Raw genomic sequence first — 65,248 nt, forward strand, 5'->3', positions numbered from 1 at the left:
AAAATGGAGTTTGAAATTCAGATGATAACTAGTTAGAAACTTTCACAACATATTTTAGATAAATTAAAATCAGAGCAAAGCAAGGGCAGTGTTTTGCCCACAAGCAATAGCACCTATCCAGTGATTCTCCGATGTAACCCCTTCACCACAAATTGCCTGTTGTATTGGATTGAGGGTATTCAAATAAAAGACTCACGGCAGTGCTGACTTCACTTTTCACTTTATTAATTAACACATTTTCTTCCATTAACACTTGTTAAATTAAAAATAGTCTGTAGGCAGACATGATACACTAGTGAGCATTGGCGCACGCGCGCACACACACACACACCCACCCACCCACACATACACTTCACTCTCAAGGGCTTCCAGCCACTGAGCTTGAGAAACAGTACCACTATGTAGGGAAATCTGTTGTAATATTTAGAGCCTTAAATGTCTTTATTATCACACAAAAATAATTAATACAAACTACATCTATTACAGTAAGACTGAAAGCTAAACATGAAATTAAAAAGGGGAATATCATAACAAAATATTTAGTTTCAGATTGGTTGTACTGGTGAGCTGCATTTGGACATGCAGCCTGTAATGAGGGGGACAGTGATCAGTTTGCAGTGGAGAATTAAATCATGCATTTATCTCACTAAATGCCAGGTCGAGCAACACACATCAAAGTTGCTGGTGAACGCAGCAGGCCAGGCAGCATCTCTAGGAAGCGGTACAGTCGATGTTTCAGGCCGAGACCCTTCGTCAGGGCCGTCCTGACGAAGGATCTCGGCCTAAAACGTTGACTGTACCTCTTCCTAGAGATGCTGCCTGGCCTGCTGCGTTCACCAGCAACTTTGAGGTGTGTTGCTTGAATTTCCAGCATCTGCAGAATTCCTGTTGTTTGCGTTTTAAAATCCCAGGTCAATTCACTTTCAGGGCAAGACATTCAACACCTTCATTACTAACTGTACTTACTTTGTTTGCTAATTAAGGCAGTTAGTTTAAGGACAAAGATGTCGGAGTGAAAATATACACAATATGGCCAGAGAAGGATAGACGCATTCCACGAGAGAGGGAGAAAAACCTGCATGTCAGAACACTCTGACATCCTTGGAAGCTTTGTTTTTGTAGTACCGGCATTATATCAGATGCCTATATTGTTATGAATAATTATTTTAATGTAAAATCAACACCTCTGCTAGAAAAACAAGCAAGCAAATCACTGAATTCTCCCCAAAATACATTTTAACTTCATTAGAAATTAACTTAATGCTGCGAGTCTAAACTAGGTCCAAGAGAAAATTCACTTAATTCTGTAATTCACATTAGATTATGAAGCATAATTTTCACTGTGACAAAAGAGAATACGAACACTTTTACCATTGTTTATACTAATGGAGAAAAGTAAAATTTTGAACAGCAATGAATTGCACAGCAACACACTGTCCTTAAAACAAATATATGATTTCCTTTTTAAACAAAGGATGGGTGACTTGTCTAAGGGGAGCAATTTTTCTGTTAATGTTATTTGATTAAAAAGTAAATCTCTAGATAACAGCAAGAAAATGAGTAAGTAGCACACCAGATTCAAACTTTATTCGAATTAACTTTAGCCTAAATTCATGTACCCCTGAACTCCTTTGTGCTCTATTCTCTCCAAGTTAGCAAGTAACCTATGTTCCCTTTTGCTACTAAAATCCCCAAATTTCTAAATTTCCTATACTTGTTAATTCTTCATCCCATATGTACCTGCACCTCTTAAGATTATTAAACTTCCATTATCCAGCTTCAGAAAATGTTTGCACTTGACTGGCTACATGAAACTTCACAAACCAATTGCTTTCATGTTCAATTAGAAATACCCCAAGTTCCTATATGACTTTTTAAATTATAGATTTGCATATCTTATATGTAAAACTCCATTCCAAGAGAAGTAATGTCCAATTTTTGAGCTAATTAGTTTTACACATTTCAGTGACACAGCTGTTGAGAATATTAATTACACCTGCATATAATAAGTACACTACCCACAATTAAACCCTGAGAGGTAGATTTAATCTCAAATGTCTACAGTATTTATAAAATAAATATTGCACAACATTTAAAAAAGGCTATTTAAAGCCAGATAAATCAGTCTTATGTGCTCTAAAGAGACAAAAAATGTGGAGATGTGGAGGAAATTAAACTACTGTCAGAACATGAACTATGGATGGGCACTATCCACTATCTTTATAGCTGGCAGTGCAGCCATCAGTGGGAGCTGAGCAGATCTTTAAACCATTTTATTCCATCTTTAAACCTTACAGCTGTGTTAAGCTTTTGTGTTAAAACTCAGATGTATTTGTTTTAAAACTGGTAACAGAGGTCATTTTATCAGATCAAATGAATGTTTCTCTAGCATTCAATACAGGCTGCACTATTGAGAACTGCAAGTAGTTGAACATATGGGCATCACTTCAGAACCAAGCCAAATACACTGTAACAATTAATGATATTCTGCAGCTGCAGTATGCATATACTTATAGATCTTGAGTTTGCAGTACGCATGTATCTTTTAGATAAAGGCATCTCATGTATTTTCCAAAATACTTTACAATTACTTGAATATTTTTGAAGAAATGGAATTTAGTCAATTTGAGGAATAAACTTCTTCCCCTTTAAGGAATAAGCTGCATAGTTTAAACAAAGAGCACAGTCTTGGCAAGACAGGACAGAAATTTAAACATAGCAATGGAATTCAGCATGAGAATTACCAATAAAAATGTTTCAATGAACTCCCAAAATGAGTTCTACTTCTTAGATGTACTGCAAAATAAGATTCTCAGTGACAACCTGGAAGAGTTTCAGTGAATGATGTGTAAAACAGGCTTAAATAGGACATTTTAACTTCAAATGCTCCCCACAGTTTATATTCAGTAAGTTATAATGGGAATTGGTTTAATTATTGTGGTGATGCAGAGCGCTATCACCATCTTTGCTAATGCTGAAGCCATACAAACTTCAGGGCACAAAAAGTGGAATGCAATGCAAAATGTTACCTAGCTGGATTTTAACTAATAACTTAAAAAATAAAAACAGACCTCTGGACCTCTTCCATTTATAACATTGAGAATTTCATTACACATTATTGCATGGTCCTCCCCTTTGAGGAATGCACCTGCACCCTGCACATACACTGCAATTACCAATGTTCGCTTTTGAGATTAAACTGTTCAGGGTGGGCAGTAATTGGGGGAACAGGAAAGTGTGAACAAATCATTTTCAATTATAAGATGATTTAATATGCAGAAGATACAAAGAAAGGAAGACAGTAACAGTCCAAGAAAAATAGTGACATAATGTGAGCCCCAGTGGAAATGGAAGCTATTCTCAAATCTAAAGGAAACAGGATCCAGTGAAGAAACAAGCACCAAGAGGATTGTATGATGAACAAGTACAGAAAGCACTTCCCTTTTATTTGGTAGTACTGATGTGACTATTTTTCATTCATTAAAGTATTTATCTCTCTCTTTGGGCACAACAAACTGCTGCATGACACAAGTCAATCCAAGACCAGCAATTTAGCCAGCTGATACATATTTAGTTACTGCCAAATTTTTTAACTGTAACTAATGATTTTGCTTTACAAAAGAGCAAAACAGAATGGATGAATATTTGGGTACATGTAACTCTGACACAGTAGAACCAACTCTTGGGTGATTATGAACAATAGTGTATAAAACTGCATCTGTACAGAAATGACAGGTTCCTGTTCTATGTATGCTATTCACAAGAAGAAATACACTGAAAATAACTTGCAGCTTACTTCTGCACCATCGTTCTTGTAAATCCTAATCTATCGAATTTTCAACATTTTAAAGAGATTTGTTCCCATCTTGGAGCCTGCACACTTGTCCTGAACACTGGCTGCCAGCATTAATTGTAGACTGACACCTCACGATTTCACCCATACAAGCACACATTTCCCAACACAACTGTCAACAATTTTAAATATTACAAATTACTGGGTTGTCTGAATATAGAAAAGATTTGCATTCACCCAGTGCTTTGTGCCTTTTCAAAGCTCCCCCCCGCAAAAAAAAATTCCACATTTATTGTTGTGATGTAGGAGCACAATAATCAGCTTGCATACAGCGAGATCCCACAAACAGCTGTCCTAACAAATACAGTAGGTGATATAAAAATCTGTTTTGGTAACTTTGGTTGAGAAACATTGGCCCAGGCATTAGGAACAACTCCCATGCTCTCCTTACATTCAGCAATCAAAATTACAGGGCTTTGCAAAAAAAATGTTTCTGTTCTTGAGCTCTCTTGTCATTGTAGCCAATTGCAGCTCAGATTGTATGCTGAAATTTCTGAAGTGGGCTTGAGCCTATGACCTTCTAACTCAGCTCAGCTAATCTGTTAAAACTTGATTATGGGGGACAACAGTATATGATCTGTAGTTCAATCACCATATGCGTCTGTTTATTTGACTTGCTTGCTTAAACTTGGGATGCTAAAGTAGATTATTATGACTTAGAGTTAGCATGATCAGAATCCAACTAATCTATACTGTAAACACCAGCAGCTTATCAAATCAAGTCTGGTTACCAGGGTGTCTATTGTTAACAAACACCAGCCTGGGTATTGAACTAGCATGCACGTTACAGAGGTAGACCTTAACAATGATGTCATACCTTCCCTCCTCCCAAAGCACACACATATTTACATACAGCATGGAAGATACTGGAACTAATTGATCAATACTTGCCAATTCACCAATCACTGACAGTCAAAAGATCATTATCTATATAAACGGAATATGATTGACAAAAAGTCACCCCAAAAGTATCATTAGATGAAGATTTGGTCAACTGTATTGCATTTAAACACAATTCTGTCATGCAGAGACTACAATGGATCAGATGGCCAGGGCCATTAATCTTTCATTACCAATCCAACATCTAATCAATAGGCTTTGCGGCAGGGAATCAACATAAGCAGAACCCTTCTTCATGTGAAGTAATCACTTCACACTGGTTTACCATCCTGCTCTTAATCCCCATGATATCCAGCCTGAGTGAATGCTGGAAAAAGAGTAGAATTGCAGAGAATATAACACAGATCTTCATCAAATCCAAGTTACAGTCTTCTCTCGAATACCAGAAAATTAAAATAATAGGGCCTCAGATGAGGTCTCTTGATAAAATCTATCGGATAACCAAAGGTTTCCAACAGTGCACAGAATAAGTTACGAATGAAGTTGTACGCCTCCATTCACAAGTCTTAGACATCAAATCGATTGGACACATAGGTGGCTCCAGCGTTGCTCTGTCGGTTGTACTGTGACTGTTCTGCCAGCAGACCAGTCCGTCCGTACTGGTACTCAGAGTGCTGTGGGTACAGTGCCGTCCCATTCAGCTGTACCTTCTGTTCAGCAGACAGTTCTTGATACTGATTAAGGGAAATAAGATCCCCTGAAGTTACTGGGAGCAACTTCCTCTTGGCCTCTTGATTGGCATCATATTTAGCCTGTTGAGTAAAGAGAAGAATATGACCAGGTATTGTTTAAGGATACTACATTTTAGGTAGTTGAGTATTGATTTCTCAGGATAACAAACTATTTCTCTTTAGTAACACAAGGTGACTAAAAAAATTAAAGCAGAACATCCAACATTACAGTCTCTGGTTTACAGAAAGACAAATGTAATCAAGAAATGGGAGGGAGGGGGAAAATTACGATCCAGTCACTGGTAATCCTTAAGTGCTTACATCTTCTTGTGGTTTTCCTCCAAATATGCACAGGACAATACAAGAATCATATTCATTTATCACATGTGCACCAAAGCATACAGTGAAATGCATCATTTGTGTTGACAACGAACACAATCTAAGCCACATATCATGCCCATAATGCTTGGCAAAATAACACAGAACACAAAAGAGAACAGAGAAAGCAATAAAACATCAACTGCACAACAAGCCCCAGTGTACATCGCCACTGGTCTCATCCACAGCACTCATCAATCCATCATCCACAGATGTTCTTGGTCACATGTCCTTCGCACACGGAGTAGAGGCCTCAAACTGGTCTGACCCATAACTCCTCCACCTCCCTGTCACCAAATCCTCACTTGATCCTTAACTCCTCTCTCTGTCCCCAAAACAATCCCTAAAACTTAAAAAAACAATTAAGTCTAAGTCTGAGCAAAGACCTCAATAGCACCACAGCTCAGTGCCATTTTGACCCGAAGACACTGAAGATGCTGGAATCTAAGCTGGAGCAACACACAAGATGCTGGAGGAACTCAGTGGATCAGGCAACATCAATGGAGAGAAATTTCTGTTTTAGTCCAGAATGAGAATCAGTATCATTACTCTCATATATTTTGTAAAATGTGCTGTTTTGCAGCAAGTTTTTACCTGAAACATCGACTAGCCTTTTCCCTCCACAGATGTCTGACCCAATGAGTTCTCCAGCACCTTGTCTGCTGCTCAGGTGTGATAATATTGACCTGTCACCCACTGTCACCCTATATTTGAATAGCTTGGTGGAACTGTGTCTAACTTGCAAGAAAAAGTTTGTGAACCCTTTGCAATTACCAGTTTTTCTGCATTAATTATTTATAAAATCTTCATCTAAGTCACAACAATAGACAAGTACAATCTGCCTAAGCTAATACACATGATCATTCACAGTCCAGGCTGTAAAAGTACATGAAGCCTTGCAGTTAATAACTAGTAGAACCTCCTTTAGCAGCAGTAGCCTCTACCAAACTTTTCCTGTAGGGCAGACTTGCAGAAGGAATTTTAGACCATTCCTCCATGCATACAAAAGTGTTTCAATTTATCAGTATTTCTGGGATACCTTGCATGAGCAGCCCTCTTCAGGTCATGCCACAGCATCTCAATTGGGTTAAGGTCTGGACTCTGACTTGACCATTCCAAAAACATATTTTCTTCTTTTTAAACCATTCTATTGTTGATTTAGTCATGTTTTGAATCATTGTCTTGTTGCGTCATCCAACTTCTATTAAGCTTCAGGTGACAGACCGCTACCCTGACATTCTCCTGCAAAACATCTCGATACAATTTGGAATTCATTGCTCCCTCAATGATTGCAATCCAGGCCCTGAGGTAGGAAAGCAGCCCCAAATGATGATGTTTTTTCCACCATGCTTCATAGTTGGGATGAGGTGTTGGTGTGTAGTGCCCCTTTTCCTCCAAACATAGCAATGTGCATTTTGACCAGAAAGTTTAACTTTTGTCTCATCTGTCCACAGAATATTGTGGAACATCCAGGTGGTCTTTTGCAAACTTGAGATGTGCAGCAATTTATTTTTTTGAGAGCAGTGGTTTCCTCCATGATGTCCTTCCATGAACACCATTCTTGTTCAGTGGTTTGCTTACAGTGCACAGATGAACAGAGACTTCAACAAGTTCTACAGATTCCTGCAGGTCTCTTACTGTTATCCTTGGATTCTTTTCCACCTCCCAGAAAGCTGGAGGAACTCAGCAGGGCAGGCAGCATCTATGGAAAAGAGTACAGTTGACATTATGGGCCGAGACCCTTCATTGGTACTGGAAAGAAAGATAAGGTACAAACTGGCGGCGAAGACATGTTCCCAGGAAGGATACGTGGCTGTGGTAGTGGGTCTGGGTGAGCACATAGTCAAAGAGTCAGAGGGCAGCAGAGATCATGGTGCGGAGCAGTTACAGCGGGTTTCTGTGAACTACTCAAGGAAAGATTTAAACTTCTTCAGGCTAGGCATCCTTGCAAGGAATTTTTTCCAGTCCTGATGAAGGATCTCAGCTCGAAAAGTCGACTGTACTCTTTTCCATAAATGCTGTCTGGCCTGCTGAGTTCCTCCTGATAGAGTAGAGGGATAACTAAGTACTAAGAACAATGATTAGCTAATGATCAATCACCTTATAAGCAACTTAGTTTACTGTTGTTGGACAAGTCAGAAAGAAACCTTACCCAGCAACAGGTCCATTGTCTCTGAAAATGTCAGATAAAAGTTCAAATAAGGAATTATCTGCTCATACCAAAGCATCTTGAGGCATAACTAAATATGTGTATAAGAATGATTGAAGGGACATCTCAAGGTATAACTAAATATGGGAAGGATAGCGTAGGGGACAGAACGTTTGAGAGAAAGGGGAAGGTGTCAATATAAGGAACTGATGTTGTATCCAGGTTAGCTTTGGCAGAAAGTAATAACTAACCAATGATGATTTTACATCTAATGGCATGTGACTGAAATTATTCTAATATTGTCTTAACTTGTAATCATAAGATTTCCTGCATACGTGATCAATGTTATAAATTGTGGAGAACTGTGATTCGGAGGAGGGCAGTGTCCAGACTGGATCTTTGGGACATCAGTCTGTAACTTACCCCGTAGCATGCTAAGAATAGAAAGTAAAGTTTGATAAAATTTTGCTTTGTTTATTGTGTTCTTGGTATTTGTGCCCTTGCATCAGGCCGATCTGCCATGAGACTCCACTATTGTGTGTGTGTTGCTTGCATTTACAGCATCTGCAGATTTTCTCTTTTGTCCTTTTCACCTCCTTCAGCATGTTGTGATCTTTGCAGGACGCCCACTCCTAGGGAGAGCAGCAACAGTACTGAATTTCCTCCATTTGCAGACAATTTCTCTTACTGTGAACTGTGAACACTCAGGTCTTCAGAACTGCTTTTGTAGCCTTTTCCAGCTTCATGCATCTCTACAATTCTTCTAAGGTCCTCTGAAAGTTGTTCCCCCAAGGCATGGTGCACATGAACAGATCTTTCTTGAGAAGAGCAGGCTCTTCTCAAGTCAGTAACGCAACCTTGTGTGTCTTTTTTATAGAGCAGGGCACCTTTACAACCCACACCTCCAATTTCATCTCATTGATTCGAACACCTGACGCCAAATAGCTTTTGTAAAAGGCATTACCCCAGAGGTTCACATCCTTTTTTGAACCTACATTGTGATTGTTTAAATGGTGGACTCATATTGACAAGGAATAGTACAATGGTTTGTGTGTTATTAGTTCAGGCAGATTGGTGTTTGTTTTTTAATTGTGACTTGGATGAAGATCAGACTGCATTTTAAGAGTAATTAATGCAGAAAATCAAGTGATTGCAAAGAATTCACAAACTTTTTCTTCCATCTATACATGTACCAAAGAGGAAAAAAAGATTAGCTCGTCTAAATAAACAAGAATAGGAATTAGCACAGTAAAGAGGAATCCCATTTTAATAAGGAAAATAGCACAAAGACTGACCTTGTTATAGGCAAACACCCCGACAATAGCAGTCATCATCCCCACGATATTGGTGGCAGTAACTGGGTTTTGCAGCATGATTAGAGACACTGTAATCACCATGATTCTCTTGGTAGCATTGGCCACTGAGTAGCTAAGTGGGCTGATGAGGTTCAGGATACTGAAGGCAACCATGTTCTGAGCAAAGTTACAAAAACCACTGACAATCAGTAATACGAGTGTCCAATGCCAGTGCGAGGTATCTGTCTGGAATAGAAAGGCAGCAGCTTGATGATCACTAACTCACACAAGTGAAAACTATGCTTGTTAGCTTTCTCCTAACTTTCTAGCTTTAACTTTTAAAATTCATGTTCTTTCCTCTCCCTGCTGTTGCAATATGCAAACTAGATGATAAATGGTGCACATAGGTGGTCCCAGGAAATTCCTCCAAACTTCCAGTGGGTAAAGGTCTGCTCTCCAAGAAGTACCTTGCAGGATTCTAGGAAAGCATACATTGTGTTACAACTACAGCGATCCAGTCTGGCGAGGAACAGACGTACAGAAGTGATACAGATTAGCTGGTTGAGTGGTGCCACAATCACCACCTTGCACTGCATAATCTATCCTGGGCCCAACACATTGATGCAAACACATAGGCAGCACTATAGTGGCTATAGTTTGAGAAGATTTGGTATGTCACCAAAGAATTGCAAGATTTCCACAGATATAGAGTGAAAAGCATTCTGACTGGTTGCATCAGTGTCTGGTATGGAAACTCCAATGTGTAAGATTGAAGGAGGCTATGGAGGGTTGTAGACTTAACCAAATCAATTACGAGTATAACCCTCCCTACTCTGAGGACATGTTCAAAAGGCAATGCCTCAAGAAGATGATATCCATCTGGTGAGGGTCAAGTACAACTTGTTCCCCTCTGCCATCAGATTTCTGAATGAACCATGAACATTATCTCAACAGTTTAGGAACAACTTGTTCTCCTCTGTCGTCAGATTTCTGAATGGTTCATGAACATTATCTCATTTTTCCTCTTTTTGCACTATTTATTTACTTGTTTTTTTTGAAACTCATAGTAATTTTATGTACTATACTGCTGCCACAAAACAAATTTTATGACTTATGTCAGTGATAATAAATCTGATTTGACTCGGTAGAAAGAAAAGATCTTTCTGCTAACAGCCTGTAAAGAATATAGAGACTGGGGAACAATTTTCAGGAGTGAGGCTGAAGATTTTGGTAAGTAAGCACATCCATGTCATCAGGTGATTTAGGGGATGAGTAATGACTACTAGTAAAATATTTTAAAGAAATGGAGTATAATGGGAAAAGATGAGAGAAGTTTACCAGGTTAGAAAATTCAATGTCACTCCAGAGGGTGTAAAATACCTCAGTGGAAAATGTCCTCCTAGTTTATGTTGTACTACTCTACTGCAGTGAAAAAGGTCAAAGACAGACAGGACAGAATAGGAATGGTAATAACTAAAGAGAATCGTTTCCCATTACAAGACCATAAGACCACAATATATAGGTCATTCAGCCCATTGAGTCTGCTCTGCCATTCCATCATGGCTGATTTATTAACCCTCAACCCCATTTCCTTCTCCCCATAACCTTTGACACCCTGACAAAGCAAGAACCTATCAATCTCTTCTTTACCCAATGACTTAGCCGCCACAGCTTTCTGTGGCAATTCACAGGTTCACTACCCTCTGGCTAAAGGAACTCCTCCTCATCTCTGTTCTAAATGGATGTCTCTCTATTCTAACACTATGTTCTCTGGTCCTAGACTCCCACACTATAGGAAACATACTCTTCACATCCACTCCATCTGGGCCTTTCATTATTCGATAGGTTTCAATAAGATCGCCCCTTCATTCTTCTAAACAACAGCAAGCAGAGGTCCAGAGCCATCAAACACTCCTCATAGTTTAACACTTTCATTCCCAGAATTATTCTCGTGAACGTTCTCTGGACTCTGCCTAATGCCAATGCATCTTTTCTTAGATAAGGGGCCTAAAACTGCTCCTAATATTCCAAGTGTGGTCTGACCAATGTGTTATAAAGCTTCAGCATTACATCTTTACTTTTATATTCTAGTACTCTGAAATGAATGCTAACATTGCATTTGCCTTCCTTACCACTGACTCAATCTGCAAGTTGGCCTTCAGGGAATCCTGTACGAGTACTCCCTTTGGACCTCTGATTTTTGAATGTTATTCCCATTTAGAAAACAGTCTATGCCTTTACTTCTTCTACCAAAGCGCATGGCCATACAACGATATTCCATCTGCCACTTCTTTGCCCATTCTCCCAATCTAAGTCCTGCAGACTCCCTGCTTTCTGCCCTTCCATTCATCTTCATATCATCTACAAACTTGGCCACAAAGCCATCAGTTCGGTCATCCAACTCATTGACATAAGTATAATTTGAAAAGAAGTGGTCCAAACACCAGTAGTTACTGGCAGCCAGCCAGAAAAGACCCCATTTATTCCCACTCTTTGCCTCCTGCCAGTCAGCCGATCTTCTATCTATACTGCTTTCTTCCCTGTAATACCATTGGCTCTTATCTTGTTAAGCCACCTCATGTGCAGTGCCTCGTCAAAGGGCCTTCTGAATATCCAAGTGTACAATATACAGAGACTCTCCTTTGTCCTGCTTGTTACTTTCTTAAAGAATTCCAACAGATTTGTCAGACAAGATTTCCCCTCAAGGAAACCATGCTGACTTTGGCCTATTTTATCATGTGCCCCCAAGCACCTTGAAATCTCAACCTTAAAGATGGACTCCAACATCTTCCCAACCACTGAAGTCAGGCTAACCAGCAACTGGCAATGACTCACTTCTTTGGACTCTGTCCAAATTTTTCAAATTTTCACTCTCAAATTTTTGGCATCCTGATAGTGTCTTCTCCAGCAAAGACTGGCACAAGATACTTAAATTTGCCAAACATTTCTTTGTCTCCAGTTACTACTTCTCTAGCATCATTTTCTGGTGGTCTGATATCCACTCTCACCTCTCTTTTACTCTTTATATTCTTGAAAAACTTTTGGTGTCCTCTTTCATATTGTCGGCTAGCTTAACTTTATATACCTTTCTTACCTATTTCCCTTAAAATAGTTTGTCACCAGTCAGCACTCAGACTCAATACTTCATCTCTCTTTAGCAATATCCAAATACAAATCCTCCCATGTTACAGCACAGTTTCACTCCTGTGAGCTGTTTGTAACCTGATTAATACAAGTTTAAGATCAGGCTTTAGGAAGGAAATTAGGAAAGCAAAAAAGGGTATGAGATGGATTTGGCAGGCAAGGTTAAAGATAATCTCAAAAGGTTCTTCAATTAATTAGAGTGACTAGGGAGAGACTTGTTCCTCTTAACAACTACGTATGCAACCACAGGAGATGCCTGGCATTTTTAATATCTATTTCTCCTCAGTGTTTTCTAATGAAAATATCATGGATGGCAAAAAAATGAGGGCAAAAGCAACTGAGCTCTTAGATGATAAGCATATTATAAGGAAGATGTATTTTCAGCTTTGAATTGCGTTAAGCAAATCCCCAAGCCCTGATGAAGTCCACCCCGGGCCTTAAGAGAGGGCCTGTGAAGAAATTGTAGAGGACCTTGTAGAGATATTTATTTCATCATTAGCCATTTGTGAAATTCCAGAAAACTGGAGGGTGGTTAATGTTTTCCACTGTTAAGAAAGGTACAAGGATAGGCCAGGGAACTACAGGTTGGTGAGCCCGACTTCAGTTGTTAAGAAGCTATTGGAGGGAATTCTGACAGACAAGATCACTTGGATAGTCAAGGCCTAATTAGGAACAGTCAAGCATGGTTTGTGCGTGGCAGGTCATATTTGATGAATCTTTCAGAGTTTTCCAAAGAGGTAACTAAGGGGATTGACGAAGGCAGGGCAGTGAATCACAAAGCTGAGAAAATCTGTAGATGCTGGAAATCCAAAGCAACACACAAAATGCTGGAGAAACTCAGCAGGACAGGCTATGGAAAAGAGTAAACCAACGATGTTTCAGGCCAAGACCCTTCTTCAGGTCTTGAAGAAGGGCCTCAGCCCGAAACATCGACTGTACTCTTTTCCATTGTTGCTGCCTGGCCTGCTGAGTTCCTCCAGCATTTTGTGTGTGTTGCACAAAGCACTAAATGTTGTCTGTATGAACTTTGACATGGTGCCGCTTGGCTGGCTGATCTGGAACATTACGTTGCATGGGATTCAGGGCAGCGAGTGAAGTGGATTCAGAAACAGCTTGATGATAGAAAGCAGAGGGTGAGGCCGGCTGGTGGCGCAATGACATTGGCGCCAGACCCGGGAGCGGAGGTTCCTGGGTTCGAAACCAGCCGGGTCCGCTCCAGAGTACGCTTTCCATCTGTGCCGGGTTGAGTGTCAAAATCGCAACTTGACCTCATAAAAATAAAAGGGAAAAATACTGCGAAAAATGTCTGTGTGGGGAGTGGCACACCACACAGTCTCTCTTTCGCTCTGCGCCTTGTAAAAGCCATGAAAAAGACATCATCACGGATGCACGCACACACAGACGCACAGACTCGCACGCACACAGGCACACATCAAAAAAAAAGAAAGAAAGAAAGCAGAGGATGGTTGAAAGTCAATTCTCCAATTGGAGGCCCATGAGGACCTCTGTTATTCATTTTTTATGTAAATGATTTTGATATGAATATACACAGTACAACTAGTAAGTTAAGTTAGGAGGTCTTATTGATAGTAAAACAGGTCACAATGAATTGCAAAGAGGTCTTGATCAGTTGGGGAGATGGGCCGAGCAATGGCAAATAGATTTCAACTTAGGCAAGAGTGAGGTGATTTCATTGTACAATAAATGGCAGGGCACTGACGAGTGATGTGGAACGAGGGATACAAGTGCACTTTTCAATGAAGGTGACTATGGAAGCATACAGAGTGGTGAAGAAGACATTTAGCATGCTGGCCCCCATCTGTCAAGGGCACAGAGTTTACTAGTAGGGACACTATTTTGCAGTTATATAAGTCATTGGTGAGGCTATACTTGGGAGGGTTGTGTACAGTTTTGCTCACCCTGTGAAAGAAAAGACATTGTCAAACTGGAGAGGGTGCAGAATAGATTTACAAGAATGCTGCCCAGACTACAGGGCCTGGGCTATAGGGAGAGGCTGGGCACGTTGGATGTTTATTCCCTGAAGTGTGGGAATGTAAGCAGTAACGTCATAAAAGTGTAGAAAAAACATGAGGAGCATTGAAAAGGTAGACAGTTATGATCTTTTCACCAGGGTTGGAAAGTACAAAACTAGACAACACAGATACAAGGTAAAAGGGGAGAGATTTAATAAAGAACTGAGAGGTAAATTCCTTACACAAAAGGTAGTGAGTATTTGGAATGAGTTGCCAGAGGAAGTGATAAGGCAAGTATAACTGCAATATTTAAGAGCCATTTTGAAATGTATATGGGAGTGTCTTGGAGGTTTATGCACTTAATGCAGGCCACTGGGACCTGCTATAGTCGGCATGGATTATTTGCACTGAAGGCCCATTCCCATGTTACTCCACGACTCCAGGTGGAAATTAGGTGTGGTTAGTCAGGATTCATGATGCAAGAGTTCATGATACAAACAGGTTCCTTAAGGTTGTTATAGCTGGGGTGATAGTGGGGACAAGCTCTCACTACCTATTAAATGCTTCCAATAGCATGTGTCTCAAATAGCCTCTTACAACCAAGTCCGGCTCCTGGCCTTCACATGTGGCTTAGCTACTAAGCCCAGTGGAACCATTTTTACTGTCAGGCAAAGGGGCAATGACGGGTACTAGAGCCTTAAAACCAGTCGATTCATGCAGAAGGGGCTCGTCAGCCGTGGTTGGCAACTCAGCAACTCACCAAGGAGAAGAAAAACCCTGATCTCAAACTTCCGCTGCCTTGCAGCTATACCCACTCATGAAGCAGTCTTCAAGAGTAAACCCTGAGGAGAAATATGGACCTGGAGACCTAAGGCAGTCCAACGTTGAATTCAATGCTAATTAGAAACTCATGCAATACCACTGGTGCCATTCCTTTGGATTTAGCAGCTGCCTGGAGAGGGGAGCCTGCTACATGAGCAACAGCTTGCTCTCTGTATCGTACTGCCCTGGTTTGTGTACTGGCTTGCGTATTACATAGATAGCTAAGTCACAACATCCATGGTCGACTCCAACCAATGGAGGGCCCTTCATTAGCACCATGCTTGGTAATAGTTCCTGGGCAATTATAAGATTACTTAATGCAAACCAGTTTAGATATTTTTGCTATGTACACAGTGTGCTCAGTGTTTTAGAATGCAGCACAGAAATGTGATAAGCCCACCAGCAGAGCTATGTTCTCAAATTCCAATTTCTACACTATTTTAAATCTTTCTCCAATTTCCCTTAACACATTGCTACCATCTCTGGCACTTAACCTCTGGTGAATAAAATTTTATAAGCTGTGGTAACTAAAGCAAGCATGAAAATTCTTTCGATTTTGCTTTATATATTTCTCATGATCATTGTCATTCTTGAATATTCACTCAAAGAACTCAAGACTCTGAGAAATTTGCAGGCCAGGCAGCATCTCTAGGAAGAGGTGCAGTCGACGTTTCAGGCCAAGACCCTTCGTCAGGACTAACCAGCAACTTTGATGTGTGTTGCTTGAATTTCTAGCATCTGCAGAATTCCTGTTGTTCTCTGAGAAATTTTATTAGTTTACCCTGACTTTGCTCTCCTCCACCAAAAAGAGCCATAATGCTTTTGTGCCTCCATCATTATTTAGATCATCATTCAAATAACTCCTTGGTGTTCTTTTCACACTCCTCTAATATATTTCCAGTTATGGCTTACACAGAATGGCACTAAACACTCCAGCCATACCCTAATTATTCACTGCAATCTTGTTAAAGCTCTAATGAACTTCTGTACAAATTCCTAACATATTTTTTCTGTAATGGTCTCTTCCACCTGCACTCATTGCTATATCCAGACAAAATTTACACTGTAGGGTGTGTTTGCTGTTTACCTAAGAGCTCATGTCCAGTAATATACAAAGCCAATGTGTACTATGACATTACAGCTTGATGCAGTATTGCAATTGTTCAGAACTATATTCTTACCAAAGGATTGAAATGTATTCCAGTGAGAGATCTGGCTTGTACCAGCAGCAGGAATCCACAAGCCTGTTGCCAGGCTGCTGTTCTAACACTCAGGTTTCAGGGGGCAGGGAGAAGATCCAATGGGTGATCTTTCCACAGATGTACATCCTTCACTGGTAAAAATGAAGAGTGAAGATAGAGCAAGAGAATGCCCATCAGTCCTGTGACGTTGACACACTCTGCAGTTTTACTACTGAAATAAGCTTTTCATTACTTAAGACAGCAGAGTGTTGATACAGAACAGTTCTGACATCATCTTTGCTCAAAAAAGGAACGTTTTTCTTTTGCTTTTCAGGGAAAAGATGCAGAAGATCCTGTGCTTCAGTAATGCATTAGCATGCAAAGAACCTGACTTTCTTTCTTACTCAGGTCCAATGTACTGATCTCAATAAGTCTTCCTCTAAATTAAGTTCAATCTCTTGTCAGTCCTAAGCTTGTTATCTTATCCCTGGGGGTCTAATGTCAAGGATTTTCTCTTATCACCTTATTGTGCTTCTTCAAAGTCAAAGGTAGCTAGGGAACTCAGGTTTCTTTAGTCATCTCACATAGGCCTTCACATTTTGAAACAATCTATGGTACCGTTGTTCGACAGGAAAAGCTGAAACACAGATCATTTTGCAACAAATTTTACAGCTACGTAGGCTGATGTTGAATTCTTACATAAACTGGAAACACAACTTATTGCCAATTGCACAGAGACTTTGCATAAAGATGGCACTCACAACTGAGCTGTTAACAAAAAATGCAGAGAGATCGACAAGGATCCAAGTTGGAATCATAAAGATTACAGCATAGCATCCAAGGATATAGAGAAGTCGAAGGTGATGCATCCGTGTGTCCCTCAGCACCTGTAGGCAGAGCAAAGGTCAAAGACATTAAGTGTGACCTGCAAATGAGCATATAGATTAGGGCAGGGGTTATTTTCAAAATCAGAATTAACCATTACATTAATGTACCTTAATACTTGCGTTACTCTATTCTGTACAAATTTTTGTTTTTTATTACTTTATACACCCTTATTACTAAACGCAAGCTATAGCATTCCATTTCACACCAGGCCAATTTTCCTTGTTTCACTCTCCGTAAACATGAAGTCATTAAAAAAATCTGCTTAGCCACTTACCACCCTACGCTTGCCAATCTACAAACCCCATTTCAAAAAAAGTTGGGATATTTTCCAAAATGCAATAAAAACAAAAATCTGTGATATGTTAATTCACATGAACCTTTACTTAACTGACAAAAGTACAAAGAAAAGATCTTCAATAGTTTTACTGACCAACTTAATTGTATTTTGTAAACATACACAAATTTAGAATTTGATGGCTGCAACACACAACAAAAGTTGGGACAGAGGCATGTTTACCATTGTGTTACATCACCTTTCCCTTTAATAACACTTTTTAATCGTTTTGGAACTGAGGATACTAATTGTAGCAGATTTGCAATTGGAAATTTTGTCCATTCTTGCTTGATATAAGACTTCAGCTGCTCAACAGTCCGTGGTCTTCGTTGTCTGATTCTCCTCTTCATGATGCGCCATTCATTTTCAGAGTGAATGGTACCTTCACATACATGCAACTCACCCATGCCGTGGGCACTGATGCACCCCCATACCATCACAGATGCTGGCTTTTGCATTTTTCACTGATAACAATCTGGATGGTCGTTTTCATCTTTGGCACGGAGAACTTGACGCCCCTTTTTTTCAAAAACTAGCTGAAATGTGGACTCATCTGACTACAGCACATGGTTCCACAGTCTTTCGGTCCATTTGAGATGAGCTCGGGCCCAGGGAACTCGCCAGCGTTTCTGCATAGAGTTGATGTATGGTTTCCTCCTTGCGTAATACAGTTTCAAGTTGCATTTCTGGATGCAGTGACTGACTGTGTTGAGTGGCAATGGTTTTCCGAAGTATTCCCGAACCCAGGTGGCTATAATTGTCACAGTAGCATGACGGTTTCATAGGCAGTGCCGCCTGAGGGCTCGAAGATCACGCGTATTCAACAGTGGTTTCCGACCTTGCCCTTTACGCACTGAGATGTCTCTGAATTCTCTGAATCTTTTCACAATATTATATACTGTAGATGTTGAAAGACCTAAATTCTCTGCAATCTTGCATTGAGAAACGTTCCTTTTGAACTGACTAACAATTCTCTCACGAATTTTGGCACGAAGGGGTGAGCCACGACCCATCCTTGCTTGCAAAGACTGAGCCTTTGATGGACGCTACTTTTATAGCCAGTCATGATACCTCACCTGCTACCAATTAGCCTGCTTAATGTGGAGTCTTCCAAACCGGTGTTACTTGAATATTCTATGCACTTTTCAATCTTATAATAACTCTGTCTTATTTCAACTTTTGTTGAGTGTGTTGCAGCCATCAAATTCTAAATTTGTGTATATTTACAAAATACAATTAAGTTAGTCAGTAAAACTATTGAAAATCTTTTCTCTCGTACTTTTGTCAGTTAAATAAAGGTTCACGTGAATTAACATATCACAGCTTTCTGTTTTTATTGCATTTTGGAAAATATCCCAACTTTTCTGGAAATGGGGTTTGTACATATGCCCAGTTAAATATTGCAAAAAACATTTAAACCTCATTTTGGTTTCAAGTCTCTCATTGCGGCCCTTTCCTTTCTCTGTAAAAATCATTAACTTTATAAGCTGAGATATCTGCAGTCTTCTACATGGTCTTTCGTTGACCCCAGAATTAGCTGTTTACCATCAACTCCATGCTTTCACCTTTCAAGACTGTAAACTTATGGAATATCCGAGTTAAAAATTTCCATCGATCTAATTCATTTTTCATACTTAAAATGTTTCTTTTCATTATCTGACCAAGTACCTTCTTTGGAAGGTCAATTCTGTTTAATAATGTTCTGCAAACATTACCTTGCTTTACTAAACAGATTATGTCATATAGAACGCAAACACGAGGAAATCTGTAGATGCTGGAATTTCAAGCAACAGACATAAAAGTTGCTGGTGAATGCAGCAGGCCAGGCAGCATCTCTAGGAAGAGGTACAGTTGACGTTTCAGGCCCAGACCCTTCGTCCTGACTGACGATCACCTGCAACTTTTATGTGTGTTGCATGTCATTTAGAAGTTGCATTTGTTGTAACACAATGAAGAACACACATATTTGTACAAAATGTACTTGTGCAATATTTTTGTTTATTTCACCTCTTGGAAACCAATCTAACTAAGCTTGGCCAAGGGACTGCTCCATCAATTAACCAATCAGCAACAAAGAGCTCAAGTATAATATTGTAATATTTTCAACCAGCATGTAATTAATGGAAGGAAAATAAATGTTGCACTGCAGTGACAGCTGAGTACGAAGGCTCCCCATTGCGTCAGCAATTTATAGTGCTGCCACGAAAAAACTGCTTGATCTTGAGCTTTAATTGATTAATCATATCATAAATGTGCATCAGACGCAAATCTTCAGGAGTACCACTACACTACTATATGAAATATCTATTATTTAGCAATGGTCAAGAATAGTAGAAAAATAGGAAATAACTGGAAATACTCAGGTCTGACAGAATCAAGACTGGTAGTTTGTTTCCCATAGGGCAGTGACAACTTTCAACCAATGATCACCATTGTACACCTTCCAAAATCCACTACAATAAATATTAAAATCCTTAGTACAACCACCATAAAATTTGAACTAATTCAAAACTCTGTGCATATCCTTTCACTTCTTTGTCTGTATTCCCCTTCACCACTTAACTCCGCTGCAAACTTTACCCTATTTCATGCGATTCAGCTTTGAACTTTCCTTGAAAAATTCTGGAGCTTTGGGATATTTTTGACTGAAGCTGGATGAACTTCGGATCATTCGGGAGGCAGAGGCAGAAATAGGCAAGAGTTTCAGGGAGACAGTCACCACCTAAAAGTCAGGAGACAGGTAACTGGGTGACTGTCAGGAGAGGGAAGGGGAATAGACAGAAAGAGCAGAGCACCCCTGTGGCCGTTCCCATCAACAATAAGTACACTGTTTTGGATACTGTTGGTGGGGACGACCTACCAGGGACAAGTTGTAGTGGTCGCGTCTCTGGCACCCAGACTGGACTCTCAGCTCAGAAAGGAAGGAGGGAAAAGAGGAGAGCAGTAGTGATAGGGGATTCAATAGTTAGGGCGACAGATAAGAGGTTCTGTGGGAGAGATTGAGAATCCCCGATGGGTCTGTCACCTCCCTGCTGCCAGGGTCCGCCGATATCTCGGATTGAGTTCTCGGTATTCTCAGGAGAGAGGGTGAGCAGCCAGATGTTGTGGTCCACGTGGGGACCAATGACATAGATAGGAGTAGGGATGAGGTCCTGAAGAAGGAATATAGGGAGTTAGGAAAGTTAAAAAGCAGGACCTCAAGGTGGTAATCTTGGGATTACTGCCTGTGCCACGAGACAGAGAGGGTAGGAACAGGAAGTTATGGCAGATGAATGCATAGCTGAAGAGTTGATGCAGGAGGCAGGGGTTCAGATTTCTGGATCATTGGGATCTCTTCTGGGGAAGGTCTGACCTGTACAAAAAGGGTGGGCTGCACCTGAACTGGAAAGGGACCAATATCCTGGCGGGCAGGTTTACTAGAGCTGTTGGGGAGGGTTTAAACTAGTTTGGCATGAGGGTGGGAATCAGAATGTGAGTGCAGAGATTAGGGTAGAAGGACAAGGCCATGATGCTATGTGTTCTGAGTTGGTGAGGAAAGACAGGCAGGGGACAAAACATAAATATGGCCAGTTAGAGGGGTTGAAATGTGTCTATTTCAATGATAGGAGCATTAGGAATAAAGAGGATGAACTTAGAGCATGGGTCTGTACGTGGAACTACGATGTTATGGTCATTACTGAAACTTGGCTGGAGGAAGGGCAGGATTGGCTGATGCAGGTACTGGGGTTTAGGTATTTTAAAAGGAATAGGATGGGAGGTAGAAAGGGGGGGGGAGAAGTAGCATTACTGGTTACGGATAGTATCACGGTCATAGAAAGGGAGGACACTGCAGAGGGAGTGTCCACTGAGTCGGTGTGGGTGGAAGTCAGAAATAGGAAGGGATCAATCACTGTGCTGGGAGTAGTCTATAGGCCCCCAAATAGCCCTCGGGACACCGAGGAGCAGATAAGCAGGCAGATTTTAGAATGGTGCAGGAAATACAGGGTTGTAGTTATGGGTGATTTTTACTTCCCCCATATTGACTGGCACCTCCTGACTGCAAGGGGGATAGATGGGGCTGAATTTGTCAGGTGTGTTCAAGAAGGATTCCTGACACAGTATGTGGACCGGCCGACCAGAGGACAAGCCATACTGGATCTAGTCTGGGTGGCAGACCTCTTGGTGGGGGAGCATTTTGGTGAGAGTGACCTCAACTCCCTTAGCTTCAGCATAGCTATGGAAAAGGATGAAAACAGACAAAATGGGAAAGTGCTTAACTGGGGAAGGGCTAACTATGAAGGGATGAGGCAGGAACTAGCGAGAGTAAATTGGAAACAGATGTTCAAGGGTGAAAGCACAGAAGTACTGTGGAGGAAGTTTAGGGGCCACTTGTGCTGGGTTCAGGATAGGTTTGTCCCACTGAGACAAGGAAAAAATGGTACGAAAAGGGAACAGTGGCTGACGAAACACGTGAGGCAACTTGTCAAGAGGAAGAAGGAAGCATATGTTAGATATAAGAAGCAGGAAGGGCTCATGAGAAATATAGGGTAGCCAGGAAGGAGCTTAAGAAAGGACTTAGGAGAGCTCGAAGGGGGCATGAGAAGGCCTTGGCATATAGGATTAAGGAGAACCCCAAGGTGTTCTATGCGTATGTGAAGAACAGAAGGATGACAAGAATGAATAAAGGATAAAGAAGGCAACATGTGCCTGGAGGCAGGGGAGGTTGGGGAGGTTGGGGAGGTCCTAAGTGAACTTTGCTTCAGTATTCACAAGTGAAAAGGACTTGTGAAGACTCTGCCTTCCACCTGTGGACATGTAAAACACAGTGTCTTTCTGTCTGCCTTTAATTTCTCCCTTTCCCGACTTAAACTTTGAAATTTTAACTTTATTCAGTCGGATCTGTCAAAGTGATAATTATAGTTATGGCTACCTTGAGAAGCACTAAAAAAAATCCTGATACAGGTAATGGTAAATCTAAAAAAACTGACGAAGCTCCTGAAGAGCCAGCCTGGGTTAATAGATTAGAGACTCAAATGAGCTCTATCGTCGCTGAACTAACTCAACTAAAAGGAAGTCTTCTCCCTTGGGAGGGAAAAATTGATCCTTTGAACTTGGATCTTAAAGAAGTAACTCACAATGCAGCTGATATTTCTTCTCGTCTGGAAAAGGCTCAACGACGAATTGTTGACTTGGAAGCTTGTTCTCGTCGGAACAATATTTGAATTGTTGGATTGAAAGAGAAATCAGAATCTGCCGACATACTGGACTATGTCGCTAAAATGTTTCAATCTCTATTTCTTGAGGCATTTTCACAATTACCCGACATTGAAATAGCTCATAGGGTTGGCATTCCGGGACAAGGTAAAAACAGACATGTTATCGTGCATTTCCTTCGTATTCGAGACAAAGACCGTATTATTAAACTGGCAAGAAAACAAAGACTGTTTAAATTACAAGGCTCTGAAATTCATTTTTTTCAAGATTTTCCGTGTGAAATTGTTTGGAAATGTTCTGGATTCGCGGCCGCAATGCGAATGGCCTTTCAAAAACAGATGCATCCCTTTTTTCTGTATCCGGCTAAATTAAGGCTTTTCGCTAAAGACTCTGGGGTTCGTATCTTTGAGGATCCAGCTGATGCACTGCGTTTGATTAATTCTCTCCCGGATGAGTCTGAAGCCTGAAGTTTAAAAGACTTACAATCATTCGATCGTTTTGCGATATAAGGAATGATGAGATTGGAAGAATTGAGAAGTACAGAAAGTCTTGGTATTAAAAAGTAGTTTTATCTTTGAAATAGACTGGTTTGGACGGTTTTAATTTTAGAAGATATCTTATGGGATCTGTTGGAAGACTGTAGAAATTTAAAATCATTTAGCATTTCTTTCTACACACATCAAAGTTGCTGGTGAATGCAGCAGGCCAGGCAGCATCTCTAGGAAGAGGTACAGTCGATGTTTCAGGCCGAGACCCTACGTCCTGACGAAGGGTCTCGGCCTGAAACGTCGACTGTACCTCTTCCTAGAGATGCTGCCTGGCCTGCTGCGTTCACCAGCAACTTTGATGTGTGTTGCTTGAATTTCCAGCATCTGCAGAATTCCTGTTGTTAGAATTTCTTTCTGTTTGCTACATCTATAAATTAATTGTTTTTTTTGCTTTGTATGTTCTTGTTAAGAACTTTTAACTCACTATTCGGGTTTTTTTTTTACGTTTTATAGATAGATGAAATAAGTTAAAGATGGCAATGTTTTCTCTTCTGTGCAAATATTTCAAGAATTTGTTTTGGAAGTGTTTTTTCTTATCTAATGTTATGAAGGTTACTTTCTAAATTGAAGGTCGTTTCTGTTAAATGTTTTTTCTAATTTAATTGTAATGGGTTGTATGTCAACTGTAATGAGTTGTATACTCGGGAGAGGGAGACAGATTACCTTTTTTCATCTGTACCTTTTATTTAGGCAGATGGAGTTCAGAATTGCTTCTAATGCATTCCTTGGGGCTTGCGTCGATTGATATCGACTTATTTCTGGGTTTTGTAGGTTGGGTGGGTTTTTTTCTTTTTATTTTTTATTCCCAGTATGGAATTCCGGAGCGTACACAAATTGTTATCATTGTTGCTCATCACCGTCATTCACGACTACCTTCTCCTGACATGTGTTTAATTGTTTTCGTTAGATATAAAGTTTCATGATGTTACTCAAACAGTTAAATGTTTTAAATTGTAATGTCCATAGTTGGAATCATCCTATTAAGTGTAAGAAAACATTTAAAATTATTAATCGATTCCAACCTGATATAATTTTTGCACAAGAGACACATGTCAGGTTAGGTGATAAAAATTGATTTTTTAAATTTTGGAAGGATCTTCAGATTCACACAAACTCTCAAAGTAAAGTTAAGGGTGTTTCCATTTTATTGATTCTAATATTCCCTTTAATCAGGAGGATATTATATCTGATATTAATGGTAGATTTTTGATTGTTAAAGGAACAATTTACAATAAGAAAATGGTTTTGGTTAATATATATGGACCAAATGCTGATGATCCTTCATTTTTTAAAGATATTTTCACTCTGTTACCTGATCTAAATGAATATATGTTATTAATGGGTGGAGATTTTAATACTTGCTTAAATCCCCTATTAGATAAATCATTATCTAGACATCAACTCCCTAATCACTCTACATCACTTATTAATTCCTTTTTAATTGATTATGGTTTAATTGAAGTCTGGAGACATATGTATCCTACCGAGAGAATATTCCTTTTTTTCACATGTTCATAATTAACTATTCAAGAATCGACTACAGCTGTCCCCCGCTTTTCGAACGTTCGCTTTATGAAACCTCACTGTTACGAAAGACCTACATTAGTACCGTTTTTGCTAACAGAAGGTGTTTTCACTGTTATGAAAAAAGCATCGCGTGATAAAAGGCAGTGCGCTGCGCGCCCCGAGCAGCCGCTCTCCCCCGGATTCGGAACTGCTTTGCTTTAACACGTGCCTGTAAGCAGCTGTTTGCAAGATGAGTTCTATGGTATCGGAAAAGCCTGAAAGAGCTCATAAGGGTGTTACACTCAGCGTAAAACTAGACATAATTAAGCATTTCGATCATGGTGAACAAAGTAAGGACTAAGTGAGTTTGGCTTGTGGAAGTTGACGAAGATGATGTTGAAGGGGTTTTGGCATCCCATGACCAAGAACTGATAGATGAAGAGCTGATGCAATTGGAAGAGGAAAGGAAAACAATCGAAACCAAATGAGTAATGATAAAGTATGACTTTAATTTTGAAAGGGTACGTCGGTTTAGGGGATATTTGCAGGATGGTTTGAGTGCTTATAAAGAACTGTATGAAAGAAAAATGCGTGAGGCTCAGCAGTAAAGCAAACCTTCCACATCAGCCACAGCAGACGACGAACCTCGACCTTCGCCATCGAGGCGGGCAGTCATAAGAGAAGATGACCTGCCTGCCCTAATGGAAACAGATGACACCCCAGTGTCCCACCACCCCAACACCCAGGCCGCGGACAGATACTGACTCGCAGAGAATGCAGCAGTAGCCGGGAGACACACAGCACATCTTTAAGAAAAAAGCCGAAATAAACATGCTAATTAATTAGGTGCCGCCCGACACGTGACTGTCAGCCCAGATCAGAGGCAATGCAATTGTTCCCTTTAAATGTTCCTGTTTTTATGTATAATGATATTCCATTTAGAATTGTGAACTCTTTTAAATATTTGGGTATTATCATTACAAGGAGGTCAGGCGGGAGGAGAAGGTGGCAGCGACGCAGCGAGCGCAGCTCTCCAGTGAAATGATATTGTATCTGTTAAATAGGGGCCGTGGACAATTCTGATTTGATGAAGACAGACTTGAGAAGCAGAGAAACATCTGGAGAAACTTCTGGTATACCTGGTTCGCTGCTGTTGTTACTGTGCGATCGAGAATCTCCGAAGGGTAGGCCCCAAAATCCTGGCTTTGCCTGCTGTTGGCAACCGAGGCTGAGGTCGAAACGTTCGGATAGAGATGGTGCTCGGTACTCGGTGTCAGAGGGCTGATCAGAGCTCGAAGTTTTCTGACGACTCAGAGTCGGACTGTGGTCGAGCATGGCAGGGAGATGTGGGATTTTCGAGAAATTTTGAACTTTTTTACTGTGCCATGGACTGTTCTTCATCAAGTTATGGTATTGTTGCACTGTTGTAACTATATGTTATAATTATGTGGTTTTGTTAGTTTTTCAGTCTTGGTCTGTCCTGTGTTTTCGTGATATCACACTGGAGGAATATTGTATCATTTCTAAATGCATGCATTACTAAATGACAATAAAAGAGGACTGTGTGTCCTCATAATCTAAATCTAAATCTAAATCTACAAAAAAAATATAAGGATCTTTATAAAGCTAATGTAGTTCCTTTCTTGGACTCTATGAAACAATTATTTTCTAGATGGAATCCTCTTACACTTTAATAGGTCGTATTCATGCCGTGAAAATGATGATTTAACCTAGATTTTTATATATTTTTCAAAATATACCTATTTTTCTAACTAAAAATTTTTTTGATCAAATTGATTCTACTATTTCATTCTTTATTTGGAATAATAAAAAACCAAGAGTTAACAAGTTTCATTTACAAAAATCCAAAAAAGATGGTGGACTTGCACTACCTAATTTAAGATTGTATTATTGGGCTGTTGATATTTGACAACTATGTTTTTGGTTATATTGGCTCAATAAGAGCCAAAAACCAGCTTGGAATGGTTTGGAATTTAAAGCTATTAATCAATTTTATTTAACTTCATTATTAGGAGCTCCATTATCTTTACAACTTGCTAAAATTTCCAATTTTAATCTCTACCCTGTTATTAAACAGTCCTTACGGATTTGGTTTCAGTTTTGCAACTCTTTCAATTTAAAAACAATTTAAATTGTCTAGCCCTGTATTTCGAAATTTGCTATTTAAACCTTCAATTACTGATCCCATTTTTCTTTTATGGAGAAATAAGGGGACCTGTTCTTTTACAGATTTATTTAGTGATGGTTGATTGATGACTTTTGAAGATTAATTAGCAAATAGTCTCTCATACACATTTCTTGCAATATTTTCAGGTTAGACATTTCTTACAAAAATATGTTTCTACGTTTCCACATACGCAAGAATCTTATTTGTTGGATACTATTTTGAATATGAATCCTTTAGTGAGAGGTTCCATTGGTAGAATTTATAATTTATTTTTACTACAAGAAGATAACCTCTCACTAAAAGATTAAACAAGACTGGGAGAGAGTACTTAATATGACTTTTGTTAATGAAGATTGGTTGTGAGTTCTGAAAATGGTTAATTCTTCTTCCATATGTGCCAATCATTGTTTAACTCAATTTAAAATTGTTCACCGTTATTATTTAACAAAGGAGAGACTATCCAAAATATTTTCTAATATAGATAATTATTGTGATAGGTGCAAACATGAAGTAGCTACTTTGTTACACATATTCTGGTCACATCCCTCATTGAAATCTTTTTGGAAATCTTTATTTTCTACAATTTCTAAAGCTTTGAAAATTAATTTACAACCTAATACATTGACTGTTCTATTTGGAATAGTTCCACATCATATTCGGGTATTTCATTTTCAAACCAACATGTAATTGCATTCGTTACATTGTTGGCAAGAAGGGCTATTTTATTGAAGTGGAAAGATATATCTGCTCCTACACTAATTCAATGGTTTTCCCAAGTAATGTTATGTCTTAGTTTGGAAAAAATTAGAAGTAGAACTTTTGATCCCCGATTTGATTTTGAGAGAAGGTGGGGCTCTTTTGCTAAATATTATCATTTAATTTGAATTAATTTATATTGTTTCCTTCCAATTTTATGTTATATAAATGTGATTTGGCCATTGTTGTTTTCTTTTTCTTCATTTTTATATATATAAATGATTGTAAGATGTATTACTCTGGGAGTTGGTTCCTAATGGTTTTTTTCTCTTTTTTTTTTGTTTTGTAGTTAGTGGGGGTTTTTTTTTCAATTAGTTGGGGCTCTCTTTTTTCCTTTTTCTTATATAAATTTTTTTTCTTTCATTAGCATGTTTTTTTCTTCAGCTTTATTAATTTTATATATATATATATATTAATTTGCTGAACTTCTGTATTTTATAGCTGTAGAAGATTATATATCAATAAAAAGATTTTAAAAATGAAATGAAACAAGTGAAAAAGACCTTGATCAGTGTGAGGCTGAAATAGAACAGGCTTGTGTGCTAGACAATGTGGAGATTAAGGAAGAAGTAGTGTTGGATCTTCTTAAAAACATCAAGATTGGTAAGTCCCCAGGGCCAGACGTGATATACCCCAGGTTGCTGTGGGAAGTGAGAGAAGAGATCGCTGGAGCAGTAGCTATGATCTTTGAATCCTCTTTGGCTGCAGGGGAGGTGCCTGAGGATTGGAGAATGGCAAATGTAGTTCCCTTGTTTAAAAAAGGTAATAGGGAGAATCCTAGGAACTATAGACCGGTGAGTCTTACGTTGGTGGTCTGCAAACTATTGGAAAGGATAGGATCTACGAGCATTTGGAGAAGTACAGTCTATTCAAGGATAGTCAACATGGCTTTGTGAAGGGAAGGTCGTGCCTCACGAGCCTAATTGAGTTTTTTGAAGAGGTAACAAAAGAAATTGATGAGGGTAGGGCAGTAGATATGGTCTACATGGATTTTAGCAAGGCATTTGACAAGGTCCCCCATTAGAGACTCATCCAGAAAGTCATGAGGCATGGGATCAGTGGAACCTTGGCTGTTTGGATAAAAAATTGGCTCACAGGAAGAAACCAGAGGGTAGTAGTGGAAGGAAAGTATTCTGCCTGGAGGTCAGTGACTAGTGGGAGTGCTGCAAGAGTCTGTCCTGGGACCCCTGCTCTTTGTGATTTTTATAAATGACCTGGATGAAGATCTGAAGGATGGATGAGCAATTTTGCGGATGACATGAAGATTGGAGGAGTTGTGGATGGAGCTATAGGTTGTCGAAGGTTACAAGAGGATATAGACAGGATGCACAGTTGGGCAGAAAAGTGGAAGATGGAGTTCAATCTGGATAAGTGTGAGGTGATGCATTTTGGAAGGACAAACCAGGAGGCTGAGTACAGAGTTAATGGTTGGTACTTCAGAGTGTGGATGAACAGAGGGACCTTGGGGTTCAAATCCATACATCCCTCAAGGTCGCTGCCCAAGTTGATAGGATAGTTAAGGAGGCTTATGAGATGCTAGGCTTCATTAATAGGGTATTGAGTTCAACAGTAGGAAGGTCATGTTGCAACTCTACAAATCTCTGGTGAGACCACACTTAAGAGTATTGTGTTCAGTTCTGGTCACCTCATTATAGGAAGGATGTGGAAGCTATGGAGAGGGTGCAGAGGAGGTTTACCAGGATGTTGCCTGGATTGGAAAACAAGTCTTATGAGGCAAGGTTAGCAGAGCTGGGAGGCTCCTGGTGGAGGCTAAAACATTAGGGGTATTTAAAGAGCCTCTTGGACAGGCATATGGATGAAAGAAAAATAGAGGGTTACAGGTAGAGTGGGTTTAGTACTTTTTTTAAAGGAATATATGGGTTGGTACAACATCAAGGGCCGAAGGGCCTGTACTGTGCTGTAGTATTTTAGTGTCTAGTGTAAATAAAGCACACAGGAGCAACGTACACAAGTTGTTACTAAGGGAATCTACATTAAAAGCAGAATCAGACGTATTATCACTGACACGATGTGAAATTAGTTTTGCAGCAGCAGTACAGTGCAAGACATAAAAGTTACGACAAATTACAAAAATAAATAAATACTGCAGATGATAAATAAATACTACTGTTGATTAGTACTGATGGTGTGGTGTCAAATACCAAGCTGCAAACAATAAACAGTAGACTAACATATGTTTTGTTGTTGTCTAAGTGCTCCAAAGCCGAGTGGAGAGCCAGAGAGATTGTGTCCATGGCAGATGTTGTGGTGGTGAGCAAACTGAAATGGGTCCAGGACCATGTCCAGGCAGTAGTTAATGCTGGCCATGACCAAAGCACTTCATCACAGTAGAGGTGAGTACTAGAGTGACTGTCATTGAGGAAGCTCACCATATTCTTCATTGGCAGCAGAACTATTGCTGCCCTTTCGAAGCAGGTGGGAAGCTTTGATTGCAGCAGTAGAAAGTTGAAATCGTCCATAAACATTTCAGCTAGTTGGTTGGTACAGGTTTTGGTACTGCCAGGTATACTATCAGGGTGTGACACCTTGCAAGGGTTCACCCTCTTGAAAGATGTTTGACACTGGCCTCCAAGACAGAAATGACATAGTTGCCTGATATTATGGGGATTCAAAGCAAAAAAGGCATTGAGCTTGTCATGGAGTGAAGCATCACTGTCAATTACGCTGATAGGTTTTGCCATACAGAAAATAATGGCAAGCAAACACTGTCATGGCTATCGTGCATCTAATTGTCTCCAACTTCACATGGATTTCCCATTTTGCTCTAACGATGGCCTTCCATGGACTCCTGGACTTCTTGTAGAGTTTTTCTGGGTTGCTGGTCTTGAATGCCATAGATCTTGTCCTCAGTAAACTATGAATCTCCTGGTTCGCTCAGGGCTTCTGGTTTGTAAAAACTTGGTATGTTCTCAAAGGCAGGGGTTCCCAACCTTTTTTGCACCGCGGACCAGTTTAATATTGACAATATTCTTGCGGACCGGCCGACCGGGGGGTGTTGGGTGTTCAAATAGGGTTAAACTCACCTCAACATGTCTTTTACAGTTAGGGTTGCCAACTTTCTCACTCCCAAATAAGGAACAGAAGTAGCACTCAAATACGGGGCACTTGTGTTTACCCCGAGAAAGACTACCATGAAGGCTTGCGCGGGCACCTGTGTGCATATACGTGACGTGTGTATGCGCGTACATGCCGATTTTTTTCCACAAATCGGTTTTGGCTTAATCTTCCTGACTACACTGTACATACATTATTTCTACTTTATATAGGCTGTGTATTTATCATATCATTCCTGCTTTCACTATATGTTAGTGTTATTTTAGGTTCTATGTGTTATTTGGTATGATTTGGTAGGTTATTTTTTGGGTCTGGGAACGCTCAAAAATTTTTCCCATATAAATTAATGGTAATTGCTTCTTCACTTTATGCTATTTCGGCACGAAAGGTTTCATAGGAACGCTCCACCTTAGCGGGGGGAAATACGGGACAAGGGCGGTCCTGTACGGTCCTGTATGGGACAAACCAATGTAGCCCAGTAAACGGGATGTCCCAGCAAATATGGGACAGTTGGCAACCCTATGTTCAAGTTCAACAGTGTGTGACAGGGAATGAGGAAAGGTGCAGCTGACTTATATCGTTTCCTCGTGGCCCGGTAGCACATGCTTTGCGGCCCGGTAGTTGGGGACTGCTGCTCCAAGGCACACAGTTGTCCATTCACACCTTTATAAAGTTAGTGATGACTGTGGCATATTCATTCAGATCAGAAGATGAATTCTCCAATGTAGAATTCATGCTTTCATTGTGGAAAAGACGTATATAGGATAGGGGCAAAATAAACAGGTGGATGAGTTATATACATGGAAACAGGCCCTTTGACCTAACTTATCCATATCGACAAAGATGCCCATTTCAGCTCATCCCATTTATTCACGCTTGGTCCATCTCCAAGTCTTTCCTATCCATGTACTCATCGGGGCCTTTTCTATTATTTGGAGATACAGCACAGATCCAATGAGCTGCCACGCCCAACAACCAATTTAACACTAGCCAAATCACAGGAAAATTTACACTGACCAATTAAACTACTAACCAGAAGTGTCTTTGGAACGTAGGAGGAAACAGGAGCACCTAGAGGAAACCCACACGGTTCACGAGAATGTACAAACTCCTTACAGGCCACAATGGAAATGAAATCTGAACTCCATCTGTAATAGTGTCACACTAACCGCTACACTACAGTAGCACCCCAAACATCGAAACATATAGTGAAATGCATCATTAACGTCAATGTCCAAAGATGTATGGACTGTCTTGGTCATTGACGCATAGAAAAATAGAGGGCTATGGGTAACCCTAGGTAATTTCTAAAGTACGTACATGCTCGGCACATATTGTGCGCTGAAGGGCCTGTATTTTGCTGTATGTTTCCTATGTTTCTATGTGCTGGGGACAGGCCAGAAGTATTGTCGTGCGTCCAATGCCAACACAGCATGCCCACAACTTACTAACTCTAACCCATGCATCTTCGCATGTGGGAGAAAACCAGAGAACCTGGAGGAAACTCATGCAGTCATGGGGAGAGTTCCTTACAGACAGTAGTGGGAACTGAACCCAGGTGTTATTGCTGGCGCTGTAAAATGTTATGCTAACCACTATACACTACTGTAATGGGACAATAATGTTATTGTACCCGCCCGAATTATACTACCTTGCACGAGGTTCTGAATAGGTTTCCTCCTTTGAGGCAGGAAAGGATGGTGGGGTGAAGGAATCGTGGTTGACAATAGAAGTGGAACATTTAGTCAAAGGAAAGAAAGAGCATACTCAAGGTTTAGTAATCAAGGATCAGACAGGGCTCCAGAAAGTTACAAAGCAGCCAGGAAGGAGCTGAATAATGGACTTAGGAGAGCTAGAAAAGAGCACAAAAAGGCTTTGGTGAGTAGAGATTAAGGAAAAATCCAAGACATTTTACAAGTATGTGAAGTACAGGAGTATGAATAGAGTGAGAGTAGAACTGACGAGGAGTAGAAGAGGAATCTTGCCTGAAGTAGGTCATAGAGGAGGTCTTTAATGAACACTGCGTGAGTATTCACCACTGAGATGGACATTGACCATGTGAGGGCGGTGTAGAACAGGCTAATTTGCTGGAACATGTCGACAGCAAGCTAGAGGATGTGCTAGAACTTTTAAAAAACATTAGAACATCATTTTTCCAGTGGCGCCATTAAAAAGGCAACTCGTGCAAGCAACTCCAATATAAATCTTCAGGTATTCCTGATATAAACTGCTACAGCTGAAATCCACAGCTATAGCCATGGACAATACAGTAAGCGACATGGGTATAAAAAATCTATTGCTACTCAATGACGACGAATCTTTGATGGTAGTCTCCGATCACAAACGCAGTTCCACTTTAAGACAGCAGAAGAGGATACCGTGCTGGATTAAAAGTTATTTAAAGAGAAGAGGGTTCTGACTGCCACTACAGCCTGTTCAGTTGGCAAACACACTATCTCAGGGAAATAAAATCAAAGACCTCAGAGCAAGGAAGGACATTCTTGCTGTTGAGGGAGTGCAGTGTAGGTTCACAAGGTTAATTCCCGGGATGGTGGGACTGTCATATGTTGAAAGATTGGAGCGACTAGGCTTGTATACTCTGGAATTTAGAAGGCTGAGAGGGGATCTTATTGAAACATATGAGATTATTACAGGATTGGACTTACTGGAGGCAGGAAGCATGTTCCCACTGATGGGTGAGTCCAGAACCAGAGGCCACAGTTTAAGAATAAGGGGTAGGCCATTTAGAGTGGAGTTGAGGAAAAACCTTTTCACCCAGAGAGTGGTGGATATATGGAATGCTCTGCCCCAGAAGGCTGTGGAGGCCAAGCCTCTGGATGTTTTCAAGAAAGAAATGGATAGAGCCCTTAAAAGATAGCGGAATCAAAGGTTATGGGGATAAGGCAGGAACTGGATACTGATTGTGGATGATCAGCCATGATCACAGTGAATGGCAGTGCTGGCTCGAAGGGCTGAATGGCCTCCTGCACCTATTGTCTATTGTCTAAGATTGCTGTACCAAAGGGACATCAGGTACTTTTGTGTTTGTTGTTTCACAGAGTTATGGCTATCCACTAGCATTCTGGATGCAGCAATACAGCTCACTGCCTTCGTGATTTACTGCCTAGAGGACTGCTGAGTCTTTCAAAGGCAGAGGAGGTGAGTATGCTTTATGATTAACTCCTCATGGTACACAAACATGGCAGTCCCATCCCAGTCCTGCTCACCTGACCTGGAACATCTAGCGATCAAGTCTTGTCTACTTTAATCTGATAATCAACATTGGCGCACCTCAAAGATGTGTGCTTAGCCCATTGCTTTACTCTCTCTATACCCATGACTATGTGGCTAGGCACAGATCAAATGTCATCTATAAATTTGCTGACAACACAACTATTGTTGGCAGAATTTCAGATGGTGAGAAGCCACAGAAGAGCGAGATAAATCAGTTGGTTGAGTGGTGTCGTAGAAACAACCTTGTACTCAGTGTCAGTAAGACCAAAGGATTGATTATGGACTTCAGAAAGGGTAAAATGTAGGAACACACACCAGTACTCAGAGGGATCAGAGGTGGAGGGAGTGAGCAATTTCAAGTTCCTGAGTATCAACATCTCTGAGGATCTATGCTGGGCCCAACAAATGCAGTTATAAAGAAGGCATGAGAGCTACTATATTTCATTAGGAACTTGAGCAGATTTTGTATACCACCAAAAACTCTCGCAAATTTCTACAGATGTACCATGGAGAGCATTCTAATGGCTGAATCACCATCTGGTATGGTGTTTGGGGGCAGGGGGAAGAGGGGCACTGCACAGGATGGAAATAAGCTGTAGAAAGTTGTAAACTAAGAAAGAGAAATTATCAATTTACAATTATCTTTGTGTCTTTACTAGCCATAGGAATAGTATCAAATTTTTGGAGGGAGGCAAATGTTATTCCTTTGTTCAAGAAAGGTAATAGGGAGAACCCTGGGATTTATAGACCAGCGAGCCTTACATCAGTGGTGGACAAACTACTGGAGAAGATTCTTACAGACAGGATTTATGAACATTTGGAGAAGCATAGCCTGGTTAAGAACAGTCAGCATGGCTTTGTGAGGGACATTGTACCTCATGAACCTGATTGAATTTTTCAAGGAAGTAACAAAACAAATTGATGGAAGTAGAGCACTGGATGTGGTATACATAGAGTATAGTAAGGCATTCAGCAAGGATCCCCTGGTAGGCACATTCAGGAAGTCAGGAGGCATAAGATCCAGGAAACTTGGCTGTGTTGATTCAGAATGCAGAAGGTGATAGTAGATAAGACTGTATTCTGCCTGCAGTTCGGTCATCAATGGTGTTCGACAGGGATCTATTCTGGGACCCCTGCTTTTTGTGATTTTTATAAATGACTTCCATGAGGAAGTGGAAGGTTGGATTAGCAAGTGTGCAGCTAACACGAAGGTTGATGGTATTGTTCATAGCATGATAGCGATTGTCATAGGTTATAACAGGATAATGATGGGATGCAAAGCAGGGCTAGGAAGTGAAAGATAGAGTTCAATCTGTACAAATGTGAAGTGATACATTTTGGAGGCAGAATGCAGTTCACAGGCTTAGTGGCAAGATTCTTAGCAGCGCAAAGTAACAGAGGGATCTTGGGCTCCATCTCCGTATAACCCTCAAAGCTGCACAAAATGATAGGATGGTTAAGGCAGCATATGGTGTGTTGGCCTTCATTAGTCAGGGAATTGAGTTTAAAAGCCACGAGGTAGTGTTACAGCTCCATATAACTCTGGTTAGACCACACTTGGAGTATTGTGTTCTGTTCTGATCACCTAGTTATAGGAAGGACCTGGAAGTTTAGAGGATGTAGAGGAGATTTACCAGGAAGCTGCCTGGATTAGACAGCATGACTGATGAAGAGAGGACAAGTGAGCTAGGGCCTTTTTCTTTGGACTGAAGGAGGGTGAAAAATGACTTAGAAGTGTATAAAATGATAAGGAGCATTGATACAGCCATCGTCTTTCTTCCAGGGTGGAAATGGCTAACACGAGAGAACATAATTTTAAAGTGATTAGAGGGAAGTATATGGAGTAGCAGGGTAGTTTTTTTTTTTAAAACACAGAGTGGTGGGTACGATGTTAAGGGTGGTGGTAGAGGCAGATATATTAGGGACATTTAAAAGACTCTTAGATAGACGCATGGGTGAAAGAAGAAAAATGGAGGTCTATGCTGAAGGGAACCATTAGATTGATCTTGGAAAAGGTTAAAAGATCAGCACAACATCATGGACTGAAAGCCCTATACTGTGCAGTACTGTCCTCTGTTCTATTCAAGATGAAGAATCTACATCTCTCATACATTGCAAACTTTTATAAGGTCAATCCTCATCCTATCCAATCTCTCCTTAAAATGTTAGCTCTCCAGCCCCAACAACATGTACAAACTTTTTTTACACTCTCTCCAGCATTGCCTAGCTTACCATCATATAGTGACCAGAACTATACACAAAAAAAACCCATATGCCTTCTTCACCACCATGTCTAACTAGGTCAACAGTTTCACTTAACTACAGCACTTCCCTGATTTAACTTCCCACAATGCAGCATTTGCACTTGTCAGAGTAAATTTTGTCTGCCACTCTTTTGCTCGCTCTCTCGGTTGATCAGGATCCCGTCGCAAGTCTCCTTCACTGTGCACTATACAACCAATCTAGGTGCCATCCACTAACTTACTTGTCATGTCAACTACATCCTCATCCAAATTGTTACATATAGCAAACACAGGGGGCAAGCACCGATCCATACAGCACACCACTGGTCACAGTCCTCCAATCTGAAAAACAACTCTCCACTCTTACCCTCTGACTCCTTCCACCAAACCAATTCTATATCTAATTTGTTAGCTTACCCTATATTCATATTATCTTATGGGCCAGTCTACCATGTAGGACTTTGGTAAAGTTCATATAGACAATACTGTATCTACTGCCTTGTCCTATTCAATCTTCTTGGTCACCCAATAAAATTTGTGAGGCATGATCTTCCACACACTTGTCCTGCCGAAGGGTTTCAGCCCAAAACATTGACTGTACTCTTTTCCATAGATGCTGCCTTGGTCTGCTGAGTTCCTTCAGCATTTTGTGTGTGTCACTGTACTCAACCTAGTTAATACTTAACCCGCATATGTGAGTGCAATCCAGTTCTTTTACTTGTGGTCATGGGTGTCAAAAGGGAGAAAATGTAAATGTAAAAAGCAGGAATCCAGTCCTCCAAAAATAATTAGAACTATTATACCTTCACCATAACTGGATAAATGCCAAACAAAAAAATTCAGAGCTTTTTGTTTTTTTTTTTACCTTTTTAGAGAAGATGTTCTGAAGAGAAAAGCAGAGGGTGGCAGCAAGTGCACTAACTAGTCCCCAAATGTCAAAGGAGAGTTCAGTCACTGTTGCCAAGAAAACTCCAGATATGATTGGGATAAGCGACATGTAGACCTGCCAGAAAGGGAAATTACAGTAAAATCAGATTTTTAAGGTGTTAATTAACCCAAAATTTTTCTCCATTGAGATCTGCATCAGCTTTTGTTTAATGAAACAAAATAATAATGAAACTGCATTAAGGATACAAGGTGTCTAAGAAAACATCAGTTCTGATTGCAAGACAAATTTACACAAATTGGTTTTGTGTAAGCTGGCTGCCATGTTTCCTTTATCATAGCAATGACTGCACTCAATGTATTTTATTGAAGTTATCAAAGAATCACATTAATATTGGTCTCATCTTCAAAACTTGAACCAAAGAAGAATGGTGGAGCAAATAAAACCAACTAAACTCTGTGCTCTGAGAACTGAAGGTAATTTCTTCCAGGCTGGAAGCATTCCCACAGCATTAGGAAAGACCATCAAACATCGGAGCAGGATTAGGCCATTCGGTCCTTTGGATCTATTCCACTATTTCATCATGGCCGATCCATTTCCCTTTCAACCCCATTCTCCTGGAAGAATGGATGGGTTCCTGTCACTGTTCGCTTCAGGTTAGCCCCGAGGAAATTTGGACTAGAATGCCTCCCATTCTCTAATGCATGTTAAACCAATCACATTGTTGTGATTGCCAGAAATGTCAGGCTCTTCTCAGTAAGAGAAGCACAGATTTGAGAAAGGGAAAAGAGATCATGTTTATGAGCAAAGATCTTCCTCCAGAAAACCACAGTTCTGAAAAAAAATTTAAAAATCTAAATTAGGAGCATTTGGAATATATTTACGATTTGAAGCATAACATGCAATATATTGTCCCATTTTTAGCTCTTGATTATCCCCCAATGAGGGGAAAATAAAAACACAAAATACACATACCTTCATAGTTTGCTTCTCCTTCATGATGATACGGGACAGAAACACCACCCAAATAGGCATGGTAGCCTTAACTAAGAAGGAAAACAAAGGGAGAAGATTAGAAACAATTCAATGCTACCCCAGAATTAAAATATAAGTGAACGATATTAGATATTTGTGCAAACTATCTGAAAAGAGTTTAAGATTACAACACAATACTTACTGAGTCTAGCTCATGGCGCTTTATAAACACAAAAAGTTGAAGATATTCATTTGGTCTGTTCTCTGAAGTTAGCCTTATGATGGTGCCTGGATTACCAGCATGTAATATCTACTTGATGGAGCAGTGAGTTATTTACCTTAACTGTACAAGTCAATAAACTGGTCATACTGCTGTAAAGTCCTCTCCCATTTCTTTCACACACACCTTCAACAAGTCCATTCCTGTAACTAAGACTGCTACATTAGGTTCCTTAGACTTCCCCTTCCTTCCCCAACACAGTGGCTTAAACTTCCTCTGAAGCTACCCACATCCAGCTCGGGCAATATAAATTTAGAAAAGCAGGAAAATGTGATTGATTGTGGAATCTTTTTGAAGGTGGTCAAAATTACAGAGAACGTGGAGACAAGTGGAAGGCAAGGGAACCCTATCAGAAAATGCATGAGAGGTATTCGGGAGCTTTGATAAAACTGATGAAGGGGAAACCACACATAGAAAGAAGGGACACACATCAAAGTTGCTGGTGAATGCAGCAGGCCAGGCAGCATCTCTAGGAAGAGGTACAGTTGACGCTTCGGGCTGAGACCCTTTGTCGGCCCGAAACGTCGACTGCACCTCTTCCTAGAGATGCTGCCTGGCCTGCTGCGTTCACCAGCAACTTTGATGTGTGTTGCTTGAATTTCCAGCATCTGCAGAATTCCTCGTGTTTGCGTTTTTAAATAGAAAGAAGGGACACATTTCAGAGGCACCTGTACAGCAAGTCTCGTAATTGGAGCAAATACAACAGAGGAACTGGGAGAATGAAATAGAGGATGCAGGGTAGGATGAAGAGCAGTCGAGGTAGTTGTGGGAGTTGGCAGTCTTTAAATGGCTGTTGGCGGTTAGCCTATCTCCTAAGTGGAGATGGTGAGATCCAGAAAAGGGACGACTCAAGAGTACAGTATGGCCCAATAGGCATTAGCTATGTCAGAAGACATATCTAACATAATACATACCTTCTGTATTGAGACTTATATAATTATACAGCATGGAAAAAGTTCATTCGGTCCACCATATCTATGTGGATGAATGATCACCCATCCAGCTGGCCCATTGACTTCTGTGCTTAGGCAATACAAGTGCTCATCTGGACACCGAGTGCTTCCACCACTTTCTCAGACATTGTATTCTAAGAACTCTCGGGGTGAAAAAGGTCCCCATCAAATCACCTCTAAATTTCTTATCCATTACCTTAAATCCAAGTTCTCAAGTTCTACCTACCTTTTATATGAAGAAATATTTATTGCAGTCCACCTTCCCACTTTCATGATCATGTTTCCTCTGCTCCACAGAACTTAGCCTCTCCACAAAACTGTACCTCTCCTTCTCAGGTAACCAATTTCCCCCGGGATCAATAAAGTATGACTATGACTATGTCTATGACTAACATCCTGGTGGTTTTCACCTTCACCCACTCCAGCACTCTGGTAATCAGAGGTATAGATAGGGCAGACTGCATGGATTAAGTCTGACCAATGTTTTATGATATTGCAGCATAACCTCCTTCTCACTAATGAAGACTAATATCCATATTACCTTCTTAACCTTGATTACCTGTGCTTGCATCTTCAAGGATCTTTGGACTTTTACATCAATGACCCTGTTGCTCATTACTCCATAGGGTCCTACCATTTACGGTCTATTTCCAAGCCTCATTGGTACTCCCAAACTGCATCACCTAACATTTATATAAATTAAATTCTATCTGCCATCTCTCAGCCCATTTCATTAATATCACCTTGTAGTCTAAGACTACCTATCAACAACTCCACCAACCCTAGTGTCAACTGTGAGCTTACTATCATCCCCACTCCCCCCTTCCCCCACACATTCACACAAGTGACCACAATAACATCTGGAATAAAAAGAGATGAATCCCAAGTATTATATTTAAATAATGCAGATTGGAACATATACATTGCTGCATTATCCTTACAATTCTCATATCCTAATACAAATGAAAAGAAATACTATAGATGTCTCAAGGCAAATACATACAAATCTATTTATTAATTTTTGGTAGGATTACTTGGAACAGCTTTTGCTTGAAGTGATTACATATTAACTTATTATTGATCTATAGTGTCTCTGAAAAGCAGAGGTGGTGGAGTACGTCTCATGATTAACTCTTCTTGGTCCACAAATATATCAGTGCTGTCCCAATTCTGCTCACCAGACCTGGAATATCTAGCAGTTAAGTGCCGTCCTTTTTACCTACGATGAGGGCACTCGGGGGTCATTTTGGTAGCAGTTTACGTTCCACCTCAGGCCAATGTCAATCAGGCTTTAGATGAACCAAGCGATGGGATCAACACGCTTGAAACAACACACCCTAGCACCTTCACCATCATTCTGGGAGATTTTAAGCAGCCCAGTCTAAAAAAATCACTAAGCAATTACCATCAACAGATCACTTGCAATACCAGAGGAAACAACATACTGGACCATTGCTACACCACCATCAAAAATGCCTACCGTGTTATTCAACACCCTCACTTCGGGAAGTCTGATCACCTGGCTGTACTTCTACTCCTTGAGTATAGGCAGAGACTGAAGACTGCAGCACCAGCAGTGAGGACCAAGAGGTATGGACAAGGGAAGTACAGGAGCACCTACAGGACTTCTTTGAATCGGTGGACTGGACTGTATTCATGGATTCATCTTCAAACCTGGATGAGTATGCTGCAGTTGTTACCGACTTCATTAAAACCTGTGTGGATGAGTGTGTGCCTATGAAGACTCACTGTACATTCCCAAACCAAAAGCCATGGATGAACCAGGAGGTACGTCATCTGCTGAAGGTTAGGTCTGTGGCATTCAAGTCTGGCGACCAGGCCTGTACCAGAAAACCAGGTATGATTTGCACAGGGCTATTTCAAGGGTGGGGAAACAATTTCTAATGAGGTTGGAGGCAACATCGGATGCGTGACAACTCTAGCAGGGTTTGCAAGACATTACTTCCTACAAAGCGAAACCCAATAGCATGAATGGCAGCGATGCTTCACTACCAGATGAACTCAGTGCCTTCTATGCACACTTTGAAAGGGAGAACACAACTACAGCTGTGAAAATCCCTGCTGCACTTAATGACCCTGTGATCTCAGAGGCCAATGTTAGGCTGTCTTTAAAGAGAGTGAACACTCACAGGTGGAAGGTCCCGATTGAGTTCCTGGTTAGGCTCTGAAAACCTGGTGCCAACCAACTGGCGGGAGTATTCAAGGACACTTTCTCACTGCTATGGCTGGAGGTTCCCACTTGCTTCAAAAAGGCAACAATTATACCAGTGCCTAGGAATAATAATATGGGCTGCCTTAATGACTATCACTCAGTAGCACTCACATCTACAGTGCTTTGAGAGGTTGGTCATGACTAGAATAAACTCCTGCCTCAGCAAGGACCTGGACCCATTGTAACTTGCCTATCGCCACAATAGGTCAATGGCAGATGCAATCTCAATGGCTCTTCACATGGCTTTAGACCACCTGGACAACACAAACACCTATAAACAGCATCCTGACATTGACTATAGCTCAGCATTTAATACCATCATTCCCACAATTCTGATTGAGAAGTTGCAGAACCTGGGCCTCCGTACCTCCCTCTGCAACTGGATCCTCAACTTCCTAACTGGAAGACCACAATCTGTGCGGATTGGTGATAACATCTCCTCCTCGCTGACAATCAACACTGGCGCACCTCAGGGGTGTGTGCTTAGCCCACTGCTCTACTTTCTATATACACATGGCTAAGCATAGCTCAAATACCATCCATAAATTTGCTGACGATACAACCATTATTGGCAGAATCTCAGGTGGTGACAAGAGGGCGTACAGGAGTGAGATATGCCAACTGGTGGAGTTGTATCGCAGCAACAACCTGGCACTCAACTTCAGTAAGACGAAAGAGCTGATTGTGGACTTCAGGAAGGGTAAGACGAAGGAACACATACCAATCCTCATAGAGGGATCAGAAGTGGAGAAAGTGAGCAGTTTCAAGTTCCTGGCTGTCAAGATCTCTGAGGATCTAACCTGATCCCAACATATTGATACAGTTATAAAGAAGGAAAAGTACCCAGGACGTCTTCAAGGGGCTATGTCAGAAAGGCAGCGTCCATATTAAGGACCTCCAGCATCCAGGGCATGCCCTTTTCTTGCTGTTGCCATCAGTTAGGAGGTACAGAAGCCTGGAGGCATACACTCAACATTTCAGGAACAGCTTCTTCCCCTCTGCCATCTGATTCCTAAATGGACATTGAACCCTTGGACATTACCTCACTTTTTTAATATATAGTATTTGTTTTTTTCCACAATTTTTAATCTATTCAGTATACGTATACTGTAATTTATTTATTTGTTATTATTATTTTATTTTGTGTTTTTTTCTTCTGTATTGTGTATTGCATTGAACTGCTGCTGATAGGTTAACAAATTTCATGATACATACCAGTGATACTAAACTTGATTCTGATTCTAAAATGGAAGCAAGCATTTCAAAAGGAGATACAAAGCTATAGTAAAATTAATCAGTGGTCTCCAGTTGCTTAAAATGTGCAGATTTAGTTTTAAGAAAAGCTTGGGAAATATTCTCACAAAACTACAAGTAACTTGACTTGATGGCCCATTCTATCAGGGAGGATGTGGCAAAGAAATATGGAATTACAAATATTTAAACTTATTCCTGATTAGAAGATTTTCTACAAAACTATTCTACCTGGTTTATACTTAGTGAGCATAAATTGAGCTTCTGTTAGCAGGAAAGGTTCTTCATGTTTTAAAATCAGTGGAACGTATTGGCACTTTATGCCCAAACATTGAAAATAAATATGAATTGTACCTCACTTTTCCAGATTGGTTTGGGGCTTTCCAGGTGGAGGTGGTGGAGTGAGGGAGAAGAGAAAGAAAAGTCTAAATCACCTGATCTTACAACACTTTCAGGCCAAAAGGGTGAACATGACATTACTGGTTACAAGATGAACAGAAGAGTTTTAGATGACCTTCAGTTTACAGAGTGTAGATGAAGGAAGTTGGTCAAGACTGCAATGTAATAGTCATACCTGGAGTTACAGAGCTGTTGGAATTGGTCTTTTTAAATGTTTTTATAAGATAGTAGATGAATTAATGCAAGACTAATTTGTATTTTTAACAAACTTTGTATTTTTTTTTACAATAGGTGGTGTTTTGTCCCCACTTACTGGCAGAAATGTGATATAGCAGTTACATAACGGTTTGTCACCTTTTCATTTTCAATTGGCGAAGTGTTAGCACATGACCCATGCGCTATGATTGTGTAGCCTTTGATTGGATTTCCTTACCCAAGGAATTTGTCTTATATGCAGTATAAGTATCAATTTTTGGAAAAAAGTGACATCTTTTAAGAGACTCTTAGACAGGTACATGGAGCTTAGAAAAATAGAGGGCTCTGCGGTAGGGAAATTCTCGGCAGCTTCTAGAGTAGGTTACATGATCCGCACAACATTGTGGGCTGAAGGGCCTGTAATGTGGTATAGATTTTCTATGTTTATATCTTTGCTCCTTTGTTCTCTGTCAACTCCTCACTTAGTGTCACATTCTTTTTAATCTGTTCCTTTGTTTAAATTTCAAATAAATGATCATGAAGAATAATTTTTCTACACGTACTTGGACTCCTAAACAAACCTGGGGATCAACGATTACTGAGATCTGACAGAGCCTTCATGAACAACTTGGTCATAGGTTATCTGAGACAGAAGTGGGGTTTGGTGATGTTATGGAGTCATCAATGCTTTGTTAACTATGAATGCACTGGCATGTCTTATGAATGGCAAAGAGGACACATCTTTCCTACTAAAAACACCACTCAGTGATGACACTGAACGACTAAGATTTTGCTTCCTAACTGCTTCTGGGTGTATCTTATGGATCTGGGCTACCTATCACGGAAATCACCAGAATTCCCCATCACACACCATTAAAAAAAAATTACCTATGTTTGTTATTTCAATTCATAATTCAAGTCAATTAAAATCTTGCCCACAATGTAAGCTGAGAAGTTTTCTATCTTGTCCAGGCATGCCTGCGTATATTTAGGCAGGGCAAATGCTGCATGGCAGGACAGGATTTAGAAAAGCTGTAAATTTCTGTGAAGAATTTCAATATTTGAGACAGATATTTACCAGAATAACTGATGCCAAAATTTTAAGGAAGGTATTTTTGTTGGCCCACAAATCTAACAGGTCATCAATGACAGGCACTTCGAAGAACTCCTAATGGGATCGGAGAAATTCACATGAAAAGCATTCAAGGATGCTGAAGGATGTTGAAAATTTTCTTGGCAAATACAGAACACCAAACCACGAGGCTGGTTGACAACATGCTTCAAGCATAGAAAACCATGAAGTGCAATATGTCAGTAAAGATTCACTTTCTACATTCCCACTTAAACTTCTTCCCTGCAAATCTTAGCACTGTCAGTGATGAGCATGGTGAAAAGTTTCAGAGCAACTGGAATCCATCCATACTGACTGATTACTGTTGGACATTAAGCAAGAAGCCTTAGACACTGAGCACAAATGAAAATCTTCAATAAAACATTATACAATTAAACACATTATATTCAATAAAAGTTAATTTCTTGTTTCTCCAAATTTCTATGTGATACAAGTAGTCTGAAATTGAATTTGTGCTCAGCTTCAAGTGGTCGCTCATAAACAAAAAAAAAATTCTGAGGAAGCAACATTTTCAAAAAAAATTGTCGCCTAGTGTGATTTGTTTTTACAGATGGGATGAAAACAAAAGATACTAATTTTTATTAAGCTACTTCTAGGCACTCATGATATCACTGGGAAATAAGCCCATAGCATACAATATAACGAACAGTGGCTACTGAACAGATGAAACTAAAATAACACATGCAAAATGCTGGCCGAGAGCTTTCATCAGGACTGGAAAGAAAGGGGAGAAGTGAGAGTAAGAAGCTGGAAGGAAGTAGTACAAAGTGGTAGGTAATAAGTGAAACGAGGAGAAGGGGAGGAGTGAAGTGAAGAGCTGGGAAGTTGATTGGTGAAGAAGAGAAAGGGATGGAGGATAGAAGACCATGGAAGAAAGGGACACAAACATCACTTCCTTGAACTTCTGGTAATTCCACCCCCCACCCGCCCCCAGCACTTCAACATTACTATTTCCCTCTCTCACCTTATCTCCCTACCTGCCCATCACCTCTGTCTGGTGCTCCTCCCCCTTCCCTGGTCTTCTATCCTCTCCCATCAAATTACCCCTCCTCCAGCCCTTTCTCTTTCACCACTCAACTTCCCAGCTCTTTACTTCACCCCCTCCCCCTCTTTCACCTACCACCTGTCACCCTGAGCTTCTTCCTCCCCTGCCCCCACCTTCTTACTCTGACTTCTCCCCTTCCGTTTCAGTCCTGAAGAAGGGACTCAAACCGAAATGTTGACTGTTTACTCTTTTCTATAGATGCCGCCTGGCCTGCTGAGTTCCTCCAGCATTTTGTGTGTGTTACCCTGGATCTCCAGCATCTGCAAATTTTCTCATGTTTGAGATGTAACTAAAAAATCTGGACGCAGACAAATTGAGGACAGCGCAAGGAAAATGTGTGGAGGTACCTGGAATTATTTTAATGGTCAGTTAGGCCATTTACATTTCCTAACACATATATAGCATGAGCTCACAAACAATACAATATTATTTTTATGGTGCTAGTTAAAGACAGTGCATGTTCTTTTATACAACTATCTAATACATCCCATTCTAGCTTTCTTTATGCTCTATGGTATACACTGTGGAAGATAATTTCCTACTGTTAGATTGGGATAATTATAGTCTCAGGGAAACTAGATAACAAACTAATAGTTTTTGCTAATCTCTATGCTCCGAATATAGATGGTCCTGGATTTTTTGAACATTATTTTTCCTTTTTACCAGACCTGAATTTGTACTCTTTAATCTTGGGAGGGAAGTTTAATTGTTGTCTTGACTCTGTTTTAGACCGTTCATTTTCGAAACGATTGAATATTAGAAGATCTGCCTCCTATATCCAATCTTTTCTAATGAAATGTGACATTATTGACGTTTGGCGGTTTTTTATACCCATCAAGTAGAGAATATTCCTTTTTTTCTCATGTTCATCATACCTATTCCAGGATTGATTTTTTTTTTATTCATTTGATACCCTCTGTTCAATCCTGTGATTATAAAGAAATTGCTGTTTCAGATCATGCCCCCATTTTTTTTAACCTTTAAATCTTCTGGGTGTTTCTTGATCGAACAGATTTTGGCGTTTTAATCCAATTTTACATCGGATAAGGCTTTTTTTTACAACTTTTGGAGAGTCAAATTTCTTTTTTCTTTGAAGAGAATACACTAGATGGCACTTCTAGCCTTATTATTTGGGGTGCTTTCAAGGCTTATATTAGAGGCCAAGTTATTTCCTATACAGCAAGTATTGAGAAAAAAGCTAATAAGGAGAGAACTGATTTAGCTAATCAACTGAAACATTTAGATCAAAAATATGCTTCTGATCCGGATCCCATTTTGTATAAAGGACATGTGGAAGTTAAAACTAAATATGATCTGTTCTTAACTTACCCTGTTGAAACTCAACTTTTAAAAGAGAAAAGTCAATTTTATGTTCATAGTGATAAAACGGGCAAACTTTTGGCTAATCAACTTAAAACTTTAACAGTTAAATTAACGAAATCTCCAAAGCGAATGGTGATAAAACTTCTGATCAATTAGAAATAAATGATACTTTTAGAGAATTTTACTCTAAACTGTATAGTTCAGATTCCCCTAAAGCCAATTTTGCTATGACTAATTTTCTGAGGTTAATTGAAAATGGTTTTTGGATCAACCTTTTTCTTCCGAGGAAATTGCCCAGGTTGTCCATTCTCTGAATTCAGAAAAGGCTCTCGGTCCTGACGGAATTTCTGGAGAGTTCTACAAGGCTTTTGTTCTTTTGCTTATTCCTCACTTTCTGTTCTTTCTGACTCTTTTAAATTAGGTAGGTTGCCACAATCTTTTTATGATGCCTCTATTTCACTTATTCTCAAAAAGAATAAAGATCCAACTGATTGCTCTTCCTACAGACCTATTTCTTTACTTAATGTTGACGCTAAAATTTTATCTAAACTTTTGGCTCATAGGACGGAAAACATTCTGCCTTTTATCATCTCTGATGACCAGACCGGATTTATTAAAAATCGTTATTCTCTTTTTAACATTCGTTGTTTACTGAATGTTATTTATTCCCCCTCTAAAGAAACTTCGGAATGCGTGATTTCTTTGGATGCTGAGAAAGCCTTTAACCGGGTTGAATGGAATTATTTATACTTCATACTTTATTGTCGCCAAATAATTGATACTAGAACGTACAATCATCACAACGATATTTGATTCTGCACTTCCCGCTCCCTGGATTACAAATTGATAGTAAATATTAAAAATTTAAATTATAAATCATAAGTAGAAAATAGAAAAATGGAAAGTAAGGTAGTGCAAAAAAACCGAGAGGCAGGTCCGGATATTTGGAGGGTACGGCCCAGATCCGGGTCGGGATCCGTTCAGTAGTCTTATCACAGTTGGAAAGAAGCTGTTCCCAAATCTAGCCGTACAAGTCTTCAAGCTCCTGAGCCTTCTCTCAGAGGGAAGAGGGACGAAAAGTGTGTTGGCTGGGTGGGTCGTGTCCTTGATTATCCTGGCAGCACCGCTCCGAAAACGTGCAGTGTAAAGTGAGTCCAAGGACGTAAGATTGGTTTGTGTGATGTTCTGCGCCATGTTCACGATCTTCTGCAGCTTCTTCCGGTCTTGGACAGGACAACTTCCATACCAGGTTGTGATGCACCCTAGAAGAATGCTTTCTACAGTGCATCTATAAAAATTAGTGAGGGTTTTAGGGGACAGGCCAAATTTTTTTAGTTTTCTCAGGAAGTAAAGGCACTGGTGGGTCTTTTTGGCAGTGGACTTTGCTTGTTGGACCAAGTCAGGTCATTTGTGATATTGACCCCGAGGAACTGAAAGCTTTTGACCTGTTCCACTTGCACACCACCGATGTAAATTGGGTCGTGCGGTCCGCTACTCCTTCTGAAGTCAACAACCAATTCCTTCGTCTTGCTGACGTTGAGGAATAGGTTATTGTCTTCGCACCACGCCACCAGGTTCTTAATTTCCTCTCTGTATTTAAAATATTAGAAAAATGTAAATTTGGCTCCAATTTTATTCAATTGATTAAATTACTTTATGCATCTCCCACTGCACAGGTTCTTACTAACTCTCAGAGTTCTAAACCATTTAATCTCCAACGTGGAAACTGACAAGGATGTCCTTTGAGTCCTTTGCTTTTTGATATGGCTTTAGAGCCTTTAGCCATCACGTTTTGTGAATCTGTTGACATCTCAGGTATTTTAAGGAGGGGTATAAAGCGTCGCTTTATGCTGATGACCTTTTGCTCTACATTTCTAATGTGGAGTCCTCTCTAACCTCAGTACTCTCTTTACTTTCTGAATTTAGTCAGTTCTCAGGATATAAGAGGATGCTGTCCAAGTTGCATGCCATCTTGGACAATGTCTCCCATCCACTACATAATGTACTGGTTGGGCACAGGAGTACATTCAGCCAGAGACTCATTCCACCGAGATGCAACACAGAGCGTCATAGGAAGTCATTCCTGCCCGTGGCCATCAAACTTTACAACTCCTCCCCTGGAGGGTCAGACACTCTGAGCCAATAGGCTGGTCCTGGACTTATTTCCTGGCATAATTTACATATTATTATTTAATTATTTATGGTTTTATTACTATTTAATTACTTATGGTGCAACTGTAATGAAAACCAATTTCCCCCGGGATCAATAAAGTATAACTACTATAAACTTAATCTTCATAAGAGTGAACTTTTTTCCTTTGAATAATTTGGTATCAGTCGTTCCTTTTAAAATTGTAAGAAATCAATTTACGTACTTGGGTATAACAATTACTAAGAATTATAAATTTCTTTTTAAAGAAAACTTTAACACTCTTTTAGAATATGTTAAGAAGGTACTATCAAATTGGTCTCCCCTTTCTTTATTGCTGATTGGATGTATTAATTCTATTAAAATGAATATTTTGCCTAAATTTGTGTACTTATTTCAAGCCCTACATGTCTTTATTCCTAAATCCTTTTTCGACTCCTTAGATTCGATTATATCTTCTTACTTATGGAAGAATAACCCTCCCCCCCCCCGCCGATTAAACAAAGTTCATCTTCAGAAAGCTATATAAAAAAAAATGGGGTATTAGCCCTACCCAATTTTAAGTTTTACTACTGGGCAGTCAATATACGCTACCTTACGTTTTGGATATACTACATTAATCGTGAAGACTGTCTGGTTTGGGTTTCTTCAGAAGTTAATTCTGTTAATAAATTTGCTATTATTTCTCTTCTTGGTTGTTCAATTCCTCTATCCTGAAGTAATCTAACTGATAAATTTGTAGTTAAACATTCTTTGAGGATTTGTATACAATTTAGAAAATTCTTTGGGTTATTTGGTTTTTCACTCTCTAGTCCCATTTTTTCAAATTTTTTTAAAACCTTCTTTGACTGATGTAGTTTTTAAAGACTGGAATAGACTAAGTATTAAATGTTTTCAGGATCTGTTTGTTGGAGATAGTCTTTCCTCATTTGATCAACTATCTATCAAATATAATCTTCGTAAAGTTCACTTCTACAGATATCTACAAATTAGAGGCTTCTTGCGTTTTCAACTTTATACATTTCCTACATTCCCTTTTACCAAAATGCATCATACATTTTCCACCAGTGTATTCCATCTGCCACTTTTTTGACCAGTCTTCCAATTTGTCGAAGCCCTGCTGCAATCACATTGCTTTCTCAGTACTACCTACCCCTTCACCTATCTTCGTATCATCCAAAAACTTTGCCACAAAGCCATCTATTCCACTAACTAATCAACAAACAACATGAAAAGTAGCGGTCCCAATACTGACCCGAGGAACACCAGTAGTCACCGGCAGCCAACCAGAAAAGGCTCCTTTTATTCCTGCTCACTGCATGTCAACCATTTCACTATGTATGCCAGTATCTTTCCTGTAACATCATACGATCTTATCTTGTTAAGCAGCCTCATGGTGTTGCACCTTATCAAATGCCTTCTGAAAATCCAAGTAAATGACATCCAATACCTTTCCTTTGTCCACCTTACTTCCTAAAGAACGCTAACAGATTTGTCAGGTAAGATTTCCCTCTACAGAAACCATGCCAACTTTGACTTAATTTATCATTAGTCTCCATGTACCTCGAAACCTCATCCTTTAGACTCCAACACTTTCCACCACTAAGGTTGGGCTAACTGGCCTATAATTTCACACAAAAAATGCTGATGAACGCAGCAGGCCAGGCAGCATCTCTAGGAAGAGGTACAGTTGACGTTTCGGGCCGAGACCCTTCGTCAGGACTAACTGAAAGAAGAGATAGTAAGAGATTTGAAAGTGGGAGGGGGAGGGGGAGATCCAAAATGATAGGAGAAGACAGGAGGGGGAGGGATGGAGCCAAGAGAGGGACAGTTGATTGGCAAAAGGGATATGAGGCTGGAGAAAGGAGAGGATCATGGGACGGGAGGCCTAGGGAGAAAGAAAGTAGGAGGGGAGCTCAGAGGATGGGCAAGGAATTATAGTGAGAGGGACAGAGGGAAAAAAAAAGAGAAGGGGGGAATAATAAATAAATAAATAAGGGATGGGGTACGAAGGGGAGGTGTGGCATTAACGGAAGTTAGAGAAGTCAATGTTCATCAGGATGGAGGCTACCCAGACGGAATATAAGGTGTTGTTCCTCTAACCTGAATTGGAGGAACCTCGCAATTTCAAATCTTTTACTATCTCTTCTTTCAGTTAGTCCTGACAAAGGATCTCGGCCCAAAACGTCGACAGTACCTCTTCCTATAGATGCTGCCTGGCCTGCTGCGTTCACCAGCATTTTTTGTGTGTGTTGCTTGAATTTCCAGCATCTGCAGATTTCCTCGTGTTGGCCTATAATTTCCTTTCTTTTGCCTTCCTCCCTTCTTAAAGAGTGGAGTGACATTTGCAATCTTCCAGTCCTCTGGGACCATGCCAGGATCAAGTGATTATTTAAAGATCATGACCAATACATCCGCTATCTCTTCAGCAACCTCTCTCAGGACTCTGGGATGTTGTCCATCTGGTCCAGGTGACTTATCCACCTTAAGACCTTTCAGTTTGCCTGGCACTTTTCCCTTTGAAATAGCAATGGCACTCACTCCTGTTCCCTGACACTCATGAACCTCTGGTACACAACTAGTGTCTTCCACAGTGAAGACAGATGCAAAGTACCCATTAAGTTCATCTGCCATTTCTTTGACCCCAATACTACCTCACCAGCATCATTTTCCAGTGGTCAACTCTCACCTCCTTTTCATTCTTTATATAACTGTAAAAATAATTTGGTATCCTGCTTTATATTATTGGCTAGTTTGCCCTCATATTTCATCTTTTCCCTTCTCATAGAATTTTTAGTTGCCTTTTGTTGGATTTCAAAAGCTTCCCAATCATCCAACCTCCCACTCACTTTTGCTACCTTATACGCCCTTTCCTTGTCTTTTATGCAATCCTTAACTTCCCTTGTCAGCCACAGTGGCCTACCCCTGCCATTTGAGAACAACTTCTGTGGGACATATCTATCCTGCGCCTTGTGAACTATTCCCAGAAACTTCAGCCACCTCCGCTCTGCTGTCATCCCCACCAGTATCTTCCTCCAATCCACCTGGGCAAGCTCCTCTCTCATGCCTCTGTAATTCCCTTTATTCCATTACGATACTAATACATGTGACTTCTGCTTCTCCCTCTGGAATTGCAGTATGAATTCAATCATATTATGATCACTGCCTCCTAAGGGCTCCTTAGTGATGAGCTCCCTCATAAGATCTAGGTTATTACACAACGCGCAATCAATGATGGCCTTTCCCTGAGTAAGCTCAAGCACAAGCTGCTCTGAAAAGCCATCTCATAGGCATTCAACAAATTCCCTCTCTTGCAATCCAACACCAACCTGATTACTCCAATCTCTTTGCATATTGAAATCCCCATTACAATTGTGTCATTACCCTTATTACATGCCTTTTCCAGCTCCCTTTACAATCTCAACCCCACATCTTGGCTACTATTTGGAGGCCTATGATTCCCATGATGTTTTTTTCACCTTTGCAGTTTCTTAACTCCATCCACAAAGATCCAACGTTCTCTAACTCAATGTCACCAGTTTCTAAAGATGTAATTCCATCTCTTACCACCAGAGCCACACCACCACCTATGCCTTCCTGCCTGGCCTCTGAATACAAAGTATATCCTTTGATGTTAAGCTCCCAACTATGGCCTTCTTTCAGCCACAACTCAGTGATGCCCACAACGTCACACCAACCAATCGCTAATTGCACCATGAGTTCACCTACCTTATATCCGAATGTTACACACAGCACCTCCAGTGGTGCATTCTTCGCCCTTTGGAATTTTGCCTGAGGTACAATATAACTGTTTGCTGTGTCTGCATTTGTACCTAATCATTAGCTTGTCCTTCCTTACATCCATGTTGCACCCATCATCTACTTGTAAACTTGGTGACTCATCCTCAGCTCCATCATACTGGTTCCCACCCCCCTGCCATATTAGTTTAAAACCACAGACAAGTTCATGGTGAAAACAAAGATTGGCTGAACACACCTGCTCATAAGCAGAACACAGACAGACTGAACACAAGCAGAACACAGACAGGGACGCAGTGAACACAGTAAGATTGATTGTACACACTGGCAGGCACACAGCGAATACAACTGACAGAACAAAACCTGCTTACAATTACAGACACACAGTGGACGGAGACAGACTGAACATACCCGCTCACAGGCAGGCGAACACAGACAGACAGACAGACAGACTGACTGAAAACACATACTCACAGGCAGAACGGACAGACAGACACACAGTGAACAGAGATGGCTCATGTGTAGGCACACACTGAACAAACACAGGTAAACTCAGGCACACCCATTGACATCGACACGCAGGCACCCCGCTCCCTACCTGTATGCGCGTACGACACGGGTACCTTCCAAATGCTGATGTGGGCCGACACGGAAGCGAAGTACTTGCCAAAGGCAAGCGGCAGCACAAGGCGCACGAAGTAGCGAGGCGGCAGCTCGGCGGCCGGCGGGATGTTCCAGGCACGGATCAGCGGTGGCATGAAGACGCAGATGGCGAGGATATGGAACAGCGACACGGTGACCGGGTATGGGAACTTGTTCAGAATCATCTTGTTGATGACGTTGCCGCCGGAGCTGACCGTGTACCAGCACAGGCAGAGGGTAAAGATCCGCACCCCCTCCCGCAACACCGACCTCCGCCGCTCCGCCATGTTGCTCCGCGACGCTGCCGCCGCGTCACCACGTCCGCCCACGGAGGGGGCGGAGCCGAACCGCCGGTTAACACGTCCGCGCACGGAGGGGCGGAGCCGAACCGCTGCATCATCACGTCCTCGCGCGGAGGGGGCGGAGCCGAACCGCCGATTACCACGAACTCGCGCGGAGGGGGCGGAGCCGAGCTGTCGCGTCACCACGTCCTCGCGCAGAGGGGGCGGAGCCGAGCTGTCGCGTCACCACGTCCGCGCGCGGCGGGGGCGGAGACGAACCGCCGGTTACCACGTCCTCGCGCGGAGGGGGCGGAGCCGAACCGCCGATTACCACGTCCTCGCGCGGAGGGGGTGGAGCCGAGCTGTCGCGTCACCACGTCCGCGCGCGGCGGGGGCGGAGCCGGAGCGCCCGGTCAGCTCCTGTCTGCCGAGAGTGAAGGTTGAATGGCCAGCAGCGTAATCGCAGATCAGCAATCAGCGGCTGGCAATCCGAAATGAAAAAAACGGTACTAGAATCTTTCAGCAAATTCCGCTGAGTAATTTATATCCAGCAATGTGGAAATAATAACTGCACGAGTGAAGACCGTAATTCATAGGAGCAGAATTAGGCCATTCAGCCCATCAGGTTCCATCATGACTGATCCCGGATCTCTCGCAACCCCATACACCTCCACCTGCCTTCTCGCCGTATCAGACCGATCAGGAAACGATCAACTTCCGCTTTAAATATACGCACGGACTTGGCTCCACCGCAGTCTGTGGCACAGATTCACTACTGGCTAAAGAATAAGTTTGCTGTTGATCGGGGTGAGCTTGTCTCCGTTCCCCCTGTATTCCACGATCAGCTCTTTTGTGTTTTGGACACTGAGGGAGAGGTTGTTATCTTGGTACCACTGTGTCAGGGTGTCAACCTCTCCTCTGTAGGTGATCTCGTCACCGCCAGAAGTAAGACTAATCAATGTCGTGGCTTCTGCAAATGTAATCAGCAGATTGGACTGTGTGGGGCAGCACTGTGATGGGTGTAAACTAGGGAGCAGAGGAGGGGACCCTGGGCGGCTCCTGTGTTCAGGGTGAGAGGGGCAGAGGTGAGGGAGCCCATCCTTACCACCTGTCGGCGATTCGAAAAGTAGTCTGGGATGTACTCTGGGGTGTACTCAAGTTCTTCACTGACAATGCAATATCTGATAACCTTGTTTCATTCAACATACTATATTCGCCTCCCTCCATCAATCCATTTTTATCATTGTCATAGATTTTTTTTTGGGGGGGGTGAGCATTCTCAGCTCATTCAAATTTCCAACTTCTTTAACTTTGGTTCGTAACCATCGTAGCCATTTCAGCACTACTATCTTGCTTGTTACCCACTTAATTAGAGGCACAAAAAAATGAAGCTTTCACTCCCTTAAAAATCTTTATTCTTAGGAAATCAATCCAATTCCCTTTATTCCTTCTGATAAAGTGCCCATCCTCAACTCCTCAAGCCAAAAGACCATTTAGTAACATATAAATGTATATTACATTACATTGTTCACTACTAATCAAAACTGTCTATGGTTCAGAATCAGGAGGAGGGGAAAACTATTACCTTTCATGACCAACCGTTCCATTAAAAGCTTCTTCATTCATCAAACTCTGATTGACTACTGCTCCACCTTCTGTTCCATAATTCCAAAAAAGTTCATCTTCAAACTACTTGACCTAGGACTCAGCATCTCCCTCCGTAACTGGACTAATAGTCTGCAATCAGTGAACGTAGGCTGCAACAGTCCACCACAATTATCATCACACTGGTGTCTCACAGATTATGTCCTTAGACCTTTTCTTTACTCCCATTAAATTCACAATTGTGTAGCCAGACTTTACTCCCTAAAAACTTGCAACTATGTGGATAGATTCGGCTCTAACTCCATCTGCAAGTTCATAGTTATAGAAACATAGAAAATAGGTGCAGGAGTAGGCTATTTGGCCCTTCGAGCCTGCAACGCCATTCAGTATGATCATGGCTGATCATCCAACTCAGAACCCTGTACCAGCCTTCCCTCCATACCCCCTGAACCCTTTAGCCACAAGGGCCATATCTAACTCCCTCTTAAATATAGCCAATGAACTGGCCTCAACTGTTTCCTGTGGCAGAGAATTCCGCAGATTCACCACTCTCTGTGTGAAGAAGTTTTTCCCTCATTTCGGTCCTAAAAGGCTTCCCCTTTATCCTCAAACTGTGACCCCTCATTCTGGACTTCCCCAACATCAGGAACAATCTTCCTGCATCTAGCCTGTCCAATCCCTTTAGAATTTTATATGTTTCAATAAGATCCCCCCTCAATCTACTAAATTCCAAAGAATATAAGCCTAGTCGATCCAGTCTTTCATCATATGAAAGTCCTGCCATCCCAGGAATCAATCTGGTGAACCTTCTTTGTACTCCCTCTATGGCAAGAATGTCTTTCGTCAGATTAGGGGACCAAAACTGCACACAATACTCCAGGTGTGGTCTCACCAAGGCCTTGTACAACTGCAGTAGTACCTCTCTACTCCCGTACACAAATCCTCTTGCTATGAATGCCAGCATACCATTCGCCTTTTTCACCACCTGCTGTACCTGCATGCCTACTTTCAATGACTGGTGTACAATGACACCCAGGTCTCGTTGCACCTCCCCTTTTCCTAATCAGCCACCATTCAGATAATAATCTGTTTTCCTGTTCTTGCCACCAAAGTGGATAACCTCACATTTATCCACATTACATTGCATCTGCCATGAATTTGCCCACTCATCTAACCTATCCAAAGTCACCCTGCATCCTCTTAGCATCCTCCTCACAGCTAACACTGCCGCCCAGCTTCGTGTCATCCGCAAACTTGGAGATGCTGCATTTAATTCCCCCGTCTAAGTCATTAATATATATTGTAAACAACTGGGGTCCCAGCACTGAGCCTTGCGGTACCCCACTAGTCACTGCCTGCCACTCTGAAAAGGTCCCGTTTATTCCCACTCTTTGCTTCCTGTCTGCCAACCAATTCTCTATCCACATCAATACCATACCCCCAATACCGTGTGCTTTAAGTTTGCACTCTAATCTCCTGTGTGGGACCTTGTCAAAAGCCTTTTGAAAATCCAAATATACCACATCCACTGGTTCTCCCCTATCCACTCTAGTTGCATCCTCAAGAAATTCTATGAGATTCGTCAGACATGATTTTCCTTTCACAAATCCATGCTGAGTTTGTCCGATGATTTCACCGCTTTCCAAATGTGCTGTTATCACATCTTTGATAACTGACTCTAACATTTTCCCCACCACCGATGTTAGGCTAACCGGTCTATAATTCCCCGGTTTCTCTCTCCCTCCTTTTTTAAAAAGCAGGGTTACATTAGCCACCCTCCAATCCTCAGGAACTAGTCCAGAATCTAACGAGTTTTGAAAAATTATCACTAATGCAACCGCTATTTCTTGGGCTACTTCCTTAAGCACTCTGGGATGCAGACCATCTGGCCCTGGGGATTTATCTGCCTTTAATCCCTTCAATTTACCTAACACTACTTCCCTATTAACATGTATTTCCCTCAGTTCCTCCATCTCACTGGACCCTCGGTCCCCTACAATTTCCGGAAGATTATTTATGTCCTCCTTAGTGAAGACAGAACCAAAGTAGTTATTCAATTGGTCTGCCATGTCCTTGTTCCCCATAATCAATTCACCTGTTTCTGTCTGTAAGGGACCTACATTTGTCTTAACCAATCTTTTTCTTTTCACATATCTATAAAAGCTTTTACAGTCAGTTTTTATGTTCCCTGCCAGCTTTCTGTCATAATCTTTTTTTCCTTTCCTAATTAAGCCCTTTGTCCTCCTCTGCTGGACTCTGAATTTCTCCCAGTCTTCAGGTGTGCTGCTTTTTCTGGCTAATTTGTATGTTTCTTCTTTGGAATTGATACTATCCCTAATTTCCCTTGTCAGCCACAGGTGCACTACCTTCCCTGGTTTATTCTTTTGCCAAACTGGGATGAACAATTGTTGTAGTTCATCCATGCGATCTTTAAATGCTTGCCATTGCATATCCACCGTCAACCCTTTAAGTGTCATTTGCCAGTCTATCTTAGCTAATTCACATCTCATACCTTCAAAGCTACCCTTCTTTTAGTTGACATCACTTAGTAAGTGGGATCTTAAATAATGCTGAAATGGAGCACTGGATGGAGATAGCGAGATCAGTGACAGAGTGTCAAGAAAACATCGCTCCTTCAGTGGCATCAAAACAAAAGTATTTATTATTGACTTCAGGAAATGGTGTGTAGCGCATACCAATGGTGCTGAGGTGGAGATGGTTGAAAGCATCAAGTCCAAGGTATAAATATCACCAATAGCTTGTCCTGGCCCAGCCATACAGACGCTAAGGCTAGTAAAACACATCAGCACCTCTACTTCCTCATAAAGCTAAGGTAATTTGTGACGGGGTCCTCAATTACCCCGATGAACTGTGCTTTTGAAAAGAGAGAGATAGGGTTACTGAACACCGACATCTTGTTTTTAAGAGAGAGAGAGACAAAGACTGCTCACAGTTTGTTTATACTTTCCCAAGGACATTACCCGCTTGGAAATTCTTACAGACGGAGAAGGAGAGACCTGTTTGAGTGGCAGGTGGTATTCAGCACAGGGAGATAAATAGAGGGTCAGATGATAGACCTCAGGCACATGGTTTTGGACACTGAATGAGCTTTGTCGTGCCCACAGAAAAAGTGGGGATCAATCAGGCGGATCGATCAGTGGCTCTCACAGTGTGAACAGGGCGTGACCAGTGGGGAGTTATTTGTGTGTCCAACCCTCGCCTGGGTTGATAGCTCCACCACAGAAGAACGGTCTCCTTTGTTGTGGTCACAGTCGGTGACTTCTAAAGGATTTCGGAGGACAACGGGAAGATCGATGGCGTCAGCTCACCTGAAGACTCAAATCTCTCCCTCTCTCTCTCTCTCTCTCTCTCCATCACTACTCAACTCAATACCACGAACTGAACTGAACCTAACTCATAAACAACAGGAATTCTGCAGATGCTGGAAATTCAAGCAACACACATCAAAGTTGCTGGTGAACGCAGCAGGCCAGGCAGCATCTCTAGGAAGAGGTGCAGTCGACGTTTCAGGCTGAGACCCTTCGTCAGGACTTTTATGAACCTAACTTGTCATCGCAAGACTGTATTTAACAGCAGTACCGGACTCCAAGATGTTTTCTGTTTCTGGCTGCTTCTTTAACCCATCACGGGTCCTGATCAAAATTGGGGCCTGCGTCTGTGATATGAACAAATTGTGTGGGAGGCTTGTTTGAATTGATTGGGGAAAATCCTTTTTGATTTGCTTGTGTGGAAAAACAGCAGAAATGGACATTAGTTTTGAGAAGTTTCTGTTGGAACCAACCCCTGAGGCATTGGATGATGCTAAAAGGGATGTGCTGTTGGCAATTGCTCAAAAGTTAGGACTAAAGGTGACCACTAAAATGAGGAAAGCTCAGATGCAGACGGTAATAGCCCAGCATTATATAGCTAAGGGAAAGTTTGATGAAGAGGTTGAAGGTAAGGTACTTACTGAGGCTGAGGTTCAGTTGCAATTGAAATTGAAATTAAAACAGCTCGAAGCTGATGAAGCAGAAAGGCAGAGGATCCATGAGGCTAGGGAGGCAGAAAGACAGAGACAGTTCGAGAGGGAGATGTGGCAGCTGAGAAGTTTAGTGTCAGACCCTGATGATTTTCACAGTTCGAAAGGGCTTGATTTGTTTGATGAATTTAAAAGTTGTGTTCCCTATGATGTAAGGGCTTACCTAGATAAAGAGGATGCCGCCACCCTGCGAGGGTCTGATAAGAAAGCTGACGAAGTTGTTTTAACCCACGAGGTTGAGTTTACTCCAGATGAGAGTTACCCAGAGAGTAGCTGGGAGGTTTGGGGTGACCTTGAATTTGAAACTGGGACAAGTGATGACAGCCCAGAAGAGGCAGTTGTCCCGATTGCCTGTGTTCAGGTTGTTGAAGTACCTGTGAGTTCACAGGGTACTGAACCTTCTGTTGAAGCTCAGTTAAAGTCTGAGGTGTCTGACTTGGTTGGAAAGGAATGCAGTTCTTTTGTGTCAGATGGTTTTGGTCCAGTGAATAAGGGGTTAACCTTGGTACCAGTGGAAATTGAGGATTCTCAGTCACTTGTATTAGACAGTGATCTAAAAGTTAGTGATGAGATAAAAATTAACGAGGTAAATGTTACTGGAAATAATGGGATAAGTGTTGTTCCTGGACTTTTGAATAAAGTACTGTGAAAGGTTGGATTGGTTGCATGACCTCTGACCCTGCTTGCAGGAAAAGCCCTGCTGAGGACGCATGTCCCCCTCTGTTGAATTTTGTTTGGACATTTGGAGGTAAACACCTGCAAGCTTATGATGTTATTCATGATGATTTTGTTCAAGTTTGGGGTGTGGAGAGACAAAACTTGAAGTGTTGTTGTGACCAGGAGGGATCACTGGTAGTTGATGTTATGGAAACAAGTTAGAATGAAGGTCATAGAAATAGGATAAATGGATTATTTGGCCTCTTCCACAATGTACACATGATAGTTATAAGTCTGGTGATGGTGCTAAGTTTAGTGAACAATGTGGGGAGGTTGACCCCTCTCCAAGGAAAGGGTGATTTAACAATTCGACTAATGAGGAAAGCTGTTGCTAATGAGCCACACAGAAAGGCTGATGTTTATCCCACATGCGCAATTACTCGAAGCATGTTTAGGAAGTCTGCTGAGGCCCATGATAGCAAAACCAGAGGTTTAAATTATGATGACGTGTCACAGACTTTTCTACCTTCCAGATTCCAGCAGGACTTAGAGGGTAGTAAAGCTGATGAGAATAAGGAGGATGAGGAAGGTTGTCCTCATGGAGGAAGGAATTTATAGAGCAGCAGAATAAAGATCCTGAAATTGTGGCTTTAAAGGAGACAGCTCTCACAGAAGAGGAGGTTCAGAGAGAGTCAGTGGGATATTATCTTAAAGATGGAGTGTTAATGAGGAAGTGGAGACCAGCCACTGCGCCTGCAAGTGAGATTTGGGCTATTGTGCATCAGGTAGTGAGTCCGAAAGTTTACAGGGCTGAAATTTTAAACATGGCTTACAGTATGCCTTTAGGTAGACATTTTGGAGTGAGAAAGGCAGTGTACAGGATTATGAAGGAATGCTACTGGCCTAATTTAAGGGAGGATGTTGTGAATTTTTCAAGTAACACCACTTAAACCAATACCTGCTTTTGCTGAACCTTTTTTCAAAGAATGATCAATTCTGTGATTAGAGGTTTAAAAAACACAGGGACTTATGTCGATGATTTAGTGGTCTGGAATGACATGTGGGAAGAGTATATTGCAGTGGTAGAAAAACTGTTTGAATGGCTGTCCAAGGCTAATCTTACTGTGAACCTCGATAAGAATGAGTTTGGCCATGCCACCGTTACATATCTGGGCTATGTAGTAGGCCAGGGCCAACTGGTTCCTGTACAGGCCAAGGTTCAAGCTATTGCTGAGGTTCCCGTTCTAACGGGCGAGAAAGCTTTAAGAAGATTTTTGGGAATGCTTGGGTATTATCGTAAGTTTTGTAAGAACTTTGCTGACATCGCTGTCCCCCTAACAAAACTCCTAGGGAAGAGTGAAAGATTTGTATGGAGTGATTTTTGCCAGGAGGCATTTGAATGTCTGAAAACCATCCTGTGTTATCATCCTGTGCTCAAAGCACCTGATTTTTCCCAAGCCATTTTCTATAGCAACAGACGCTAGTGACGAAGCTGCTGGGGCAGTACTGTTACAGAAGGGAGGGGATGACATTGAACACCCAGTAGCCTATTGCTTAAAGAAATTTAATGGACACCAGAAAAATTACTCAACTGTTGAAAAGGAATTGCTGGCACTTATTCTGGCTTTACAACATTTTGAAGTCTGTACTCTATTTGTCTTGCCCAGAGACCACTTGTGGTTTACACAGATCACAATTTGTTGGTTTTTCTAACTAAGATGAAGGATAAGAATAGAAGGATATTAAATTGGAGTCTGACATTGCAAGAATCTGACCTGACAATCAAACATGTGAAAGGTATTGACAACATTATAGCTGATTGTTTATCGAGATGTTAAGTTGGAAATTGTACACGTTTTGCTCTGCCTTCTGATGATTATATATGCAACACACATAAAAGTTGCTGGTGAACGCAGCAGTTCAGGCAGCATCTCTAGGAAGAGGTACAGTCGACGTTTCAGGACTAATGAAGTCCTGACGAAGGGTCTCGACCTGAAACGTCGACTGCACCTCTTCCTAGAGATGCTGCCTGGCCTGCTGCGTTCACCAGCAACTTCTATGTGTGTTGCTTGAATTTCCAGCATCTACAGAATTCCTGTTGTTTGATGATTATAAATGTATTGTTTCAAATTCTGAAATTTCCAGTTAAACAAAAATTTTGCCTTCGTCAAAATTTTTTCTCTGAAGGAAGGGGGTGTGAAGGGGTCTTGAATTACCCTATGAACTGTGCTTTTGAAAAGAGAGAGAGTTATTTAACACCGACATCTTGTCTTTAAAAGAGAGGGCGGGGGGCAGGGAGGGAGGGAGGAGGGAAGACCGCTCACAGTTTGTTTATACTTTCCCAAGGACATTGCCTGCTTGGAAATTCTTACAGAGAAGGGAGGAGCTGTTTGAGCGGCAGTTGGTATTCAGCACGGGGAGATAAATAGAAGGTCAGATGATAGACCTCAGACACATGGTTTTGGATACTGAATGAGCTTTGTTGTGCCCACAGAAAAAGTGGGTTTTGGAGGATCGATCAGGCGGATCGATCAGTGGCTCTCACAGTGTGAACAGGGCATGACCAGTGGGGAGTTATTTGTGTGTCTAACCCTCGCCTGGGTTGATGGCTCCACCACAGAATGGTCCCCTTAGTTGTGGTCACAGTCAGTGACTATTAAAGAATTTCGGAGGACAACGGGAAGATCGATGGCGTCAGTTCACCTGAAGACTCAAATCTCTCCCTCTCTCTCTCTCTCCCCATCACTACTCAACTCAATACCACGAACTGAACTGAACTTTACTCATCATCGTAAGACTATTTATTTACCCCTAGACTTGAAAAAGCTTGATTTTCGTATATTTCCACACTTACTGATATACTTACTTATATGTAATCATTGCTAATCTGTTTGATTTTTCCGCATTTATTTTACTGTATTGCGCAGTTACTAATAAACACCATTAATTAATAGCAATACTGGACTCCAAAGTGTTTTCCATTTCTGCTGGCTCTTTAACCCGTCATGGAGTACGTGCCAAATTCAACATGTTGATCCTTTCCATTTTTTAAATAGATGTAGCATAGGAAGCATACAATTGAGATGCATCACAGCTTGGTATGGCAACTGCACTGCCCAAGACACGAGAAATTACAAAGCTGTGGACACAACTCAGTTCATCACAAAAACCTAGCCCTTGACTCAGTCCACACTTCCTACTGCTAAGGATCTAACATAATCAAAGATCCCTCCCACCTGGCCATTCTCTCTTTTTCCCCCCTTTCCTTCAAAAGAAGATGAACAATACTCCTCCCTGTTTAACATAGAACCCAACTTGATATAGAATACATCTCAACTATCTACACAATATACAACTACCACACAGCACAGTAAATTTTAAATTGACCTATTCAGGCCTAAAAATTTAACCTCTGTGAAGCATTTCTTACTCTTGTGGAATAATGTCTTTCATGGCAAGAGGGATCACTCTGCTTGGTAGGTAAAACTAGTGGCTATGAAAACAATCTCAGGTTCCAGGGCTTCCACTTGTAGGACTTGACCCTGGGACGGTAGGAAGTGCAGGCAAGATGGCACCAGCGAATAACTATTCCTTGGGTGATATCTCCCAGATAACAAATCTCTTCAATTATTTCACTTTTCCAACATCTCTTATTTGTTTTTTTTTTGTCTTGTTTGTGTTATGGAAACTGTTGGAGCCTGTGATGTACAGTCTGGAACTCGATCGAAGGATCTAATGCTATGCTGTGTCTGGAGAGCTGCCTTGTGGAGATTAGATGTGGGGCTGAGAAGTACAGAGAACACAAACTGACTTGTGAAAAAGACCAGAGACAAGGCCACTTATAGGAGGTTTGTCAGGCAAGTTTTGTTTTATATAGAGTTGTCTTCCTGACAGAATGAGGAAGATCGAAGCATTGAGGTGAATGTAGAGGGGGTCAGCGATCGCTCCTGATGGGGGCCACTAGGGAAACAACAATCAGCAGCCAAATGTTCTTTTTACAGAAGGACTGAGTTTGTGTGTACGCAGTTGAAAAGACGTTTCTGATAAGCTGAGATTTATGTGATTATTACACTTCTTTATATTGATTTCCTTCAGCTTTTAAGTATTTTCTTTCTTGTAGCTGATTGTCAGGTGAGTGAAGAGTTTATTTGTGTGTGTGTGGTGTGTGTGTGTGTGTGTGTGTGGGGGTGTGTGTGTGTGGTGGGTGTGTGTGTTTGTGTGTGGTGTGTGTGTGTGTGTGTGTGTGTGTGGTGTGTGTGTGTGTGTGTGTGGTGTGTGTGTGTATGTGGTGTGTGTGTGTGTGGTGTGTGTGTGGTGTGTGTGTGTGTGTGGTGGGTGTGTGTGTGGTGTGTGTGTGTGTGTGGTGGGTGGGTGTGTGTGTGTGTGTGGGGTGTGTGTGTGTGTGTGTGTGTGGTGGGTGGGTGTGTGTGTGTGTGTGGGGTGTGTGTGTGTGTGTGTGTGTGGTGTGTGGTGGGTGTGTGTGTGGTGTGCGTGTGTGGTGTGTGGTGGGTGTGTGTGTGGTGTGCGTGTGTGTGTGTGGTGGGTGTGTGTGTGGTGTGTGTGTATGTGGTGTGTGTGTGGTGGGTGTGTGTGTGTGTGTGTGTGTGGTGGGTGTGTGTGTGGTGTGTGTGTGTGGTGGGTGTGTGTGTGTGTGTGGTGTGTGTGTGTGTGTGTGGTGGGTGTGTGTGTGTGTGTGTGTGTGGTGTGTGTGTGCTGGGTGTGTGTGTGTGTGTGGGGGGGTGGGTGTGTGTGTGTGTGGTGGGTGTGTGTGTGGTGTGTGTGTGTGTGGTGTGTGTGTGGTGTGTGTGTTTGTGTGTGTGGTGTGTGTGTGTGTGTGGCGGGTGTGTGTGTAGTGTGTGTGTGTGTGTGTGGTGTGTGTGTGTGGGGGGTGTGTGTGTGTGTGTGGTGTGTGTGTGTGTGGTGGGTGTGTGTGTGGTGTGCGTGTGTGTGTGTGGTGGGTGTGCGTGTGTGTGTGTGGTGGGTGGGTGTGTGGTGTGTGTGTATGTGGTGTGTGTGTGGTGGGTGTGTGTGTGGTGTGTGTGTGTGTGGTGGGTGTGTGTGTGTGTGGTGGGTGGGTGTGTGTGTGTGTGTGGTGGGTGTGTGTGTGTGGTGT

At 41.3% G+C, this 65,248-nt stretch overlaps 1 protein-coding gene across 2 annotated transcripts; it reads right to left on the reverse strand.

The window, feature by feature from the left end:
- Positions 1-820: 820 nt before the first annotated feature.
- slc35e1 (solute carrier family 35 member E1) lies at positions 821-53,893 on the reverse strand. 2 transcript variants are annotated; one of them, XM_072244158.1, is made up of 6 exons: positions 53,510-53,892; positions 38,193-38,263; positions 37,197-37,334; positions 17,128-17,253; positions 9,247-9,492; positions 821-5,505 (listed from the first exon to the last, which is right to left on the reverse strand). In XM_072244158.1, exons 1-6 carry the CDS (start codon positions 53,838-53,840, stop codon positions 5,260-5,262), a joined length of 1,158 nt encoding a protein of 385 aa, XP_072100259.1. In that variant the 5' UTR covers positions 53,841-53,892; the 3' UTR covers positions 821-5,259. The 2 variants fall into 2 exon arrangements, with proteins under 2 accessions (XP_072100259.1, XP_072100260.1); XM_072244159.1 differs by lacking the exon at positions 37,197-37,334 and having other exon boundaries at positions 53,510-53,893.
- Between the last annotated feature and the right edge of the window lie 11,355 nt (positions 53,894-65,248).

The sequence above is a fragment of the Mobula birostris genome, chromosome 26 (genome assembly GCF_030028105.1).
Source record: "Mobula birostris isolate sMobBir1 chromosome 26, sMobBir1.hap1, whole genome shotgun sequence".
Taxonomy (NCBI): Eukaryota; Metazoa; Chordata; class Chondrichthyes; order Myliobatiformes; family Myliobatidae; genus Mobula; species Mobula birostris.

Excerpts from the sequence above, each read along its gene's own strand:
- slc35e1 (XM_072244158.1), bottom strand. The coding sequence starts at position 53,840 with ATGGCGGAGCGGCGGAGGTCGGTGTTGCGGGAGGGGGTGCGGATCTTT. Across the intron at positions 37,335-38,192 it reads AGGAGAAGCAAACTATGAAG|GTCTACATGTCGCTTATCCC; the intron begins GTATGTGTATTT and ends CCTTTCTGGCAG. Across the intron at positions 5,506-9,246 it reads GGGTGTTTGCCTATAACAAG|GCTAAATATGATGCCAATCA; the intron begins GTCAGTCTTTGT and ends TTTACTCAACAG.